Source organism: Emys orbicularis, chromosome 13, assembly GCF_028017835.1.
Source record: "Emys orbicularis isolate rEmyOrb1 chromosome 13, rEmyOrb1.hap1, whole genome shotgun sequence".
NCBI lineage: Eukaryota > Metazoa > Chordata > Testudines > Emydidae > Emys > Emys orbicularis.
The window spans coordinates 17,140,182-17,211,261 of NC_088695.1; the positions used below are offsets into that span (position 1 = coordinate 17,140,182).

The 71,080-nt window shown below is 46.2% G+C and overlaps 2 protein-coding genes and 6 non-coding genes across 8 annotated transcripts; 6 read left to right on the plus strand and 2 right to left on the minus strand.

Moving 5' to 3' along the window:
- The first annotated feature begins 7,766 nt into the window (after positions 1-7,766).
- On the plus strand, positions 7,767-28,152 carry LOC135888179 (E3 ubiquitin-protein ligase TRIM7-like). Its single transcript, XM_065415995.1, has 7 exons — positions 7,767-8,183; positions 9,618-9,713; positions 14,670-14,900; positions 16,833-16,855; positions 20,378-20,493; positions 22,494-22,529; positions 27,638-28,152. The coding sequence occupies exons 1-7, from the start codon at positions 7,767-7,769 to the stop codon at positions 28,150-28,152; spliced, it is 1,434 nt and encodes a 477-aa protein (XP_065272067.1).
- A 4,263-nt stretch (positions 28,153-32,415) lies between these two features.
- Positions 32,416-32,488, plus strand: TRNAT-UGU (transfer RNA threonine (anticodon UGU)). The gene has a single exon. It is a non-coding gene; the product is annotated as a tRNA-Thr (tRNA).
- Positions 32,489-33,311: 823 nt separating this feature from the next.
- TRNAP-UGG (transfer RNA proline (anticodon UGG)) lies at positions 33,312-33,383 on the plus strand. Its single transcript has one exon. It is a non-coding gene; the product is annotated as a tRNA-Pro (tRNA).
- A 1,858-nt stretch (positions 33,384-35,241) lies between these two features.
- TRNAV-AAC (transfer RNA valine (anticodon AAC)) lies at positions 35,242-35,314 on the plus strand. The gene has a single exon. It is a non-coding gene; the product is annotated as a tRNA-Val (tRNA).
- Positions 35,315-35,979: 665 nt separating this feature from the next.
- On the minus strand, positions 35,980-36,061 carry TRNAL-AAG (transfer RNA leucine (anticodon AAG)). The gene has a single exon. It is a non-coding gene; the product is annotated as a tRNA-Leu (tRNA).
- Positions 36,062-39,462: 3,401 nt separating this feature from the next.
- TRNAP-UGG (transfer RNA proline (anticodon UGG)) lies at positions 39,463-39,534 on the plus strand. The gene has a single exon. It is a non-coding gene; the product is annotated as a tRNA-Pro (tRNA).
- Positions 39,535-42,592: 3,058 nt separating this feature from the next.
- TRNAV-AAC (transfer RNA valine (anticodon AAC)) lies at positions 42,593-42,665 on the plus strand. Its single transcript has one exon. It is a non-coding gene; the product is annotated as a tRNA-Val (tRNA).
- A 19,895-nt stretch (positions 42,666-62,560) lies between these two features.
- LOC135888190 (olfactory receptor 2T1-like) lies at positions 62,561-63,505 on the minus strand. The gene has a single exon (XM_065416004.1). The coding sequence runs from the start codon at positions 63,503-63,505 to the stop codon at positions 62,561-62,563; it is 945 nt and encodes a 314-aa protein (XP_065272076.1).
- Positions 63,506-71,080: the final 7,575 nt, after the last annotated feature.

A 71,080-nucleotide genomic window follows, 5' to 3' on the forward strand; every position in this document is an offset into this window, starting at 1 on the left:
AGGGGGTTGCCTGGCCTGCAGCCAGGCTAGGGAGCTCTGAAGGAAACGTGATCTGGGTTGTCTGAGTCAGTTAACAGACAACCAGGTGGGGTGAGTTGCGCCTTTCTGGTTGTAGGGAGCAGCCTGCTTTGTCTCTCTCTGTTTCAGAGTTCTTGTGTGTCTTATCGTTCAGAATTTTAAGAAATCAAGTTGTGTTACGTTGCAACCTTCCAGCAAGAGTATTTATGTTCTGATCTAACTTCTCCATGTGTATGCCATGAATATAGCACCTAAGTCCCACTAACTTTCCATTTTACTCATAATAAATTTTCTTCGTTCCAAAGTCATAGGGTCTTTAGGAATCCATGATCCACTAAAGTCAATGGGACTGTACTCATGTAACTAACAGTAGAACCTAGCCATGTGTCTATATTTTCTTCTCCAGCTGGTCTTATTTATCGAGGTCTAAACTTGGCAGGTCTGATGCTGTAATGGCTGCTTAGCACACTGATCGGAGTCACCTCGCTTTTGCCTTGTACTCCCCCCATCTATTGGTTGTATCCACTTGTGGTGTCTCCTTCCTAAACTTAGATGGTAAGTGCTTCAGGGCAGGGACTATCTTTTTGTTATGTGCGTGTACAGTGTCTAGCACAATGGGACCTGGGCCCCTGTCTGGGGCCTCTGGGCACTACCACAATAAAAATAAATAATAATAATAATAATAACATGATCTCTGTGTTATGGCAGGGAGCAAACAGATTTTTGGTGCTGAGGATCTTAAATCAACAAGAATATTCCGCTCAATTTACTGTCTATTTAGATTGTGTGCTCATGATTTAGGACTATCTGTTGCTTTGCTTCTGTGTAGTATGCTGCAAAATAAGGTCCTGGTCTCAGATGCTACTGCAATATACATAATAATAATGATAATCTTTCAAGGAAGAAATACACACACCAGCCATGCGTATTTAAATTGCTAAATAAATCATTCAAATGTGAAGCCACTTCAGTTTTCTGTGATTCATTTTCACCCTCTGTAAAACAGGGATAACATACTCACGTACCATGCCAGGGGTTTGGAGGCTAAATCCATTAATGTTTGTAGACCACGTCAGGATTCCCCACTGGAGAAGTGCCAAACATGACAGGTATTATTCTATGAAACTGGAAGGCAAAACAGTTTAAAAATGGAAAGTCAATAGGAAGATATTTTAAACATAATCCATAACTCGCCTGTGGAACTCAGTACCACAAGGTGTCACTGAGGTCAAGAGCGTGTAAAAAGGATTAGACGTTTATATAGATAATGAGACCATCCACAGTTACATCAGACAAGAAAAAAATTGATGGATATAAATTCTGATTCTTTGGGGCATAAGCCATACAACTGGGAGAGCTCAGGGAGAAACTTCTGTGGGCATAGTTGCCCTTTAGGGCGTTACTTTTACCTTATTCTGGTTGGGAGCAAAGACATATTCAGGCTTAACTGCCATGGTCTAACGGTCTGACACTCTAGCACAAGTAAAATTGTGTACGTGCAAGAAAATGCAAGTAAGCCTGTCTGTGAGCAAATAAAAGATACAAGGAGGCACAAAGCTGGAAGAGAACAGTTTGAACTAGCACAAAACAAATCGGGGAAGAGAGCTAATGCAAAAATTAGAGGCTAATCCATATGTATAAGGAAAGGTAGTAGAAAGTTATATATAGTTGGCATAACAAAGGATCAAGGAAGCCGTGAATTGACTCGTCCTGGAGGTGACTGTGGTGGTACCATCCCATTTCCCAATCTGCTTCCCACTTGTAAGTAACCAATCACTGCTTATGGATACTTTTCTTTAATAATAAAGATTTGTTTGTTCCATCTACTGGGCAGTCCTAAAGCAACTGGTCATTGTTGGAAGCAGGAGAATAACTGACGAGATGGATCATGGGTCTAACCTGGTCTGTCAAGTCCTGCGCTCCTATGAAAGGCGATATCATTTGAGGTCTTGGGCACTAGGTGAGGTGCAATGTACTCCCTCAGTGGGACAATGTTTGGGCTCCCCTGCTTTGCATCCATGCCGTTATAGCACTTTCAGCTCCCACCAGGCCTTAAATTCAGATGGAGCTGTCCAGAGCAGAGCTCTGGTAAACGTTTTCAACCCCCAAGAATTTCGATAGCATGCTGGGGGTGGCATGGGCAGCTCTAGGAAATACTTTAGAGAATTTAAGCCATTGCTCCCACATAAGTGAAACATCCCCTAAGGGAGGACTGATTCACTGGGGGGGAGGGGCTTTCACAACAGGCTGCAGAAAGGGGCACTCTACCCTGTACCAGGTGACTGACAAGGGTGCCTCTTTTTAGAAAGATAAATCTTTAATCAGACTGGGACTTTTCAGCTTGGAACTCTTTGCCAGAGGATGTTGTGAAGGCCAAGACTATAACAGGGTTCAAAAAAGAACTAGATAAGTTCATGAAGGATAGGTCCCATCAATGGCTATTAGTCAGGATGGGCAGAGATGGTGCTAGCCTCTGTTTGCCAGAAGCTGAGAATGAGTGACACAGGATGGATCACTTGATGGTTCTTTTCATTCCCTCTGGGGCACCTGGCATCAGCCACTGTCAGAAGACAGGATACTGGGCTAGATGGACCTTTTGTCTGAGCCAGTGTGAACATTCTTATGTATGTTAGAGTTGAAATGAGCAACAAGGGGAGGGGTAATTTAATTAATAGAAATATCCTATTTCCTAGAACTGGAAGGGACCTTGGAGAAGTCCTCGAGTCTAGCCCGCTGCCTTCACTAGCAGGACCAAGTACTGATTTTGCCCCAGATCCCTAAGTGGCCCCCTCAAGGATTGAACTCACAACCCTGGGTTTAGCAGGCCAATGCTCAAACCACTGAGCTATCCCTCCCCCTGGGGTTAAACTCATCAGCACCCCCTCTGGATGGGGATGGAGCTGGGAGACAGATGGGGGAAGGGAGAAAGGGTGCTGGATCTCTCTGCCCCAGAGGGTCCCTCTCTGTCCTTCCAGCTGAGAATCTCTGCCAAGGGACAGTCCAGACAAGGGGGAAGGAGGGAAGTGGAGAGAGGAGCGGGAGTGGAGAGAAAAATGCTGGGGGGAGAGGAAAACAGCATGGGGGGTGGGGGAGAACAAGCGAAGGAGTGGGAGGCTGGGATGGTGGGGGAGTGTGAAGAAGTGGGAAGGAAAACAGAGGAGAGGGCAGTGTGTGGGGAAACAGGGTCTCAGTGTCACTGAGGGGTGCTCTGATGCCAGACAGCTGTTCTGAGACTTTTGTAGATGCCATAATGTCTCCTCTCTGTGATGCATCTGGACAGTTGAATTATCTGTCAGCCTGTCTGTTTTTCTATCTGTCTTTGCATGGCACATATGGGATGAGGCGATTATCTATCCATCCATCCATCCAGAGTAAAGATAACTAGCAAGGTGAAGTTTCTTGCCTTTGTTCTTGGAGAGTATGTTAATGACAAACTATTTCAACACCGGTCCGCAGTCCTTCACACACAGATAGATTCAAATCCTCTGCAGATATTGGTACATGGATTTCATCACAGACCAAGCGGAAAGATGTTTATCAGAACCCCATGGGAAGTAAATCACTGACATTAATTTGTAAAAAGCAACAGAGAGTCCTGTGGCACCTTTAAGACTAACAGATGTATTGGAGCATAAGCTTTCATGGGTGAATGCCCACTTCGTCGGATGCATGCATGCATCCGACGAAGTGGGCATTCACCCACGAAAGCTTATGCTCCAATACATCTGTTAGTCTTAAAGGTGCCACAGGACTCTCTGTTGCTTTTTACAGATCCAGACTAACACGACTACCCCTCTGATACTTGACATTAATTTGATCATTCCAGACTAAAATCCATTGCAATTTTTGCAAGTGAATATTTTCCTCCCCAGGAAAACTGGCCTTTTCCCTCCCCCCTAAAATGCTTTTCAGTGAATATATTTTTTTTTTCAAAAAAGTGTCTGATAAATAAAAGAGTTACAAAAACGTTCAAAAACATTACAAATGGATCCAGTTTTGAACACTATGAAATATAAACAACCAACATTTTGATTTTTTCATGAAAAACAATGTTTATTGGAGCCTCATGGCATCTGTGCCAAAATAAAACACATTCTAGAGGCTCTTCTGAAGTTGGTCAGTGGGAATAGTATTATTTGTGGGGTTTTGTATTTTTGCCACCAAACACTGTACTTTTTTCCCCCCCAAAATACTATTTTTAATCATTAATTATCCCAAGCAATTCTTGCAAAACTAAGGAAAGATTGGCACCTTGTGGACACACTGAAAATAGCCAGCTATAAACCATAGACTCATCAGCACAGACATATCCTCATCTTCTCTGAGGATCCAAGAGGAGAATTTAGCTCTGAGTCCATGCTGGTGCAGTTATGACAAAAGTTATACACAAGTCTGGACAGAACATACAACCTAAATATCAGATAAGAACCTTGGGTCTGGATCTGGCTTTGTGTCCAACCTCCAATCTGAATCTCTCTCCCATTTGTCTTCAAACTTTCAAAAAGTTTGGAATCAGATCTGGATTTCATATCCCAATGTACAGGTGTGTCCTGATCTGATGTTTTGTTTCTATCCACAGTAGATCTAAGCTTTCTGAATTCATAACCAGAGATTTGTTTCTGCCCATTATAAAGCTGTGAAGTTCAGATCAAATCTTTGTTCCATAACTCAGAGCCAGAATTGTTTACCACTTATGGAGTTCACATCCAACCCTGGATGCAGAATTTGCCTCTGAAGTTTTGGGTTGTGTCCACTATGGCGCAATAAAAGTCAGGTCTAGAGCTGGGTATGGAATTCAGATCTGGGTTTTTTTCTTTCCCCACTGCTTGTGTGACCCTTCTGCCAGTTGGAGTCGGCAGCAACAAGGGCTGGGTTCAATATCAAGGGTTCCTTGCCAACAATACAAGATACAACACAAAACCGGCTTGAGCCCATACCCAGTAACCTGGGACAATTACACAGCACTCCTGAGTGCCTCTAAGAGGCAATACTTCCCACTCGCAAGCACACAGTCCAAGTGTAGAAAAGGAACTTTTAATAAAAAGGAGGGCCACAAGCAGGATTCATAAACATAAACCCATGAACAGGACACCCACCCCAGAGTACATTGGGCAGGGTCTTTTTGCCTTAGGTTCTTAAATCCGGCAACTAAAAGTTCGTTTAATGTGCCCCTCCCTTCACCGCACCTTACTCACAGTTGCTGTCCTTGGTCAATGCAGACCCAGAATTCAGAGGTGCATCTGCAGAGCTCACCCCCGACCCCAGCTTGGGGGAAGGGAAAGAAGGCACCTTGCACTCTCCACCAGCTGCTCAGCACTCTGGGACGCCTTGTGATCCAGCGGTGGCGGAGCCTTCTCAAAAGTGTGGGGGGGAGGGGGCAGGGACCCTGCTCCCTTCGTGACCCCGCCCTACCCCTGTCCCAAGCTGGAAGCTGGAGCAGGCTGGGAGCTGCAGACCCTCCACCTGCCCAAGGTGGGGGGGGGGCCGAGAGCAGCCCCTGGCCTGTGTCCCTACTCTGTGGGCCCCCCATGGGGGATGGGGCCTCAGAGCTGCAGCCCAGCCAGGGTAAGAGCCGTGTGACCCGGCAGCTGTGGGGAACCGCAGTAGACCCTCCACCTGCCCTGGGTGGGGGGGCCAGGATATGGGCCAGGGGCTGCTCTTGGCACCTCCACCCCAGGCAGGTGGAGGGTCTGCAGCACGGTGCCCCATGCTGCCCAGCCAGGCTCCAGCTGTCAGCCTGGCTGTGGGGGACTTAGCGGGAGGCAGGCCCATGGCAAAAAGTGGGAGGGCCAAGACCCCCTTTCAGTGATCCCACCACTTAACACAGCTCATAGTGACTTCAGTTAGTGGGGGAAGATGCTATGGCAATGCACACTGTCCCACAGCAGTGATTTTAGCTCTGTTGGTGTGTTATAGGACTCTCAGTTGAGCCTCAAGCAGCTCTGTTACTACACAGAGAAAAGAGGAAGGATAAAATGATGCCTAAGACCCTTGGTCAGCACCAACACCACCCAGTACAAGTACCTACGCCAACCGTCTTGCAATTGCACTGGGCTTCAGCACCTATGTCCCCTGTCTAGCGCATTCAGTTTAGTTGAGGATGAGTCCCTCAGTCAGGGTATACCAAGCACAGTTCTACTGCCCTTGATTCACACAACAAAGATAACCACCCTTTAGTGCCCCTGCCTCCAATAACAAAGTGACTTGTGATCCAACACCAGCCAAAAGTGATCATTTCATAGAATCATAGAAGACCTCAGGAGGTCATCTAGTCCAACCCCCTGTTCAAAGTAGGACCAACACCAACTAAATCATCCCAGTCAGGGCTTTGTCAAGCCGGGCCTTAAAAACCTCTAAGGATAGAGATTCCACCACTTCCCTAGGTAACCCATTCCAGTGCTTCACCACCTTCCAGGTGAAATAAAGTTTCCTAATATCCAACCTAGACCTCCCCCACTGCAACTTGAGACCATTGCTCCTTGTTCTGTCATCTGCCACCACTGAGAACAGCCAAGCTCCATCCCCTTTGGAACCCCGCTTCAGGTACTTGAAGGCTGCTTTCAAATCCCCCTTCACTCTTCTCTTCTGCAGACTAAACAAGCCCAGTTCCCTCAGCCTCTCCTCGTAAGTCATGTGTCCCAACCCCCTGATCATTTTCATTGCCCTCCGCTGGACTCTCTCTAATTTGTCCACATCCTTTCTGAATAATCACTTCCCTCGATCTGCTGGCAATGCTCCTACTAATGCAGCCAATATGCCATTAGCCTTCTTGGCAACAAGGGCACACTGCTGATTCATATCCAGCTTCTCATCCACTGTAATCCCCAGGTCCTTTTTTGCAGAACTGCTGCTTAGCCAGTCAGTCCCCAGCCTGTAGCGATGCATGGGATTCTTCCATCCTAAGTGCAGGACTCTGCACTTGTCCTTGTTGATTTCTTTTGGCCCAATCCTCCAATTTGTCTAGGTCACTCTGGACCCTATCGCTACCATCCAGTGTATCTACCTCTCCCCGCAGCCTAGTGTCATCCACTAATTTGCTGAGGGTGAAATTCATCCCATTGTCCATAACATTAATAAAGATGTTGAACAAAACCGGCCCAGGACCGACCCCTCAGGCACTCTGCTTGGGCAAAGCAATCCCATCATGCTGAGCACCGAGGCAGAGTGGGTGAGACAGTGCAAAGGAGAGCAGCTCCTGAAGTCCTCTTCCACAGCTCATCACAAGATGTCAGGGGAGAGCTCATTCAGACCCTGCTTACATTTGTCATAGCTGCAGTTCAAGAAAGCATCCTTAATCAACAAAGCACTTAAGCACTGAAGTCAATGGGTCTTAAGCAGGCACTCAAGTGATATCCTGAATGGAGGCCTGTAAGAGCTATGAAGTACAGATCCAGAATTCAGCTCCAGAGTTCTGAGTTGGGCCCACTAGGGAGCGATGACATTCAGGTCTAGATCTAGCTCTGGAATTCAGATCTGGAGTGGCATCCCATCCTCTTCCAACCTCCTATTGCTAAGAATGATCAAGCCCAGATCGGGGGGGGTCGGGCATCTCTCTGCCTATGTTTTCCATCCGAGTCTCCTCCGCTGGCTGAAGCCCTGATGAATGACTCATTACCAGTTTAAGAAATTTGACACTGCAGATATGACCCTGTGACACCAGCTGGTCTCAGAATGGGAACACCCACATCCCATTCAGTGCCAAGCATTCATTAAAGTGAAATCAGTTCCTGCTCTCAGGGAAAAGAGCCATGGCTGCTGTCTTCCTCCCCGGGAACCTCCAAGACGAGGCGACTTGTTCGGTCTGCCTGGAGTTCTTCAAAGACCCCGTGTCCATAGAGTGCGGCCACAACTTTTGCCGAGCCTGCATCACCAAGAGCTGGAGAGGCCTGGAGATGGATTTCCCCTGCCCTCAGTGCCGGGAGATCTTCCAGCAGAAGAACTTCAGGCCCAACAGGCAGCTGGCCAACATGTGCGAGATCATCAGCCAGTTTGCAGTACCTGGAGCGAAAGAGGCTCCGGAGGAGGGGCTCTGTGAGAAACACAGGGAAGCATTCAAACTCTTCTGCAGGGATGATCAGAGGTCAATCTGCGTGGTGTGTGACAGATCCCGGGAGCACCGGCCTCACACTGTGGTGCCCATAGAGGAGGCTGCCCAGGAGTACAAGGTATCTGTCTGTCTGTCTGTCTATCATCAGATCTGTATGTCTATCTATATTTGTATTTATCAAGTCTCCCTCTCCCCCTCTATCATCTACATCCCCCACTGTGTCTCTAGCTACACCAGTGGTTCTCAACCAGGAGTATACAAACCCCTGTGGGTATGCAGAGGTCTTCCAGGGGGTACATCAACTCGTCTAGCTATTTGTCTAGTTTTACAACAGGCTACATAAAAAGCACTAGCGAAGTCAGTGCAAACTAAAATTTCCTACAGACAGTGACCTGTTTATACTGCTGTATATACTGTACACTGAAATGTCAGTACAATATTTATATTCCAGTCGATTCATTTTATAATTATATGATAAAAATGAGAAGGTCAGTAATTGTTCAGTAATAGTGAGGCTGTGACACTTTTGTATTTTTGGGTCTGATTTTGTAAGCAAGTCGTTTTTAAGTGAGGTGAAACTTGGGGGCAATGCAAGACAAATCAGCCTCCTGAAAGGGGTACAGTGGTCTGGAAAGGTTGAGAGTCACTGATCTACGCCATGAAAGCACATTGCAATCACCTAGTTCAGAGGTTTTCCACAGAGCACTCTTCTGAGGGGAGCTGGCACATCATAAACTACTGGTCTCTCCATTTTCTCCAGCTGCACTAAAAGACATCTAAAAACACACAAAATACTTTCCTACCATTACCTTTCTGTGTAAGCAATTGCTGTGGCCGCTACCAAGATGTTATGTGATTGCAAATGGGGAGGGAGGGTGTAGGATCATAAGTCTAGAAGACAATCTCTCTGTCAAGATATGGTGCATACTATGGGAAAGCTGGAGAATGCTGGCTCCAGTTAGTCTTCCATAAGTATATTGAATTTAAGCCATGTGACTGAAGGAGCCTGACGCTGCAAACGCTTACTTACTCAGTTGCCTTGTTAGAAAACGAAGGGTTAAATGAGTGAGAGTCTCCCGATCTATTTTTGGCAAGGGAGAATTCCCAAGAATGAATAAGGTCTTTTGCAGACACTGGTTCTCCTGAGCCGGGGCTAAGTTTAATTAAAATGGAATTTACAGCTGATAAATGCAGCAGTATTGTGTGTGTGAGAATGTCCTCTCATGTATATATGAATATGTATGTGAGTTTCTTCTGTGTGTGTGTGTGTGTGTGTGTATGTGTGTGTGTGTGTGTGTGTGCGCATGCACATATATGACTGCTTTCCTTCTCTGTGTATGTCTGTCTGTCTGTCTGTTTGTATGTATGCATAGGTCTGCCTCTTTTTGTGTGCGAACACGATCGTTTCATTTGTATGAGTGTTTGTGTGAGTAACCCTGAGTTTTTTCTCTTGTGTTGTCTCTGTGCACGGAGAACAAAATACACCAACACAATAAGACCCCAACAAAAACAAATAATAATAATCAAATAGAATGTTTCCCCTTGTTCCTAGGAACAAATTAAGAGCCGTTTGGATTTCCTGAAGAAAGAGAGACAAGAATTGCTGGAATTTAAATCAAAGGATGATAAGAAAAGCCAAGAGCTACTGGTGGGTGCCTGCTATTAATGACAAGATAGCAATGAGTTAGGAGCCTAACTCTTGTTGACATTTATGTCTGCACGGTGGTAAACTTGATTCTTTTTAGTATGTAACACTGTATTCCCATCAGGGGTGCCGGAACAGGTGGGACCAGGGGGCCATAGCCCCACACTTTTTACCGGCTGTAAGGGTGAGCGACAGTGGGAGGGGGCAGAGAGGAGCGAGCGGGGGGCAGGATCTTGGGGGAAGGGCAGTGCAAGGGCTGGGCCTTGGGGGAACTGGTGGCATGAAGGAGGGGGCTCAGGGAGAAGGGGCAGTGCAGGGGTGGTGCCTCAGGGGGTGGCGTGCAGCAGGGGGCAGAGCCATGATCCAGGCACCTGTAGCCCCCCACCACTTTTAGGGCGCTTCCGCTGCTCCTGATTCCCATTGGGTTATTACGAAGATAGGTGTCATAGAAATACTAAAACTGACCTAAAATCTGAAAAGGGACTTGTGATTTTTGATGCTCCTCCCCCGCCCCCACTTTTTTGGTGCCCTTGCCCTATTTAAGACACCTTAGAGTCATGGAACCCTAGATTTTAGAGGCCAGTCTGACCTCCTGCAAAACAGACCCAGAGCCCCCCACCCAGTAATTTCTGCAACAAGCCCATCTTCCCAGTTTGAGCCATAGCGTGGCTTTTAGAAAGGCATCCGATCTTTATTTACAGACTTCAGGGATGGAGAATCCACCACATCTGGTGCTTAATTTGTACCAGTGCTGAGCCCTGGCACCTCTAGCCTTGGCAGTTCGTAACCCCAGCACTTCTGGGCTTGCTGCTTTGGTTAGGAATGTAAGAAAATTGCTTGAGCCCTGGCACCTCTTTCATTACAAAATTCAGCACTGACCACATGCCTGCGGGAGTTGTTCCGAAGGTTAATTACCCGGTCAAAAATGGGCCCCTCATTTCTAGTGTGAGTTAAAGGGGCTTAGTTTTCAGGGGATGTGAGCTCAGCACTTGCTGAAATCCTGGACTCTTTGTGGTGTCTCAAACTGGACCCTTCAAAATGGAACCCCCCCAAAATCATTGATCGCATTTGAGAATATAGGTCAGCAGCAACAACAGAGAGATTTTCCAGTGCAAAAGTACGGTAGTTCTTGTCTAGTCAAAGTGCAACACAACTACATAGCAAGCAGTGCAAAATGCTATTTAAGTCAACATTTATTGACTGCTGGCTCTGGACTCCCGCTGGATCACCAGCTGTTGTCTCGGTAGAAGGAAAGGGGAGCTGTTGATAACTTGAGACGTTCCTCTGGTGCTGAGCAAATACAGAGGCGTTGAACCTGTGTAACTTTGGTGGGAGCTGTGCAAATCGCCACAGGGCTGGATCAAGCCCCATGTTCCCATTCCTCTGTCACTGGTCATGCCCCGCCGAGCCTCATGTATTCTGATCATCCTCAGAGACCTCGAGTACCATGCAAACTTCTACACAGATTTACACAGTTTCCCCTGTTTAGTATTATATCAGCCTGCTCGATTCAAGATTGAGGGGAGATGGGGTGTGAGAGGAGGATGTCACAAGGGAGTGGAACATAAATGCTTGATTTAGAGAAAATAAACAATGGAGAGGGGAGGGGAATCCAGATTTAACTCGGAAAATTCATGCAACCCAAATCTAGGTGAAAGGAGAAAAAGAACCTAGGGGAAGTTTTTGACCATACATTGCATTAGAGCAATACATTTCATTCCTTATCCTCTGCTGCTATCTAGTGCCCATTTCATGTCATTCCTTCAAAGCTAAAATTTGTTGCCCTTCCCCCTTCTGTTTATTATCTTGCTATTATTAATTATTGATTATTATTATTATTATTACAGTTCCTAGGAGCCCCTGTCATGGACCAAGACTCCATTGTGCTAGGCACTGTACTAACACACAACTAAAAGTCCCTGCCCCGGGAGTACTTTCTCCCTGCCAATCAAACAGTATTGTAGTGGCTTAAGTGTAGACATACCCTTAGCCTGCAGAGTAGAAGTAATCTGGGACAGCCACAGGGCTGGCAGGGGAGAGGCTGACAGGCAGAATTCTGCCATTCATTGGTTGATAGCCTGGAAAATGGCAATGACAGCAGCCAGTCAGGTAAAGTTATTCCCAGCTGAACCTGGACCATGACTGCCTGCCAGTTTGCAGCTAGAACACAGCTCAAAAATAGCACTTCCAAGTTGTTCGAAAGTTTTGGATGTCCCCCCAGGCCATTCAGATAAAAGGGAGAGTATTGCACACTAAACGCGGTGAGACTCATGATAGAATCATGAGAGCTGGCAACACTTGTTAATAATTCTGATGACATTTCACCCCTAGCCAAAAGCCAGGCTGGCAGATGGTTAGATAACTGTCCCAGCAATTATTTTTGTGACCTGTGGCCGGGGTCACCTAACCACGCTTGTCTAACCAGTTTGCCTGGTCTTTCTCCTGGCTTTCTGTGTGACTGGATATCCCAGAGTGCATTGTTCCACACTGTGTTAGCATCTGAGCACTTTATTCAGAGGTGAAAGTAGGCTGGTACGGTCCGGTACGGCGTACCGGCAAGAGCCAGTACGCCGTGCCGGACCGCACTGGCTCCCGCAGCGGGGATTTAAAGGGATCTGGGCTCCCCGCCGCGGTGGGGAGCCCAGAGCCCTTTAAATCCCGCCCGCAGCTCCTGTGGCCGGGCAGGGGCTGGGATTTAAAGGGCTCAGAGCTCCCTGCCGCGGCGGGAGCTCCGGGCCCTTTAAATCCCGGTCCCAGCCCGGCAAGGCTCGGGGCTCCCCGCAGCCGCGGGAGCTCTGGGCCCTTTAATTTGCCCCTGAGCCCCAGGGGCTCCCAGCCACCTCTGCAGCTGGGAGCCCCGGGTTGATTTAAAGGCCCTGGGGCTCCCAGCCACAGCCAGTGCCCCAGGGCCTTTAAATCTTGAGAGGCCCCGCCTCTTCTGGTTGAGGCCACGCCTCTTCCGGATGAGGCCACGCCCCCCTCAGGACTCCAGCAGTACTGGTAAATCCTGTAAATTACTTTCACCTTGCTGAGTCACATACATATTTGTCCAGAATACACCGATACAAGCACAGCCATGCTGTGTGATGGCTGTGCGTGCACAAATGCACTTCAGCCCCAGCGGTGTGGTGATAAAACTACCATGTGCACACAACCAGCAGCCACAGGCATAGGCACCAACTCCAGGGGTGCTCCAGGGGGAGGAGTGGCGATGGGGTCCACTCAGGGGAGGGGGTGGAACTGGGCAGGAAGAGGCGAGGTGGGGGTAGGGCTTGGGGAAGGGGTGGAGTGGGGGCAGGGCCTGGGGCTGAGCGGGGGTTCAGCACCCCCGGGGACAGGAGGAAGGTGGCACCCATGGCCACAGGCCCTAGTCTTTGCACTGTCTCCCAGTCTGCCCCTTAAAGTAGCAGAAGGGCCCCATCAACATCTGTAGAGCCATCATCGCACGTCCCTTCTCAAAACTCCCCTCTTCTGGGCGCGTACAGAAAGGCACACCCACATTTGTCACCCTGTCGCTCCCTCCCCATTTGCTGGTCTCATCCATCCGCCTCTCCCATTTTGCCTTTTAGGGCACGTCTACACTACAAAATGAAGTTGGCCTAACTTACGTCAGAGTACAGTCGCTGCAGTAATTACATCACTTGGGTGTGTTTACACTCTGCAGCTTGTCTCGGTGGTGCATGTCCTCACTGGGAGCGCTTCCACCGATTGTATTGTCACTGTGGGGCAGCTTCTGAAGGTCGGTAACAGTTAATGTAAGCAACGCAGCGTCTACACTGACACTGCGTCGACCTAACTACATCCACATTGACTCTACGCCTCTTGTGGAGGTGGAGTTATTAAGTCGGTGTAGTGGGTGAGTTACGTCAGTGGGAGCGAAATTTTAGTGTGGACGCTGACAGAGCTGGGTCGATGTAAGCTGCCTTGCGTTGACCTAACTCTGTAGTGTAGACCAGGGCTTAGTTTTTAAGCTCTTTGGGCCTTGAAGTCCCCCTTCAATATATAAATGATGTAGTCAATATGTAGTTAGTTGGTTGGAACTGGGTTAAATGAGAGCGTAACTAACTGGTTGTGTGAATTTACTTATAGTTCAGAGATCACATAAGGCGGAAATTCACTCATGTTCTTCACAAGTTTATAGGCAATCTAAGGTTCTTATCAGCCCACCATTACCATAATATCTAAGCACCTCACAGTCTTTAATGTTTTCATCCTCACGGCACTCCTGTGAGGCAGGGCTGTGCTACTACCCCCATTTTACAGATGGAGAACAGAGGCCCAGAAAGACAAAAGCCTGAGCCAAAGCCCACTGAAGTGTGTGGAAAGACTCCCATTGACTTTAATGGGTTTAGGGTCAGACCCTGAGGCAGGAGCGTTGGAAGCTTCCTAGAAGTGTGGAGGGGGGCACCAGCGCCTGAACCATAGCCCGGCCCCTCACTCTGCCTCTTCCCCAAGGCCCCGCCTCTGTGCTGCCTCTTCCCCCAGAGGCCCCACCCCCACACCACCTCTTCTCCCTGAGACCCTGCCCTGCGATGTCTCTACCCCCCGAGACCCCTCCCTTGCACCACCTCATCCTCTTGAGATCCCGGCCCCTGCTCGCTCCTCTCTGCCCCCTCCCCCCATCTCTTGCCCTTAAGGCAGGTAAAAAGTGGGAGGGCTAGCTTATTTATTTTAGATATGCTCTAGTAACAAAAGGAATTCTTTTTGTGGGGTGAGTTCTAAGTCCTGTGTTATTCAGGAGGTCACATTAGATGATCTCAACAGTCCCTTCTGGCACCGGAATCTATGGAAATTTGGGGGGGTTGGTTGAATTGGTATTCGTCAGTGGGAACCTGTTTCAGCAAAAATTTCTGGCTAGCTCTATTCACTACCTTATGCTGCCATTGCATTCAGCGATGTACAATCCATCAAATGAGTTTACTGACCTGCCCTCTACCTGGTCATTTATTTTTGTTGAAGAAAACTATAGAGTTGGAGCGGCAGATGCTCATCTCTGAATTCGAGGGTCTGCGCCAGTTTCTGCATGACCAGGAGCATCTCCTCCTGAGCCAGCTGGAGAAGATGGAGAAGGGCATCGCCAAGAAGCAGAATGAGAACCTCACCGAGCTCTCCAAGGAGATTTCACTCCTCAACCAACTGATAACAGACTTGAAAGAGAAAATCCAACAGCCGGTGCTTGAGTTGCTCAAGGTAAGGCTGGAGCCATGAGCTCTTGGGCATGGAAGGAGAAGGCCTGTACCCATCAGCATCACAAAAATAAGACGCCTCAATAATGGCAGCCATTTCCCCCAACAGAATACATACATAAATAAAAATGAATGGCCGAGTGTGGGGCGTGGATGGGAATTTTGATTTGAAAAATGTCCAACCAGCTCTACTTCTGAATGATGGCTGCATTCAAAGCTATTGGGATTGGTACACAAAAGAGAGTGTGTCATGGGGGAATTCATCCCCGCTGCTCCATGTTATTCCTTTTAGCCCAAGCAGCTAGCTAAAACATTTGTGGCAGGGATGGTGCCCCTAGCCTCTGCTTGCCAGAAGCTGGGAATGAGCGACAGGGGATGGATCACTTGATGATTACCTGTTCTGTTCATTCCCTCTGGGGCACTGGCCACTGTCAGAAGGCAGGATACTGGGCTAGATGGACCCTTGGTCTGACCCAACAGGGCCATTCTTATGTTCTTATGCCTTGCGGGTCGTTCCAGCTGGGAGGAGAAATTGGTGGTGGAGTCAGAGACCTTTCATGCAATCTAATTCATTTACAAGTCCTGTTTCCCAGAACACAGAAGGACCCAAACAACAGGAGATCATATCTTTGCTCACAGCTCCAAGCCTCCTTTCACTAGCAGTACATCGTGATTGTCCAGGGTGTATCTGTAGTGTCTCTTCCAGCCTGTTCCTGTGTGGTTCACCCACACACCCTCACCCAGTAACCAGCCCATATAGTTCTAATTCCTGGGCAAACTTGCATATCCCTATGTTTTAGGTGGGGGCTGCAATAAACGAGCTTAAGTGTTTTTTGCAGGTATCTGACATTCTCCTCTAGCTTCAATGACATTTTGTCCAAACCACAACCCTCCACTGAAGCGCTGGTTGGAGGATTTCAGTGGTATCTTGTGTTGGGCTCTCTGCACAAGGGTCCATTTCATCCATAGAGCCAAATCCTCAGCTGTTTGAAAATTGGTACAGATCCATTGAAGTCACCTGTGCTGATATACACACAGGATGGGTATCTGGCCCTCAGCTCTTATAAAATGTAAGGAACGAGGGGAATGTCTTATCCGGAATTATCAATGTGGGGAATGTCAGTGTAGGCATAGGCACTGACTCCGTGAGTGCTCCGGGGCTCAAGCACCCACGGAAAAAATATAGGGCGTGCTCAGAACCCATGGACCATGGCCACACCAGCACTTGGCCTCTTTTCGGGTGGCCCTGCCTTTGCTGCACCTCTTCCCCTGAGGGCCCCTCTCCACTCCCTCCCTCCATCACTCACCCTTAATGGAGGAGGGGGCAGAAAGGAGCAAGCAGCACAGTGGGCAGGAGGCACTTGGCTGAGGGGTGGAGAGGAGCAAGTGGTGAGTGGGTGGGGGGGGCGTCGGGGGGAGGAGGTGAAGAGGAGCAGGTGGGAGGTGCTCAGGGGAGGGAGCAGAGAAGAGCGAGGGAGCCGCCGGCGGGCGGGGGCAGCCTTTGGGGAGGGGGAAGTGCGAGGGTGGGAAGAGATGGAGTGGGGGTGTGGCTTTGGGGGAAGAGGCCAAGCGGGAGTGGAGACTCGGGGCAGAGCAAGGGTGGAGCACCCACCAGCAAAAAAGGAAGTCAGTGCCAGAGGAACTTAATTTTGGCCATGACTGGGGATTGAAAAGAGAAAAGAGTAACGAGGAGTCCGGTGGCACCTTAAAGACTAACAGATTTATTTAGGCATAAGATTTTGTGGGTACTTAGAGCTAATACTGATACTTAGAGCTAAAGTATGAGTTTGAAGTCAAGGATAAGGACTAATGCATAGGAGCACTTATAGACTTGCGTTTGGTGGGTAGTCCACAGAGCGGGTGGGAATGAAGAACACACCCTGTCCAGTGAGTGACATGAATGCAAGGGAGTATCTCTTTCTTTCCCCCCTTCTAGGATGTGACGAGCATCTTGAACAGGTACGGAGCCGCATTCTTTTTACACTCCCTCATGCTTTTCTCACGAGTGCTGCTGAACGGTCAGTGTTAGCCCTTCAGAGATAATCAGGGACACGTGGGCACACTGGGACAGAAAGGGTGCCTGCCACTCCACACAAACCCTGGGCTCCTTCTAGCGTCTTCTGTGGAAATTTAGAAACCCTCAGAAACTCTCAGATTTCCTTTTCCTACCAGGGAGCTCAATCAAGCACCAGATTGAAAACTATGGAGACTGGAGTCCTCCTTTTATTTATCTGTGTAACATACAATTCACCCTTTACATATCCCATGAGCACCATTTATGTCAGTGATTCCCAACCTGTGGGGCGTGGAGGAACCTTTGGGGGGGAGCAGCGGGGAGGAAACACCACCCAGCTCTGTTCTGCCCCCAGCTCTGCTCAGGCCCCGCTCCCAGCCCCGGCCCTGCCCCCCAGCCATTCCCGGCTTCAGACCTGCCCCCAGTTGTGGCCCAGCCTTGGCCCCCTTACCCCTGTCCACACACACCCCCTCCACTGGAAGCTGTGGCCCTGCTCCCAGCCCTGAAAAGTTTGAGGACCACTGATTTAAACCCTTAGGATAAAATTCAGCTTGGCACGGTGGCTCAGACATGGCGTGGCGCACCACTACTTAAGCCTCACCTATAGCCTGATCCAAGGCCCTTTGAGGTCACTGGGCATCTTTACAGTGACTTCGATGGCCTTTCTCTTAAGACCTTGATGTGGGACTCCAGTGTTGCATAGTTCCGTCGGCAGGCCCTAGTTGCGTCACATAATTCCATTGGCAGACCCGAGATCCATTACATAGTTCCATCAGCAGGCCCTCGGCACTGAGACAGATTTTACCCAGAGTCAGTGACAGCCTTCCCCACCAAGGTAACATAATCCTGCCCTGAAGTATGGCACAATAACCAGGATGCTAGTGGAGGACTTTCAAATTCTGGGGTTAAGTCCTTGCTCTGCCAGGGACTTCTTGGGGGATATTGGACAAGTCTCTTAGGGTATGTCCACATGGCAAAGAAAAACCTAAGGCTGGCCGGTGCCCAGGGCCGGCTCTAGGCACCAGCAAACCAAGCACATGCTTGGGGCAGCACATTTTCAAGGGCGGCATTCTGGCCATCTTTTATGTATTTACTGATTGATTTGTTTTTTCTTTTTTTGCTTCGGGCGGCAAAAGCCTAGAGCCGGCCCTGGCAGCAGCAGCACATCACCCTGGGGCCGCTGCGGTTCGCACCACGGGGGAGCAGCACCCGCACCTTGTGGGTGGGCTGGGCAGGCTTCTAGCGGGGGACACTCGGGCTGGGGGCCGCCCCTCAGGGCACACGGAGCTGCCTGCAGATGCCGCAGGACGACCGCCCCCCCAGGCGGCAGCCGGGGCTGGGCGAAGCGGCCCGAGCCGCCCAGGGACTGCAGCAGGGCAGCCAGAAGCAGCAGCGGGGCCATAGAGGGCGGGGCGCTGCCGTGCAGGGCCCACATCCCGTTCTCCGGGGCTCCGCTCCCTCTGGGGCTACCCTGCCCCGGCTCCTCAGTCCCCTGCCAGGGAGGTCCCCTGGCTCTGCCCTCCCGGGTCCCGGCCGGTCCTGGAGGTGGGAGCCCTGGCTGGAGGGACCCTGGGCTGAGGCGCGGCCCAGGAGCCCTGCTGCTTACCCCGACCCTGCCAGCGCCAGACCGGCAGGAGGCGAGGGGGGAGCAGGTGGAGTCAGCACTGGTGGGGGGAGCCCAGGGCTGGGGCGGCAGGGGGTGGAGGGTAGAGCCCAGGGCTGGGGCGGCAGGGGGTGCGGGTGGGGTGGGGGTGAGAGCCCGGGAGGGAGCGGAATTTTTTTTGCTTGGGGCGGCAAAAAACCTAGAGCCGGCCCTGCCTGTGCCAGCTGACTCGGGCTCAAAGAAGTTGGGCTGCTGCTTGTTGTTTAAAGGAGGCAGTTTGGCCTAGTGATCCGAGCATTAGATGTGGCTTCAGCAGACATGCCAAACCCACAAAAAATATGCAGAAATTGGGCTTGTTTTTGGCTTAATTGGCTTGTGAGTTGCTTGTTGGCTAGTTTTTGTTGCTTGTTTGGCTTGTAGCTTTTTGCTTGTTGTAGCTTATTGCTTCTTTCTTTTGATCGGCTCCAGGCAAGCAGGGGCAAGGGGCAAGCAGGGGCAAGCAGGGGCAAGGGTGGGGGGAGAGTCAGGGGTGCACAGTGGGCCCACCACAGGCCCAGACTGCACTCCGGGGGGATCTAGTCACATAGAGAGTTGGGGTTCTTAGGGATTGGCTTGTTTTGGCCTTGTTTTGAAGTGGGAATAGCTTGAGGTTTGGTTTATTTATAAGGTGACCAGAAAGCAAGTGTGAAAAATCAGGACAGGGGGTGGGGGGTAATAGGACCTTATATAAGAAAAAGACCCAAATATCAGGACTGTCCCTATAAAATTGGGACATCTGGTCACCCTACTTATTTACCACATGAAAATTGGCAACTGTGGGCTTCAGGAGGTGTGGATTCTATTCCTGGCTGTGCCAGTAACTGCAGGGGGGATGATGGGCAAGTCGCTTCCCTGATCTGAGCCGCAGTTTCCCCCTCTGTGAATGGGGATCATGATACTGACCTCCTTTGAAGTCTGCTGATGAGAAGAGCTATATATAATTAAAAGTAGGGGATAGCTCCCCCTCCTTTCTCTGGCTTGGGTCAGCAGTCCACTCCTTTCCACTTTGTCTGGCATGGGGAAATCTCCCTCTCCTGTTTCAATCTATTTTATACAGTGCCTGAGAAGGTCCCACTCAAAGGGTGAGAAGAAGGGTTGGTCTCCTTGGGCTGTTCGGTCCTTTATCTCTGGGCTGAGTCCTCCAGTTGGGGTGTTAAATAATTAAAAACAAACCATGACATTAACAGAAAGGGCTTGAGCGTCTTCTCCCCGCAGGCATATCCCCACATCCACCCGGAGGAGCAGGGAGTCACCTATCTCTGCAGCATTGTACATGCTTCTCCTGGTCCCCTGAGTGGTTGGGGATCTGTCTATGACGAGCTGATGGGATGAGGATAGGGTAGGGCACTGATTCAATGCCCAGTTAAGTTAATTGGATTCTTTCCATTGACATCAATGGATCACATCCAAGCAGCAGAGAAGATGTGAGGACAGGTGTGCTAAGTCCATGGTTTACTACACATGCTCCCCTGAGAAATAAGTGAGATAGATAGAGCGTGTGGGTATAGATAGATCTTGATGAATACTATACATTGAATTCATTATTTGCAGAATATTGTCATTTTTTTTCAGTGAACATATTCAGCTAGCACTATAGCTGGAGAAATACTATTAATCAACACCACTTCAGTCTGACTAGCCCAGTTTTGTGGTGGAAGACATAAGTGGGGCTTAAAATTTGTGCTGGCCCTTCTGCCCAAGAGGTGAATTTCACTCTCAAGCGCTAACACAAAATGAATTGGATACTTTGGTGAATATTTGTGAGCATTGGAGCAGCTCTATAGATCATCATCATAATATAGAACAATTTCCATTTTTTCTTCAGAAGCAATGGTCTGAAGTTTCAGAAGCCGGTTCCTGTCTCTTCTGATATGAAAAGCTCTATCAGCAATTTCTCTCTCAAGACTGTTGTCCTCAAGGGAGTGTTAAAGAAATTCAAAGGTGAGTGGAAGGAAAACCTCTATTTTAAAATATACTTGGCCTTTGGTAATGTTTTCTATGGATTTTAGTGCTAAAGAGGTCCTTGATATGTTCAGTGCCCAAGGGAAAAGATAATGATTCTTTGTGCGTGTCTTTTTTAGCCTTTTTGTTAACAGATCATTGCACCAACCAAGAACAGCCAGTAGATGGTGCTAAGAGATTTCAAAAGCATGAGAAATTAGTGAAACTAAAAATAACAGGGCCTTTCTTAGATGAAAATCCCATGAGATGAAATTCACTCCTGAACCAAGGGTCTTTGCCACTGAAGCCCGGTTTTGAGGTTTTAAGTGGTGCCTAGACCTCTGCAGAAGGGGGAATTTCACCTACTGACTTCAGTGGACAATTTGCTTGACTAAGAACCAAAAATAAGAACAAGGCCCAACAACATTAGAGAAGCTCTGTAGAGCTCTGTGACTACTAGGGTTACCATACGTCCGGTTTTTCCGGGACATGTCCGGCTTTTTGGTAATCAAACCCCCGTCCGGGGGGAATTGCCAAAAAGCCGAACATGTCCGGGAAAAATACCGCCGGCTGGGCACTTCCCCTCCCGCGGCTGCTGTGCTCCTCCCCTGACTCTTCGGCTCTGTTTAAGAGCCGAGCTGCCCGAGTGCTACCGGCTTCAGGCAGCCCCCATGCCTCCGGACCCTGAGCCGCCGGCCAGGCACTTCCCCTCCCGGGCTCCGGGGGCGCAGGGTCCAGAGGCATGGGGGCTGCCCGAAGCCGGTAGCGCTCGGGCAGCTCGGCTCTTAAACAGGGCCGAAGAGTCAGGGGAGGAGCACAGCAGCCGAAGCCCGGGAGGGGAAGTGCCCGGCCGGGGGCGCAGGGTCCGGAGGCATGGGGGCTGCCCGAAGCCCGAGCGCTACCGGCTTCACGGTTTGCTGGGCAGCCTCCAGACCCTGCGCCCCCAGCTGGGCGCTTCCCCTCCCGGACTCCAGCTGCGCTGGGGAAGCGCCAGCTGGGGGCACAGGGTCTGGAGGCTGCCCGGCAAACTGTGAAGCCGGTAGCGCTAGGGCAGCCCTTTTCGCGTGGCTGGGAGGGAGGAGGGGGAGTTAGGGCGGGGACTTTGGGGAAGGGGTGGGGAATGGGCGGAGTTGGGTTGGGGAAGGGGCGGAGTTGGGGCGGGGGTGGGAAAGCGGCGGGGCCAGGGCCCGTGGAGTGTCCTCTTTTTTTATTTTTTAAATATGATAACCCTAGTGACTACAGACAGACCCATGGGACAGAATTTGAGAGAGACATTAAACATTAAGGCCAGTCAAGAAGCGACTGGCAATGATAATGTTTACAATGATTTTTCACTCATTATTGACACCCCAAAACAGTCTGTTAGCTAAGGGTGACTCCGCTGAGTATTCAGGCTCTTCTCAAGTCGAAAGCAATGAGGTAGATTTCCCAAGGTTGCCAACGCTTCTCATTTTTATCACCAGTCTGCTGACACTGGGCATTGTGCTCAAAGCCCCCGCTTCCCAGAGTCAGGCTATTTCACGAGAATCTCCGCTGTCATGTTTTTAAAAAGGAAGTTTCTAGACCATGTGGTTGCACAGAAAAGCTTGAGAACATGGCCCGAGAGTGTAGCCTAAAGTCTCAGAAACCAGACAGCACAGAAAAATAATAAGAAAAGTATTAATATTTTAAGCCAATCTCATGATTGTTTTTTGGGGGGGGGAGGGTGACTCATGATTTTTGAGAGCTAGGGATTGGCCATCCTGGGCGGTGTGTATAAGAGGCCAGGGGAATCTAAGCCTCCCCAAAAAAGGCCAGCCATGCAGGGTGGAAATGCCGTGGATGTGGTGCAGGTCACCCCTCCGGAGGCACGCCAGCCAGACACCACCTTTGAAGCACCGGAAGTGAAGCTCCATAGAAGTGGGGGGTGGGGCCTGGGCTCCACTCTGCCCCCACTCCGCCTCTTCCCCTGAGGTTCTGCCCCTCGGCATCGGCACTAACTGACTTTCTTCTTCTTTCAGAGACTCTGCAGGATGAACTGGGAAAAGGTGAAAAAGGTAAAAGGAACGTAGTCTTTACATTGTGGTTGTAAGTTACATGGGGTTTTGGCACAGGTGCCAACTTTCTTCTTTCCGGGTGGGTGCTCCAACCCCCTCTGCCCTGAGGCCCCGCCCCCACTCCGCCCCTTCTCTCAAGGCCCCACCCTTGCTCTGTCTCTTCCTGCCCCCACTCCGCTCCCTCTCCCCAGCGCCCCCTGCCCACTGCTGAAGAGCTGATCGGCAGAGTCCACTAAACAGCTGATTGGTGGGTGCTGAACCCACTATTTTTTTTTCCACACTGGAGCACCCATGGAGTCGGCACTTACGGGTTTTGGTGGAGGAAAAATGACAATTTTAATTTTCTTCTCTCTCAATGGTTTCCAGATGCAGTTGGCTTAGGCCTGGTCTACACTAAAAAGTGAATTTGACCCAGCTGTGTCGCTCAGGAGTGTAAAAAATCCACACCCCATAGCGACAAAGCTAAGCCAACCTAATTCTCCAGGTAGACTGCACTAGGTCAACAGAAGAATTCTTTTGTTGACCTAGCTGCCTCTTGTGGTGGTGGATTACCCACATTGACGGGAACTCCTCTTGTTAGCATAGGTAGTGTCTACACTGAAGCACTACAGTGGCCCAGCTGCAGCTGTAGCATTTCAAATGTAGACAAGCCCTCAGTTCAAGAGTCAAAAGATGGGTTTTCTCACTGAGGGTCTGCAAGTCAAGCTGGATCCTTTCTGCCTGTTACACACACCAGCCTGCAGCTTGCAATGGAAAGCACAGCGATTTTAACTTACTCTGGTTTCATCCAATTCCCTCTGGTTCCTCAGGCATTTCAAACAGCAAATTAAGGTCCCGATTTTGCCAAACTTACACTGAGGTCTGGTCTAGAAAGTTTGACTGGCATAGCTATGTCAGAAATGTGAAAAAAAATCATACTTCTATGGATATCCAGTAGAACCTCAGAGTTACGAACACCAGAGTTATGAACTGACCAGTCAACTACACACCTCATTTGGAACCAGAAGTATGCCATCAGGCAGTAGCAGAGACCAAAGAAAAGCAAATACAGGACAGTACTGTGTTAAACGTAAACTACTACCAAAACTTCATTGCACCGCAACCCCCTTCTGACAACAAAAATCACTACACAACCCCAGGAGCAGGGACTGAACCCTGAACCTGCCCAAGTCCCACCACCCTGGGCGTGGAGGTATGGGGCTGGCAAAGCCAAAGCTCAAGGGCTTCAGCCCCAGGTGGGGGGGCTGTAACCAGAGGCTGAAGCCCTGGGGCTTTGGCTTTGGCCCCAGGTGGTGGGGCTCAGGCTTTGGCTTGGGCCCCAGGCCCCAGCAAGTCTAACGACAGCCCTAGCAACCCCATTAAAACAGGGTTGCAACCCACTTTGGGGTCCCAACCCACAGTTTGAGAATCGTCAGTTTAGAGGTACGAACCTTTCAGAGTTACTAACAAACTCCATTCCTGAGGTGTTCGTAACTCTGAGGTTCTACTGTATCTGTGCTGGTAACAGCCCTTGTGTAGATGTAATTATGCCAGCAAAAATACCTTGCTGGTACAGCTTATTCCGTTCAGGGAAATGGTTTAAGCTATACCAGCAAAAGAACTCAGCTGCATCTCCACTATGATTAGCTATGCTGCTATACCTTACTGATAGCAAACCCTTTTAAGTGTAAACAAGACCAAATTGGGCCTTTACTCCATGAGAAATCAAGAGAGCACACTGTGAAGAAGGGACTGATCCAAAGCAAATTGCTGTCCAATTTTCTTTTCAACAGGATTTAGATCAGACCCTAAGTTATAATTCACAGCAATGTTGTCAACTCTCAAAATCTTATCACATGTCTCACGATAGCTGATGTTTTATTTAAAGCCCCAGTACCAGGAATCATGTGATTCGAGAGAATCTCAGCTTTCATTTTTTTAAAAAAAGAATAAGTTCCCAGCCCTGTTGTCTGTGGAAAGACTGGAAAAATGTGACCTGAGGGCATCCCAAAGGCTCAGAAACCAGCTAACAAATAACCCCTCATTTCTCATTGGTTTTTTAAAACCTTGGGATGTTTAAGCCAATCTCAAGATTTCTGTAGGGATGGGGGTCAGACTTGTGATTTTCGAACATTTGGGGTTCACAAACTTGCCAGGGGTAAAATCCACGCAGGTGCAGAGAACATACGAATGGCCACACTGGGTCAGACCAAAGGTCCGTTTAGCCCAGTATCCTGTCTTCTGACAATGGTCAATGCCTGGTGCTTTGGAGGGAATGAAAAGAATGGGTAATCATCAAGTGATCCATCCTCTGTGGCCCATTCCCAGCTTCTGGCAAACAGAGGCTAGGGACACCATCCCTGCCCATCCTGGCTAAGAGCCATTGATGGACTTATCCTCCATGAACTTATATAGTTCTTTTTTTAACCCTGTTATAGTCTTGGCCTTCACAACATCCTCTGGCAAAGAGTTCCACAGGTTGACTGTGCATTGTGTGACAAAATACTTCCTTTTGTTTGTTTTAAACCTGCTGCCTATTAATTTCATTTGGTGACTCCTAGTTCCTGTGTTATGAGAAGGAGTAAATAACAGCACATGGCCCACCCACCACCTTAGTCCTACTCAAGGCCTATTTTGGAGGCCGAAGCTTGAGATAAATGATCCCTAAGCCTTGTAGTGATCTCTGCAAAGGTGTGAATTTCATCCAGTGACAATAGGAGAGGCAGAATCAAGACTGCAATCATTTTTTAAAAGTGCATAAAATCAATATTGCCCTTTAAATGAATCCAGGTGATTTCATGGCTCAGATATTTTGGGGCTACACCCTCTGCCTAATACAGACCCCCTCTGTTAACAAACAGGCCTTTCACCCTCATTCTGTTCTAGTCCACATCACTTTCACGGCTGCCACGCCACCAGCTTTCACACCCATCTCTGTGGTGCTGCCACAAAGTCTTGACCTTTTGCAGGCGCAGCTGAGGGCCTGAGCAAAGCCCCAGAGGTCCTAGGCTGAGGTTTTCAAGCCTGGGTTCCTAAAGTGGGGCTCCTCAACTCATAACTGGGCAGCTAGATCTCTAAGGGCCTTGCTTTCAGAAGCGCTGAGCAGCCACAAATCCAACTGAAGCCAATGGGAGCGGCCGGATCTGGGAAGCCAGAGCTGAACGCTCTTAAATTTGAGGCAGTTTGGGGGAGGCAAAACAGAAGCCACATTGGCTGGGCCAATGGGCATAAAACCATGAGGCAAAATCCAGCCTCTGTTTAAGTCAATGGCAGTTTTGTAACTGACTTCAGTGGGGCCAAGGTTTCATTCATGAGGACAAAGATGAAGCCTATTTAAATTCATTGGGAAATTTCAGGCCCTTTTTTGTGGTACTGAAAAGCTGGGATTTTCAGTGAAGCGTGAGGGAATTTAGGCCTTGGAAGCCAAATCCCTAATGCTCCTAAAACCCCAGATTCTGTTTGCCAAAAACTGGGAATGGGTGATAGGGGATGGATCATTTGATGATTGCCTGTTCTGTTCATTCCCTCTGGGGCACCTGGCATTAGCCACTGTCGGAAGACAGGATACTGGGCTAGATGGACCTTTGGTCTGACTCAGTACGGCCGTTCTTATGTTCTTATGCTAACACAACTTGACAGTTCATGAGAGGAAGCTGTATTGCTTGAGAACATGCCATTTTCACCTCACAACTTTGCTGGCTATAGTCACAATTTCAGGTGACAGGGTGCGTCTGCACAGCAACTAGACACTCACGGCTGGCCCATGCCAGACGACTCAGGCTCGCAGGGCTCAGGCTGCGGGGATGTTTCACTGCTGTGTAGACATCTGTGCTTGGGCTGGAGCCAGGGGTCTAGAACCCTGTGAAGTGGGAGGATTCCAGAATTCGTGCTCCAGCCCAAGGCCAGAAATCTACTCAGCAATGAAACAGCCCAAGCCCCACGAGGCCAAGTCAGTTGGCATGGGCCAGCCACAGGTTTTGTGCTGTGTGGACATACCCTTAATCTATCTGATTGTTTTAAGCCTGACTTTGTGAATAAAGCATCATTTTATCTACCCTCTTCCTTAAGACCCATCTGAATCCAATCTGAGGTTGAGATATGTTTAGGCCAAGATTTTCAACACCAACTGGTAGGTATTCTAAGGATACTCAGTTTTTAAGAGGTTCTGGTTTTTAGAAGATGGGGTGTCAAGCACCTTAGGCGTCTCATGTTGAGCACCTAAATATGTAAGTGGCCTCATTTTTAGAAGTGCGGAGCCACCACAAATCCAGCTGAAGCCAGTGGGAGCTGCAAATTCAGATCTGAATCGTCTCAACTAGGAACCGGTTTGGACTGGAGGCTCCAGGAACTGGAGGCACCCCAAATTTGAAAAACTTGACCTAAGTATCAGTTGCTTTTTATTACAGCAGAACCCTTGTTTTACAAACTAATTAGGGAGTGAGGCATTCATAACATCGAAAAGTTCATAAAAATGCACCTCTCAAAAGATGGAACAGGGGGCACTTCATTGCTTTCTTCTAGTCCTTCAAACCACAGCAGAGTGATTTCCAGAGCACTGAAGGCATCAGAACATACAAGGACAAGCTCTTCATTGACATCACCATCATAATGGGATTTCCCGCTTCTACCCTCATTGGGAAAAATGGTCATTCATAAAATCAAGTGTAGTTGCCGAGTTGCTGGGGTGTGCTTGACCCCCGTTCTGCCCCAGGCCCTGCCCCACTCCACCCCTTCCTCCAAGCCTTTCCCCCTCCTCTTTCCACCCCTGCCCCACCTCTTTCTGCCCCCAGTCCTCCCCCTCTCTCCCAGCGCTTCCTGCATGCCACAGAACAGCTGATCCATGGCAGGCGGGAGGCACTGGGAGGACAGGAGAGGAGCTGATGGGAGGGGCTGCCGGCAGGCAGGAGGTGCTGGGGAGAGCGGGAGGCACTGACCCATGGGACTGCCAGTGGGTGCAGAGCACCCACTGTTTTTTTTCTGTGGGTGCTCCAGGGCTGGAGCACCCATGGAGTCGGCACCTATGAAATCAAGCTTCCAGTGCAGATATAAAATTGCTAATCATTTGCATGGGGTTTGCATCATTTCTCCTTCTGCTAGTAATTCTACATTGTTGTTATTATTATCCACAGAGGACCTGACTCTGGATCCGGATACAGCCAACCAGCTGCTCATCCTATCCACAGATCTCAAGAGTGTGAGGATGGGATGCCGAAAACAGGAGCTGCCTGACAACCCCAAGCGATTCGACACTAACTCCCGGGTGCTGGCTTTGGAAGGATTCAAGTCGGGAAGGCATTACTGGGAGGTGGAAGTGGGGGCCTCAGACGGCTGGGCTTTTGGGGTGGCCAGGGAGTCGGTGAGGAGGAAAGGTCTGACTCAGTTTTCCCCCGAGGAGGGGATCTGGGCAGTGCAGCAAAACGGAGGGCGCTACTGGGCTGTCACCTCCCCTCAACGCACCCCGCTTTGCACTGGTGAGAGGCTCAGTAAGGTCCGAGTTTACCTAGACTATGAAGGGGAAGAAGTGTCATTCTACAACGCTGAGAACATGCAGCACATGTTTACCTTTAATGTTGCCTTCAATGAGAGGGTGTTCCCCCTCTTTTCCGTCTGCTCCACAATCACCTACATTAAACTGTGTCCCTGAAACTTGCAAAACAATTCACTGAAGACTTACCCAGGTGCCCCTCACAGAAAAAGCAGCCAGAAACCATGAAGATGAGCATGGCATTAATGCAATAGCTAGGTAGTTAGCTAGCTAGCCTAGGCAGTTGCTTGTGTTTTCACGATCAGGTGATCTAGCCCTGACCAGAACAGGTCCAGACAACATGGCAGTTGATGTACATTTGCAATCCGTGAGGTTGGGCCGAAAGCTCCTTAAAATCAATAAACAGACTCCAGTTGATTTAAGTGGGCTTTGTATCAGGCCCCAGGGCGGGTGCAATGAGGGGAGATTTTCAGAAAACTGCCAGTGTAGACAAAGATTAGCAGGGCAAAAGCAATATGACCCGGTCTAAGGACTTGTAAATTACCACATTTAAGCCAAACCAATTTAAATAAGGACTGCTCTGGTTTATATGCATCAATACTGGGGGTTTTGCTCTGGTCTAACAAGATCAATCGTAAATCCATATAGTTAAGCTGTTGCAACTTTTCTAATACAAGCCAGGTCTAACACTGCTGGAAACAGCTGAGCCTTGTCTAAACTGGTGCTTCCATCACTGGAGCTGCACCAGTCCAGCAATTGCTTAACAGTTTCCCTATAGTAGCGGAGGCCTTAGTGAGAGCCTCTGATTGTTGTCTTTATTTGAAGGCTAGATGCTAGTCCTATTTGTGTGACCCATGCACCTCTTCTGTATCTCTTGATGTGTAAGTTGTTTGAAAGTCAATGGCAAATAATTCTTTGCATGATGGGGTTTGGAAGCTCACTGATTATCAAAAGGCCTTGTAGTAGAAATAAAATCTGAAGGCGCTCTATGAACGTTTATTTTGCTTTCATTTGATATTATTCAGAATTGGCCTCATATATTTTCCATACGATCAAGTCAAGCCCAGACCCAAGGATTATACACCATTTAAAACTGGGCTTAAATGGGATGAAAGTGATATTTCGGTCTTGTGCTGGCTTTCTTCCGTGGGGGGAATATCTCTCATAATTTATTTTTATTAGAAGCCCCCAGACTTATGTATTTATACAGGAAAACTTCAGCACGGTGAGAAGTTCTGTCTGGAAAACACCTTGTTATGTTGTAACTTTATAGAGACTAACAACCTGAATCTGAAAACCTGGGTAATGAGTTTCATGCAAATAGACTTTCCTCAGTATTTCAGGCTCCAAGACAGGTTGAAAATAGCCCTAGGAGCATAAGGGAGGATGGTGCAGTTATAAGAACACTAGCATGAAATGAAAGAGACATGGCAGCCCTTATCTGCTCTGCTACAAACTCCTCTTGTGAACTTGGACCACTCAATCTCTCTGTGTTACTGTTCTCAATCTGTAAAGAGGCAATAATACTGAACTCACAGTAGTGCTCTGAGGATAAATACATTGACGATTGAGAGGTATTTGGATACTATGTTAATGGGGACCATATATGACAGATAGGGGAATATTATCTTTCATAGTATTTCTGTGGTTGTCACACTGGTGCTAGCTAGAGCCAAGGAGAGAAGAGATGAATGAAAATTAGGGATGTGGGGAATGGTATTAATTTCAATTTTTGGTCCCTCAGAAAAGTGTTATTCAGATTTATCTTGAGTGATCAGCATGCTATAAAATCCTAAATGAATCTGACAGAGTATATTGCTTCTCATTATTGCACAATGTAGAAATGTGAGTGCATGCCATGAAGGATGCCACTGAGTAAACCATGCGTATGCAGCAAACATCTAGGTGGAGGCAGTATTGTGTATGGGTTAGAAAAGGGGATTTGGAAACAGGATCCTGGATTCCATTCATGGCTATCACAATGACATAATCTCTCACCAATTAATGCATCTAATGCATTTAATACATTCCTTAATAAAAGTTTGCTTAGTGCTTTGGAAAAAAAAGTAAAGTGCCAAGCAATGAATATGATGACATATGATCTGCTGTAGTTGATGTATGCAAATAAAGTCCAGCAAACACACAACACTGCAAACTTAATTTCCACTTCTGGGGAGATATATTTAACTTAACCAACCTCCAGGGTGCAAAACACACTCAGTGCAGCAGCTTGTAGCATTTCCACTTATTTTTTCCAAGGAAAGACCCAGCTGGTGGGCCGACTGCAGCTGGCGTAAGTCCCTTTTCTTGTTTCTTTTTTAAAGCTGGCTGAAGAGCGTGGAGGAAGATCCAACAAATGCTTTTTATGTGTATTTAGGTGCAAAGATCACTCTCCGTATATTTCCATCAACTCCTGGTGAATAAGGATATGTTTCGTTGGGTTCGGAACATTGATCGCAATCTGAGCAAAGCACAGGTCAAAAGATCATCATCATTCTGTACTAGAGAGATGAAGAACTTGACTAAAAACCAAAATAAGAACAAGGCCCAATAACCTTAGACAAGCTCTATGACTACAGAGAGACGTATGGGACAGAATTGGACAAAGTCATTCAAAACAAAGGCCAATTGAGAAGAGACTGGCAATGATAATGTTTACAATGATTTTTCACTCATTACTGACATCCAGAAAGTCTATTAGCGAAGCATGAATCCAATGAGCATTCAAGCTCTTCTCAAGTGGAAAGCAATGAGTTGGAGTTCCCAAGGTTGCCAATGCTTGTGATCTTATCACCAGTCTGCTGATACTGGCATAGGCGCCGACTCTGTGGGTGCTCCAGCCCCGGAGCAACCATGGGGAAAAATTAGTGGGTGCTCTGCACCCACCGGCAGCCAAGCTCCCCTCCCCTCCCCCCCCACCGCCACCGCCGCCTCCTCCGCCTACCTCCCAGCGCTTCCCGCCCTGCTGCTGCCAAACAGCTGTTTGGCTGCTCCAGGAGAGGAGAGGAGGAGCGGGAACGTGGTGCGCTCAGGGGAGGAGGCAGGGAAGAGGCGGGGCCGGGCCGGGGATTTGGGAAAGTAGTCGGAATAGGGGCAGGGAGGGGACGGAGTTGGGGCGGGGACATTGGGGAAGGGGTTGGAATGGGGGTGGGGCAGAGGTGGGAGGGGGTGGGGCAGGGGCCAGGCCTCATGGAAGGGGTAGAGTCTGGGCAGGGCTGGGGGCAGAGGCAGGTTGAGCACCCACGGCGGGAGCAGAAGTCGGCGCCTATGGATACTGGATGTTGTGCCAAAGCCCCATCTACCTGCCCAGAGTCACGCTATTTCAGGAGAAAGATGGCATTCGCTACAACTTCCTGAAAAAATGAGACCCTGGCTGCCTGGTACTAACTGCCATTTTCAACAAATGCAAACAGTTCCTCTGTACTCCCAGCTCCTGGAAGAAGTCTATGATGGTGCTCGTCTACAAGAAAGGGGAGCGAGACGAAATAACTGCATGGATTTTGTGGACTTGATTCTTCTTCTTTGCATCAAGTAAAGGCTCTCAGTGAGGTACAGTGCACCCAGCACACATGGGTCCTGATCCTGGGTTTTTTTAAACCTACTGTAATGTAAATTCTATATAATAATACTCAACTTCTGGTTCTTCTGATGTGGTAGAACTCAGACAGAGTTCTTAGAGTATATTACAGTACTCAGAGTATATTGCTTCTCATTATTGCACAATGTAGAAATGTAAGTGCATTCCATGTTGGAGGCCATTGATTACACCATGCATATGCAGCAAACATCTAGGCAAAGGCAGTATTGTATGTGGGTTAGAAAAGGGGAGTGGGAAACAGGATCCTGGATTTTATTCCTGGCTATCACAATGACATTATCCATCACCAATTTAATACATCTAATCCATTTAATACATTCTTTAATCAAAGTTTGGTTAGTGCTATGGGGAAAAAAAGAAAAGTGCCAAGCAATTAATGGGATGGCATATGATCTGCTGCATTTGTTGTATGCAAATAAAGTGCAGTGAACACACAGCAACACTGCAAACTATTGATTTCCACTTCTGGCAAACTGTATTTAACTTAGACAACCTTCAGGGTGCAATACATATTCAGTACAGCAGGTGGTAGCGTTACCACACATGTTTTCCAGGGATAGGACCAGCTGGCCAGCAGTGTGCATGTGGCGAGTCCCTTTTCCTGTTTGTTTCTTAAAGCTGGCTGCAGCGCTTGGAGGACGATCCAAAGGAGACTTTTTATGCAAATCTAGGTGCAGTGATCACACTCTTTACATTGCTATCGACTCCTGGTGAATCAAGATACTTTTAATTGGGGTCAGAACGTTGATCCAGATCCTGAACAAAGCACAGGTCAAAAGATCTTTACCATTCTGGGCAATCCAGAAGAAGGTTTTTCAGCTACAGGCTCCATAGCTCAGGGGTTAGAGCACTGGTCTTGTAAACCAGGGGTCGCGAGTTCAAATCTCGCTGGGGCCTGGTGTTGTCTTTTTTTTCTCCCTTCATTTCTTTTTTAAAAATTATTTATTTATTTCAACAAAAGCTTTTACCTCGCTTTCCAGGAGATCAGTCACATTCCTTGACTTTTTTCAAATGTCAACCGGTGTCTTGATGAACCACCAGTTAACAAGCAAAGTGACTAGATAAACTTTGAAGCAATGCTATTCTTCATGTCACTTTCACCAACAGAAGTTGGTCCAACAAGAGATGTTACCTCACCCATGTTGTCACTCTAATATCCTTGGGGCAACACTGCAAATGGTAAATTCTTAGAAAGGCTAGAGAGATATAATGTTGGATCATCTAAGCACCTGCAATCATGGATTTTAAAAAGTAGTACCTTATAATCCCTTTTCCTTTGGAAGAAGGTTTTTAACTGGAAGCAGTTGCTGCCTCAGTTTACATTACCAAAAAAAAAAAAAAAAAAAAAATGGGAGGGGGGGAGGGAAATCAGTAGGATACAAATCTGCTGCTCTCTACAGCTGTTACCAGAAATTTAGGAACCACTGGCAGATCAGATGGGTGATAAGTTTTTTCACTTATGTTGTTGGAAAGAAAGAATGAATGACTGGAGCGGGGAAGGGATTAAAGGGAAAAAATGAATTAAAGTCAATTCTCTCTCGTTGAAAGCTGAATCCCTGAGCAGGACTGGGCGCTGAAGTGTTGGCAGAGGGAGACGAAAGTGAGTTGGAGCAAGAGAATGGAAGAAAGGTGTGAATGATTCTGAAAAAGCAAAACCCTCATGCAGTACGTTATCTAAGCACAGCTCTCAAGTACTTATTCAGCTGTAGTTTTTCTATGTGGCTCGTTGGTCTAGGGGTATGATTCTCGCTTTGGGTGCGAGAGGTCCCGGGTTCAAATCCCGGACGAGCCCTTGGTTTTATTTTTTTTAAATAATTATTGGCACTCTAAAAAACATTCAACAGTTTGCCTCTGGACAGTACAAAATATGCCCTGACTTAATTCTACCGTGTAGGAGATCTTTTCTCGAGGTGAGCTGTACAAATGCACAGGGACAGGGCAGTGACGTCCTTAGCTTGTACTGTTGCAGTGGCTGCTTCACATTGGAAACTTGCCACATGGTCTGATGAGTTTTTGCTGAGCCAGGCAGCACAAGGAGGGATTAAACGGAATAGCAGGAAGAAAAATAAAACAAACAGGGGAGGAGTTAACCTGGGAGAACCAAGCTGATGGGGAAGTGGGGAAGAAGAGATCAAGGGGGGGGGGGGTAAAGAAGCGATGTCAGGAGGCTGTAAATAAAACATTCCCTATAGGGTAACCCAGGGTGACATGTACGCCGCAGTGCAGGGCTCCCTGCAAGTCACCCAAGGGACTGATAGCTCCCCAAAGGGGGGGGTTGAAAAGCTAGAAGTGGCATAACAGCAGGGCATAGTATCAGGGGACTGAGGGGATGGGATGGGATGGGAAACATCCCTTCCAGGATGGGAAACAACTGGGGTTTCCTGGGGGGAGCTCTGTAAGAAGGGAATTCGCGGGCGGTGGGAATTGTTTTCAGGGCTCCTAGCAAAGAGTGCGGCGGCGGCGGCCGGGGGGGTTAAAGAGGAGCACAGTCAATAGCAGGGTTATTTTTGGGAAAGGGATGCGGGGGTGCCTTAACGGGCTGCTTGGTACGGGAAGGAGGGAGGAATTTGGGTTGCTTGAATGGAGACCTGCAGAGCCTAATTAAGCTCATAGAAGTGCAGGCACACAGATCACACAACTGGCAGAGCGCAGCAAGTCCCCGGTCCCGCTCCCCCGGACGGAGCGCGGCAAGTCTCCGGTCCCGTTTCCCCGGCCGGAGCGCCGGGCACAGCGCGGGAAGCCCCCGGTCCCATTCCCGCGGCCGGAGCGCGGCTAATCCCCGGTCCCGCTCCCCCGTCCGGAGCGTTACACCTGTGGGAGCGCGGCAATCCCGCGGTCCCGCTCCCCCGGCCGGAGCTCGACGGCTAATTAAAAACGTCCCACGGCCGGTGTAACGACACGAAACGCGAGCAGGAGCTGTTTGTGCCGCTACACCTGAAGCGTCCCGCGGGCCGTAGTTTGCCCACCCCTGTAGTAGAGGATAACAGTAATCCTAAAACTGTCATATTCATCAACACACATGAAAATACAAAAATCACACAAGCATGCCTACACAAAAATCGCACGTGGAGGTGTGCACACAGCTATCGGAGACATAGACATCACAGTCATACATAAACACACAGGAAGGTATAAGCCACAGATTAAGAAACACAAACGAGCCCAGAGACATTTTTCAAAAAGCTAAATCATAAATAGGCACATAAATCACATGAACTTACACATGTATGCACACGTTTAAAATGAACACACGTTTAAAATGAACACACATACACAAACAGAAGCATTGTCATACATAAGTATTCACAAAGCTTCATGTATGTATGTACACATTCACAAACAAACCACACAATCTTGCGCTCACACAAACATTTACAAATATCACAAAAAGAACAGGAGTACTTGTGGCACCTTAGAGACTAACAAATTTATTAGAACATAAGCTGACAAATATCACAGCAGTTAGTTAGGGGGGATTTGTGGACACACAGTTTCACCATACACAAACACACATACAGTCACAACCATCTGCAAACACAAAACCACTGATTAAGAAAAACCAGTACACTTGCATGAAAATATCAGCAAAGTAGCACTGCTGATTGATTAGAAATATCTAGACAATCCGAGAGCACACAAGTTTTATATATGTTTCTGTAGTGTAGTGGTTATCACGTTCGCCTAACACGCGAAAGGTCCCCGGTTCGAAACCGGGCAGAAACAAGTGTAATGATTTTGATGTGGTGAATATTGTGTCATAGGGTAGTGTTTCCAAAGTAGGTTAAATAGAAACCCGTTTTGGAGAAGAGTAAGGCTAAACGCTTGTCGCACATCCGCTGATTCTCGTCTCTCTAATATCCTGTGACTAACACACCAACTACATAAATCCTGGCAATTTGTATTTAGATATTTTGGGGGGTGGACAAGTAAAACTCAGTCATCCCTGGTGCATTTATCTTGCAGTGAATTGCTTTGCCTATAATGCCAAAGGGAGGGAGTATTTGCTGGTTTGAGATCCACATTCTCCTAATTTGCAAGCCCCTTTTGTCATGAAGAAGTGACAGACAGAGCAGCTTTGCAAGGATACCTACAGGTTCCCCCTGCTAATGTCCTGAATAGTTGCTGGCTTTGCTCTCTGGGCTGGAGACTAAATCCACAGCTGTCATGCAGAGGGATATTCCACTTCGGTTATTTTTAGAGCTGTGAAAACCGTCTACAAACAGGACCTTCCTGAAAATTGACCCTCTCTTCAGTTAAGGTCAGTGTTCTATGGGAGGGGGCTATCAGGCAAGTGCAAAAGCATAGCTGCTAATTAGCACCGCGAAATTAAAAGTCTCCGCTTAGCTATTTAAAAAATTGGATCCTGAGGGAAAGGTATAAAAGGTTTCTGGCAGCGGTGGGATTCGAACCCACGCCCCCGAAGAGACTGGAGCCTTAATCCAGCGCCTTAGACCGCTCGGCCACGCTACCTCACTGAAAACTTGCTCGTGTGTATACCTCTTTCCTTGCCAGTGAGTATACGCACTGCTGGAAAAGTGTACATTATGTGTAATGTAAGTGTTAAAAGCAATCTGACAGCGCGCTGCATGCTTCTCATTTTTCATGCACAATTAAAAAAAGTATAGTTCTAATTACAACATCCATTTATTACTCTTCTTTTAATGTCAAACCTCTGCTGCCTATACCCCTGCTCGTGTGTAAGGTAGATTGGCACAAAAATTGGCACACAAAGAAAACCAAACTGAAGCAAATAAAAGATTTCCTTGCTAACCCATAGTTACATTCCTTCAGATGTGAGAGCTTACTATTGAACTAGAAGGGCAGTGATCTGTCTTTTGACATAATTATTACCTGACTGTATTTAAAAGAAGAAGAAGAGAGAGCAGATAAATAAAATAATAGTAATGTATTAGTATTATTATTACTACTACTACTACTATTACTACAGATTTTCCTCCAGAACTGAGTGATATCCACTCTCATCCTGGGTCTCTCTCTTTCTCCCCTCCAGTAGAAATTATCTAAAATATCAATGGCAAACTAGTTTAATACCTGAATGATTTTGCTAAATGGTAACTACACGAAAAATTGGGAGAAATTCCTCTCCTTTTCACCATTATCTGCAGCCAATCCATTCACACTCTGAATGGATTCACATGCCCCCTACGCTATCCGCTATCCTCCACTCACCCACATTCTAAATAGCCTTTCCCCTCCCTACACACACTTTCTTCTCTACCCCCTCCACGTCTTCTATTATTGTTGTTATTACTTAGATCCCTCTTCTTATGCTACCCTCCATTCCTGGCCTTACAGCTAGGCATAGATGTAAGCACATGGGCTCAAGTAACTGTCTGTTGGCAAGTTGCGCTGATAGTTATCATGTTATACTATCTTTAGCTGAGAGATTCTTTCTACCCTTCACTTTATTGGACTAGAGCCAGCTCCTTAGTGTGACTGACAGGTTTAATTTGACTTTTTTTTTTTTTTTTAAGTGTCAGGCATCCTAGTGTATTTTATTCTGTTGGAAATCCTCTGATTGTTGATGTGATGGGGACACCAATGGCCAAGAGTTTGAGTAATGTCTGCTTAAGGCATGAATTGGGTCCCAGGTGCCCTGAAAGTTCCCAGCAGGGTGACTTAGGCCCCAGGTTCTAGGGGGCAGCCTCAGGGAACAAGAAGACCTCTTGGTTATTGAGTGTCCAAGTGGCATTTTGCTGGCTTCGCTCTGTGGAATCTGGAAGACTGAGACTTCTGTGTTTGTAACCCTTTAAATCCCCAAATCAATCAGAGGAAAAACTCTAAGGACAATTGAGGAGGTGATACATTCTGGGGAGCTTATGCCCTGAAGACTAAGAAATGAAGGTCTTGTAGTTTATCTATATGTATACTGCAAGTTTATCTATCTATCTATCTATCTATCTATCTATCTATCTATCTATCTATCTATCTATCTATCAGTAAAAAGAGAATGATGTCCTTGCAATTGCAAATTTAACTCCACATAATGAATTTTCTTTTTGTTTGTTTTGTTTTGTTTTGTTGGGGTGAAGGAGGAGTGGATTAGATAGATAGGTAGCTAGCTAGCTAGCTAGCTAGATAGATAGAGTGAACAAATTTGTAGCTATAGTAGGGCATTATATACATACAAAGACTATGAAACTGGTGCATTTTTCTTCAACATAAAGCACAGCAACTCCAAGAACATAGTTTATTCCTGTCCAAAAGAAAAAATAGTTGTGATGTTTTTGAGTGGATTTATGTTGTAAACTACAGTTAGCACCAGCTGTGATAAAATGGGATAATGTACTCTAGGCAGACAATATTGTAACTAGTAGGCTCGTGGAAGATGCAAATTTACAGTAATTTGACTTCAAAAAATGACAGGCTACAATACAGTACTAGTAGCTCTTGTCCACTTTCGTAAGAAAACTGACAAGCCATTGTGACAATAACAGCTCAACAAAAGTTCGTTTCAAAGCTTCTACTATGTTATGCAAAAACAAATTGCTCTTATAAGTGTGACAGTGACTGACTTTGCACTGAATCCTTATAATCCATATAAATAAAAATCCATATAAAGAAAACCCAACCCTCTCTTACCCCAACAAAACAAACAAACAAACAAAAACAGAAAGTTAATTCAAACAAACAAAATGAAATAAAATAATTAAATCGAAGCTAAATTTGAAAATGCCTGGACATCATTCTCCTTTTGCTGGTTCCAATTTTATACTGTTGTAACATCACTGCTTTATTCTAATGTGGTCCCATAATGTATTAAAGGCCCTGTAAGAACAATGGAGGGAGAAAGAAAGAAAGAAAGAAAGAAAGAAAGAAAGAAAGAAAGAAAGAAAGAAAGAAAGAAAGAAAGAAAGAAAGAAAGAAAGAAAGAATTAGGAATTGCAGATATAAGATTATAAGATTCTTTCATGACTATTGGACTTTTAAAGCACTAAAAAGACAGGGAAATTGTGCATTAAAATTAAAAGTACAAAAAAGTCTGTAAATTTTAAGGTACTCAAGGTAGCTTAGTTCTTCAGTGAAACAAATCTCCTATTTTCCTTTGTTTCCTCAGTTCCTGCCAGTTTAAAAAAATATGATTCCAGGAACCCATCTCTATCTTTGGTAGATTTTAATTAGAGAGACAAATATGGACTTGTATTGAAAACTGATTTGCCATTCTACACTGTCTATCACTTTACCCATCTATCGATGGATAGATTTTATATGAGGATGAACCCGTTGGGAGGTGGTGTGTTGGAAGCGAAAGGGATCCCATGAAAGTGTCTTATTTACTAATCCACAGAATGCAAATTCTGGAGCACCACTTAGGCTTCTTCACAGACCCTGTGTGTGCTTTTGGGCTGTGGGGGTAAAGCTGAAATTGAAAAGACACGTCTAAACGAAGAACTATAGAAGAGGTTCAGAAAGTGAAGATACTTTCTAGTCCTGAAGGACTTGGGCATTTTTGAATGATGGAGGAGAAGCTAGAGAAGAGAAGGCAGGTTCTAGGAAAAGCAAATCTCACCAGAGAATGGTGCCAATTAGGCAAAAAGAAATAAACGGCAGTAGAAAGTTGAGCTTTCTCTTACCCTTAACATGGAAAAGAGACAACTGAAGTCACAGAAAGGCATAAGTAAGAGGGAGACAAGGTGGGTAAGGTAATTCCTTTTATTGGACCAACTTCTGTTGGTAAAGAGACAAGCTCTTGAGCTCCACAGAGCTCTTCTTCAAGTCCTTTACCAACAGAAGTTGGTCCAATAAAAGAGACTACTTCAACCAAATTATCACTCTTACAAGTTAAGATCAACAAAAACTACAATAGTCCTAAGAGACAAGAGCCGTTCAGCTAGACTCGTTAAACAGCTGGCTCGTTGGTCTAGGGGTATGATTCTCGCTTTGGGTGCGAGAGGTCCCGGGTTCAAATCCCGGACGAGCCCTCTTTTCCTTAAAATAAAAAAAAATCCCGTTCTTTCAAACATTTTCTCTTTTGCTATTTTCTAACTGATCAGCTCAGCTTTCGACAATCCCTATTACCATAAAACCTAGTGGGCTGATAGTGACAATACAGGAGCAGTGTGTCTGTTCAGTGCAAGTTACATGAGCCGTGATTTGGGGCTTTAAAAAAGTGAAATGTTCCCAGCCTGCACACAGCTAAAAGTGACTGGGGTTTCAAGCCCTGTCCGAGAAAGGAGCAGCTGTTTGTTCTCCTGGTTGAGTTTCCTGGTGCCTTGCAAGATCCTGTTTCGCTCAGTTGCTGGCCCTTTGCCACGGCTTGCTAGTCATCTGCTACTCCCACTGCCGAACAGGGGATTGTAAAATAGACAGAGGCGACATGATTGTCTGTTCTGTTCATTCCCTCTGAAGCACCTGGCGTTGGCCACTGTCAGAGGACAGGATACTGGGCTAGATGGGCCTTTGGTCTTACCCAGTGTGGCTCTTCTTATAGAAGCCAGCTGCCTGCTGGTGTGACCTGGCCATTCCTTTTTGTTTCAGAACCTGTGGGATTGGGGCAGGGGGAGGGGGGTGTCTCCCCCACCATAAAATGCACAGATGGGGGAGAGAGGGTTAGAACAGGGAAAGAGCAGCTGCGAGAGAGGTACCTCAGCCACAACCCATTGCAGTGGATGGGGATGCTTTAGAACAGCACCTTACAAAACTTAAGATGAAGCACACTGGATGATTACCTGCTCTGTTCATTCCCTATGGAGCACCTGCCATTGGCCATATATCTCCTCACTATATGTTCCATTCTATGCAGCCGATGAAGTGGGCTGTAGCTCATGAAAGCTTATGCTCAAATAAATTTGTTTGACTCTAAGGTGCCACAAGTACTCCTCGTTCTTTTTGTCAGGAGACAGGATACTGGACTAGATGGGCCATTGATCTGACCCAGTATGGCAGTTCTTCTGTTTTTATGTTGAATACTATGGAGGAATTATGCAAGCAGGCTGTAGAAAAAGGCCAGGGGGGGGAGATGAAGCGGAGAGTTCTGGGGTTCTGGAGGAAGTGGGTGGACACAGGGATGCTGCATCATCGGTAGGGCCCTACCAAATTCATGGCCATGAAAAATGTGTCATGGACCATGAAATCTGGTTTTGTGTGCTTTTACCCTATACTATACAGATTCCATGGGTGAGACCAATGTTTCTCAAGTTGTGGGACCTGACCCAAAAGGGTGTTGTAGGGCGGGTTGCAAGGTCATTGTAGGGGTGTCGCGGTATTGCTACCCTTACCTCTGCACTGCTTTCAGAACTGGGTGGCCAGAGAGCAGCAGCTGTTGGCTGTGCACCCAGCTCTGGAGGCAGCAACCCCCCAGCAGCAGTGTAGAGTGCTGCCTTTACTTCTGCGTTGCTGCCTTCAGAGCTGGGCAGTCAGAGAGTGTTGGCTTCTGACCAAAGGCCCAGCTCTGAAGACAGCAGCACAGAAGTAAGGGTGGCAATCCCATACCATGCTATTCTTACTTCTGCACTGCTGCTGGCGGCGGCTCTGCCTTCAGAGCTGGGCTCTTGGCCAGCAGCTGCCACTCTCCAGCCACCCAGCTTTGACGGCAGCATCACCACCACCAGCAGCGTAGAAGTAAGGGTAGTAGCACTGCAACCCCCCCCCCCCCCACAATAATCTTGTGACCCCCCCAACTCCTTTTTGAGTCAGGACCCCTACAATTACAACACTGTGAAATTTCAGATTTAAAAAGCTGAAATAATGAAACTTACAATTTTAAAAATTCCATGACCATGAGATTGACCGAAATGGGCCGTGAATTTGGTAGGGCCCTAATCATCACAGTATAGCAGATGGGGCCTATGCAAGGTGAATAGAACTGGGGGCTGGATCACATCAGGGAGAAGAGGCCATGAGGTGTCAGGGGGTTTCCCAGGGTGCAGAGGATTAGGGGGTCTAGGTAGGGTATAGGAGTGGGGATGCTGGAAGGGGAGAGCAGAGGATTGGAGAGGATGGGGTTTTGTGGCACAACAGCAGGATTGAGGGGGTTCTGTGGGCTCTGGTGGACAAGGGGGGTGTATCAAGGCAGAAGACACTAAGTTCTGAAGGCAGATTTGTGAGTCATTCATCGGTGCTGCAGACATAAGGGAGCAGTTTGGGTGGACACACGATTTAAGGAGAAGCATTGTACAGAAGGTGCAGGCCGTTAAGAAGCTCGTAGCAAGTTGTTGTGCTCCTGGGAGCCTACAGGGGGGCACTAGAGCTGGGCCTAGATTTTGAGGTGCAGAGATCACAGGGAAGGAGGGTGAGGGGGTGCTGCATGGAACACCAGGGGAGGTGCTGAGGGAACACATCAATGAGTTTAGTGAAGTGCCCTTTAGGGGTGAGAGGTTATGGTGCTCCAAGGAGCACAGGGATAGGGTGGGGTGAGGTGGGGGGTATGCAAAGAGAGTTCAGGGACATAAACTCCCTGTGGCAGAAAAAACTAGTGTAAGAAATGCTGGAATTAAATATGATACCATGGGCATGAGGAGATCCCAAACCTATTCCTATTATGAGGCAATCACTGATCAGGGAATTAATCAAAGAAACCTCAATGTCACAGTGGGAGCAAAATATAATATCCCAGTCATCTGTGAGTGTTCAGAAAACACCCCAAAATACAAAACACACACCCAAAGAGTCCTAAATATGCAAAATACCCTACCCACACAAACACACCCACTCCAGCACAGATACTCAGGAAAATACAGAAGCAAAGAGCAGGCAGCTAAATCTCCAGAGTGTCAACACCTCATCTCACATAGTCTCATCTGTCTCCCTGGAAATGCACCTGAAGTCATGCACTCTCAGAATCATGCTCACACAAACTACACCTGGAGAAAGAATACAATCAAAACTCAAAAAAAGAGAGGGCCACAGGATTTCACATGCTAACAGATGCAAGGTCTAACTTCATCCAGAAGGAGGCAATACACACACAAATGTTAAGCTTAACCTATTCCATTAACAAAAGGTTAGACGACAGAGGGGGTGCAAACAAAAAACAGGTGGGTTTCTGTAGTGTAGTGGTTATCACATTTGCCTAACACGCAAAAGGTCCCTGGTTCAAAACCAGGCAGAAACACACACATCACTTCCTTTTTGCAGAAGTAATTTTACTTGTGTCTTAAAGTAATAACATTTATTTTTTAAGAGCCTACAAAATATTCTTTTTTATGCAATCTCAAGAGTTGTTTGAACTTATAAAATGGGCTCAATCAAGTTACAACAGATAAGCCAAAGTTATCTTGCCACAGTGATATCCTGGAAAATTGTTTACATATATATTTAGATTACAATGTTGCAAAAGAAAAGGTGGCTAAGAAATACATTGTAAAAAAAAGGGCCTTTGGGACAGATTACGATCTCATTTACACTGGGCTAAATTATTAGGCTTTCCATTTAGTATTTGTAGTAGTAGTAATAGTACTAGTCATCATCATAGGTCTAGTAGCCCAACTCACGACCAGTGCTAGGTATGGTAAACACAGAACAAATAGTGTTGCTGTGGCCGTGTTGGTCCCAGAATATTAGAGAACAAGGTGGGTGAAGTAATATCTTTTATTGGACCAACTTGTAGTAGTGAGAGAGACAAGCTTTGGAGTTTATACAGAGCTCTTCGTCAGATTGTGTAAGCGCAAAAGCATGGCTTTCTCACCTACAGAGGTTGGTCCAATGAAAGAGATCACCTCCCCCACCTTGTCTCCCACAAAACAAATAGTTCTTGCCCCCAAAGAACTTACCATCTAGAAGTCAGTGTGAGAGGAAAATCATCCTCAATGATTAGGGCTGGGGAAGGGGACTAAATGACCTGTTTCAGAGTGGTAGCCGTGTTAGTCTGTATCAGCAAAAAGAACGAGGAGTACTTGTGGCACCTGAGAGACTAACAAATTTATTTGAGCATAAGCTTTCGTGGGCTAAAGCCCACTTCATCGGATGCATAGAGTTGAAAATACAGTAGGAGGATATATATATATACAGAGAACATGAAAAAACGTCTGATTTTATCTATTCAGGGGACACCATCATAGGACCTAATCACATCAGCCACACTATCAGAGGCTCATTCACCTCCACATCTACCAATGTGATATATGCCATCATGTGCCAGCAATGCCCCTCTGGCCAAACCGGACAGTCTCTACGTAAAAGAATAAATGGACCCAAATCAGACGTCAAGAATTATAACATTCAAAAACCAGTCGGAGAACACTTCAACCTCCCTGGACACTCAATTACAGACCTCAAAGTCGCAATACTCCAACAAAAAAACTTCAAAAACAGACTCCAACGAGAAACTGCAGAACTGGAATTAATTTGCAAACTGGACACCATTAAACTAGGCTTGAATAAAGACTGGGAGTTGATGAGTCATTACACAAACTAATAACTATTTCCTCATGCTAATTTCCCTCCCTACTGTTACTCACACCTTCTTGTCAACTGTTTGAAATGGGCCATCCTGATTATCACTACAAAAGTTTTTTTTTCTCCTGCTGATAATAGCCCACCTTAATCGATTAGTCTCATTAGAGTTGGTATGGCAACACCCATTCATGTTCTCTGTGTATATATATCTTCCTACTGTATTTTCCACTGCATGCATCTGATGAAGTGGGCTTTATCCCACGAAAGCTTATGCTCAAATAAATTTGTTAGTCTCTCAGGTGCCACAAGTACTCCTCGTTCTTTTTTTTAAAAATCACCTGTATTTCCCTTCTTAAATAAGGATGATTAAGTCTTTTGGGGATGGGGAAATACAGGAATGAAACCAATAGATTTTTTTTGTTTGAAACTAGATATCAAATAAGATTCTAGAGAAATTAAACTAAAACCCTAGAGAGGTTAACAGAGAATGAGTCTGTGATGTGTTCGGAGCATGGACTGGCTCTTTCTATGTTCTTGTAAAGTGCCTAGCATAAGGGGGTCCTGATCTGGACTGGGGCCTTTGTCATCTTTCTTAACTCTGGAATCACTACAGGCATGTTCATTTGATAGACAGATACAGATATTGTCTCCTGTCTATTATCACTCTAATTTTGGTGGGAAAGCTTTGTTCTGAGGGCCTTACCCAAAGTCCCAATTGTCACAGAGTGTGGGAGAATCAGGGCCCTGCAACCCCCACTTCCTGCGATTCACTGTGACTCTCAGCCAGTCAGTAAAACAGAAGGTTTATTAGACAACAGGAACACAGTCTAAAACAGAGCTTGTAGGTACAGAAAACAGGATTCCTCAGTCAGGTCCATCTTGGGGGGGAAGCCCAGACCCAGGTTCTGGGCCTCCTCCCGTCTCTCCAGCCAGCTCCAAACTGAAACCCCCTCCAGCCCCTCCTCTGGTCTTTGTCTCTTTCCCTGGCCAGGAGGCCACTTGATCTCTTTGTTCTCTAACACCTCCAGTTGGCACCTTGCAGGGGAGGGGTCCAGACCATCAGTTGCCAGGAGACAGGGTGTTGGCCATTCTCTGTGCAGACAGCATCACACCTGCCTAGGGCTCTGCAACAATCAGACACCCTTATCCCACCACCTAGATACTTAAGAAACTCCACCAGAGAGGTCCTTTGGGGCCATCTGCCTGTCCCAAGTCAGGATAAAGGAGGAGGGTTGGGCGTCGGGCTAGCAACTCCACTCCGTAAAAAATCAACTTGCTACAGAAACGCCAACAATAGAGATAACAGAGACTTTTAGCCTGGAAAAAGAAGGGTCTTCAACTCGAAGACGCATGACGCTGGGTGGTGAAAGTCGTGAAAAGGAAGCCACTAAGCCGATTACCCTTCTTGCAACCAGGAGGATTACCATCGGTACATGGAACGTGAGGACCATGTACGAGTCAAGAAAGACGGCGCAGGTCGCAGCAGAGATGAGGAGCAACAACCTGACCCTACTAGGCATTAGCGAGACAAGATGGACGCAAGCTGGACAGAGACGACTGTTGACAGGAGAGCTGTTGCTGTATTCTGGACATGAAGAGAGCGACGCACCCCACACACAGGGAGTAGGCTTCATGTTGTCCAAGCAGGCACAGAGAGCACTGATTGGTTGGGAGGCACATGGTTCCAGGATCATCACAGCATCCTTCAGAACTAAAATGAAGAGGATTAAGATGAATGTTGTACAGTGCTATGCTCCAACCAATGACAGTGAAGAGGGGGACAAAGACTATTTTTATAATAGACTTCAGAAAATATTAGAGATTCTCTCAGACAAAGACATCACCATCCTTATGGGAGACTTTAATGCCAAAATTGGACCTGACAACACAGGATATGAACAAGTCATGGGGACCCACGCTCTGGGAGAGATGAGTGAGAATGGAGAGAGATTTGTGGATCTGTGTGCACTTAACAACTTGGTCATAGGAGGTAGCATCTTTCCTCACAAGCGGATCCACAAGAGTACCTGGGTATCGCCAGCGGGCATGATAGAAAACCAGATCGATCATGTCTGTATTAGCAAGAAGTTCAGAAGATCTTTGCAGGACGTTAGAGTTAGAAGAGGAGCAGACGTAGCGTCCGACCATCACTTGGTGGTGGCCAGATTGAAGCTGAAGCTGAAGAAGAACTGGATAGACGCGTCAGATAGAAGAGCGAAGTACAACGTCAGCCTTTTGAAGGATCATAAGATCAAGGAAGATTTTGGACTGATGCTGAAGAATAAGTTTTCAGTACTACAGGATCGGTCTGAGGAAGAGGAAGACAGTGTACCCAACAGATGGCAGAAAGTGAGAGAGACACTTAGGTCAGCATGCCAGGAAGTGCTTGGAATCAAGAAATACCAGCAGAAAGAGTGGATCACAGCAAAGACCTTGACTAAGATAGAAGATAGAAAGAAGAAGAAGGCAGTAGTTAATAACAGCAGGACTAGAGCAGCAAAGGCTAAAGCGCAAAAAGAGTATGCTGAAGCCCATAGAGTAGTGAAGAGGAATATTAGGAAGGATAAGAGAGATTATGTGGATGGACTGGCAGCAGAAGGCAGCATACAACGGTAATATGAAACAGCTGTATGACATCACCAAGCGACTGTCTGGAAAGTTCAGCAAGCCAGAGCCTCCCGTCAAAGACAAGCAGGGAAAGTCTATAACAGAAATAGAACAACAGATGAATAGATGGGTGGAGCACTTTGAGGAACTCCTGAATAGACCAGCACCACTAAATCCACCAGACATTGACCCAGCCAACGAAGAGCTTCCAATCAATTGTGACAGACCAACCAGAGATGAGCTCAGAAAAGCCATCACTAGGATGAAGAACAGGAAGGCGGCTGGACCTGACGATATTCCAGCAGAGGCCCTGAAAGTAGATCTGGATGCTTCAGTGGAAATGCTGTACCCCCTCTTTGAGAAGATATGGGAAGAAGAAGTGATTCCGGCAGACTGGAAAGAGGGATATCTTATTAAAATCCCCAAGAAAGGAGACCTCAGCAATTGTGCCAACTACAGAGGAATCACACTTCTGTCGGTGCCAGGGAAGGTCTTCAACTGAGTCCTCTTAGAGAGAATGAAGGATGCCGTCGATCTACAGCTACGAGATGAGCAGGCAGGTTTCCGGCAAAATAGATCATGCACGGACCAGATAGCAACGCTCCGCATCATAGTCGAGCAGTCTATGGAGTGGAACTCCTCGTTGTACATCAACTTTGTTGACTATGAGAAAGCATTCGATAGCGTGGATCGAGAGACTCTCTGGAAGCTCCTTCGGCACTATGGCATCCCAGTAAAGGTGGTCAACCTGATTAAGAACCTATATGACAGCATACACTGTAGAGTGATCCATGGAGGGCAGCTTACAAATAGCTTCCAGGTGCGAACCATAGTCAGACAAGGATGCTTGTTGTCACCATTTCTCTTTCTCCTTGTCATTGATTGGATTATGAAGACATCCACTTATGAGCATAAGAACGGAATCCAGTGGACGTTGTGGACCCAGCTTGATGACCTGGATTTTGCCGATGACCTTGCACTCCTTTCGCATAGCAAACAGCAAATGCAAGAGAAGACCAACGTAGTGGCAGCCACGTCATCACAGGTTGGCCTCAACATCCACAAGGACAAGACCAAGATCCTCAAGATTAACTCCATCAGTAATGACCCAGTCACACTGAATGGAAGCCCTCTGGAAGAAGTGCAGTCCTTCACCTACCTAGGCAGCATCATCGACCAACAGGGTGGCACGGACGCAGACATCAAAGCAAGGATCGGTAAGGCAAGAGCAGCTTTCTTACAGCCCAAGAACATCTGGAGCTTCAGAGAGCTGTCTTTGGCAACAAAGATTAGACTGTTCAACTCCAACGTGAAATCAGTCTTATTGTATGGAGCTGAAACCTGGAGGATAACTAAAACAACCATCAGGAAGATCCAGACCTTCATAAATAGTTGCCTTAGAAGGATTCTCCGGATCCGCTGGCCAGACACCATCAGCAACATCTACCTCTTGGAGAGGACCCGTCAACTTCCAGCAAAGGAAGAAATTAGAAGGAGAAGGTGGGGCTGGATAGGACACACACTACGCAAGCAGCCAACCAACATCACTAGACAGGCATTGCAGTGGAACCCCCAAGGCAAGCGGAAAAGAGGCCGTCCAAAAAACACCTGGCGACGTGACCTTCAGGCTGATAGCATAAAAATGGGCTATACCTGGAACGAGCTAGAGCAAATGGCCCAGGATAAAGGACTCTGGAGATCTGTGGTTGGCGGCCCATACCCCGATTGGGGTGACGGGCATGAGTGAGAGAGTGAGATACTTAAGAAATGAATAGTGGAAACTGAGGCACCCACACAGTATTCAGAGAAAACATTAAGAACATTCCCACTTTGTCAAATCTCTCCCCCCTTTGAGACCGAACTGAGTAGGGTCACTTTAGCTGGTGACCTAGGGAAGTTTGAACCCACCAACATTCCCATGGATGCTCAAGCATCGCTCCCATTCCTTGGTGGGAGTTACACCAGGCCCTTCCAGTTTCATGCTGTCTCTTAGGTCTGGTGTGCTTGATGGCACGCACAGGCTGCGTGTGGGAAGGTTTATGTGGACCATGCCCTTTTGCCACCTCAAAACCTCTGGGGTTCAAACTGAGATTGGGTCTTCTCCCAGCACTCCAGTCTGGAGGGCTGTGATTCGGGCTCTCTTGATTAAGAGCCGCCTTCTTGACCTTGGCCACCCTCTGACCAGGTGTCTCTGTCACCAGCAGCTTGGCATTAGCCCCTTTCATTTGATGCAGCCATGTCGGGGGAGAGTGGTCAGTATACACAGTAAAGTGCCACCCAAATGGATACGGCTGCAGCTTTGTAAGGGCCTTCACCATGGCCAGGCATTTCTTCTCTATGGCCACATAGTTCTGCTCCCGGGGCAACAGCTTCTTGCTCAGGTACCCGATGGGGTGTTTCTCCCCTTTAGCATTGGCTTGCATCAGCACCGCGCCCAGCCCTGCGTCTGAGGCGTCCGTGAACACTGTAAAGGGCTTGGCAAAGTTTGTGTTTACCAGATTTACCGGGCCCTGGATTAGAGCCTCCTTCAGCGCACAGAGAGCCTTCTGGCACTGCTCGGTCCAGACCACCTCATCTGGCTTACCCTTCTTACATAGCTCAGTGAGCTAAAGTGGGGTACAAACCTCCGGTAGTACCCTGCCATCCCAATAAAGGCCCGGACCTGTTTCTTGGTCTGGGGAACGGGCAAATTTCTGATCGTCTCCACCTTGGCCGGCTCTGGGCTTCGGCAGCCGCTCCCCCACCTTGTGGCCCAGGTACGACACCTCTGCCATCCCCACCTTACACTTTCCAGCTTTTACCGTCAGTCCTGCCTCCTTGAGGCAGACCAGCACCCTCTTCTCCTGGGACACGTGTTCCTCCCAGGTCTGGCTAAAGACACAGATATCATCAATGTATGCCAGGGCCAAGTTCTGCATCCCCCTCAGTAAATGATCTACCCAGCACTGGGAGGTGGCCAACACCCCCTTGAGGTCGAAAAACAGGACCAGGAACTCAAAGAGCCCCAAAGGAGTGGTAAAGGCAGATTTCAACCTGGCATCTGGGTCCAAAGGCACCTGCCAGTTGCCCTTGGTGAGATCCATAGTAGAGAGGTAATGAGTGCCCCGAACTTGTCTAGAATCTCATCAGGCCTAGGCATGGGGTAGGCATCGGACACGGTGATGGCATTAAGCTTCCAATAGTCCACACAGAATCGGATCGACCCATCTTGACCTCTCTCTCCAGGTTCTGCACTGTTTTCCCAGTGACTCTGAACGGGGGACACCTGATGGGAGGATTGGCTCCCATCTCAGGGAAGAGATCCAGCAGAGGGTCTTCCCCCTTCTCCTCCCAATCGTCCCTTACCAGGTCCAGGGGTCCCCTCACTCTCCTCCCATACAGCAGCTTAAAAGGGAAGAACACTGTGGATTCCTGGGCCACTTCCCTGTACCGCAGGTTTGGCAGGTACTTGTCCCAGTCCTGCAGATGCTGATTCATGAAAGTCCTCAGCATCATCCTCAGGGTCCCAAAAAATCTCTCCACCAGCCTGTTGTACTGAGGGTCATATGCAGAGGCCCAGGTGGGCCAGACCCCACATTTCTCCCACAAGCCTGGAGCAGGGCTGACATGAAATTGGACCCCTTGTCTGTAAGGACCTCACTGGGGAACCCCACTCTCCTGAAGATGGTCAGCAGTGCATCTGCCATGGTGTCTACCTCGGTGGAGGATGAAGCCACCGTCTCTGGGTTGCAGGTGGCAAAATCCATCACCACCAGGATGTATTTCTTCCCTGACCAGGCTGCCTTGCTGAGGGGCCCCACTATGTCCATAGTCACCTTCTGGAAAGGTTTATCTATGATGGGCAGGGGTCTCAAGGGAGCTTCACCCTTATCCCAGACCTTCCCCACCCTCTGGCAGGGGTCGCAGGACCTGCAGTACTGTTGGACTTTGTCACAGACTCCAGGCCAGTAAAAGTTCTGCAGCAGCCACTGCCTGGGGCGCTGGATTCCCTGGTATCCTGAGAGAGGGACATTGTGGGCCAGGTACAGTAGCCTGCGGTGGTACTTCTGGGGCGCCACCAGCTGCCTCCTGATTCCCCACAGTTCTACTTCCCCTGGGGGAGCCCCCCGGTACATGAATCCCTTCTCCCACAGGAATCTTTCCCTGCAACCTTCCCCAAGGGGGTTTGCAGCACTGTGGCCAGCAAGTTCCCTCAGCTTCTCCAAGGAGGGATCCTTCTGCAGATTGGTCTGGAATTCAGCTGCTGGGGAAGGAAGTGGAACCTGTTCCCTCTTGCTGCCTGGGCCTGGGGTCACAACCTGAGCCTTGTCCCTGGTAGCTCTCTCCCTGCCATGGAATCACTTCCCAGAAGCAGGTCTGGGCAAGGCAAACCTGGTTGGCAGCCATCCTGCCCTGCCTGTGTCGTCCCCCCGCACTCAGCTCGGGTCTCGGCTCCCACCATGCTCAGCGCTGCCCTTGCTGTCCCAGGTAAGCTCGCTGCTTTGGTCACAGCATCAGAGCCAGTGTGTGAGCCCCCTCTCTGGTGTGCAGGGGGTGGGGAGCATCTCTCTGTCCCACTCAGTCCCAGGGGTCTGGTTACAGGCTGGCAGGTATCCGGAACTTAGCAGCTCCTCCCCCGTGCCAGACAGGTCATTTGCATTTTCACTGACAATTTCAGTCTCAGCCAATTGGTTCCCTGGATTCAAATTCAAATCCTTGGCTGTTACAGGAGCAGGGCCTGGATCCTGTCCCAAAGAGACACAGTCATCCCCTAACAGGACATCACAACTGATTGTGACGGTACCTCCCCTAAGGCTTTATGGAAATATGCTTAGAATGTGTTTTATGCTACATATGCCATGTAACATATCTCAAAGGTTATGATCTACTGAATGTATTAATCCTATTTGTATGCATGTATCATTATTCGAAGGTATGAATGTTATGAATGTTGGCTGTGTACTGGCTTGGTTTCTAAATAACCTTAGTAGAGCATTTGGTCAGTTCCTGGAGAAAGGAATGTTGAAATTAAGTACCTAATCAAGAAACACTTAAAAGACAATGGATCTTGGAATGCTCCAATCCACATAAGAAGTCTACTTGAAGACGTTCAAGGTAGCATGTAAACAATGGATGCTACCTGTAAAAACTGTGAGTTGTGCATGGACATGTGACTTGCCCAGGTGACTCCTAAACTCCATCTTGGAGCTGGATTTTGCATAGGAAGTAGGAGGGGGTCTCCACCCACAAGAGAAAGTCTATTTAAACCCGTGGAAGACCCCTCCATTTTGTCTTCAGCTGGCTAAAGAGGGAGCCTCTCCACCCCCCAGGATACTTGAAAGCAATTGGAACAAAGGACAGTAACTACAGGGGGTGTGAGTGATTGCTGGACCCAGGCTAAAAGGAGATTAGTTTGTAAAAGGGAGCATTCAGGAACTGGTGAGGATCTCATCTGTATTCAGTTTGATTAGACATAGATTTGCGCATTTTATTGTATTTTGCTTGGTGACTTACTTTGGTCTGTCTGTTACTACTTGGAACCACTTAAATCCTACTTTCTGTATTTAATAAAATCACTTTTTACTTATTAATTAACTCAGAGTATGTATTAATACCTGGGGGAGCAAACAACTATGCATATCTCTCTATCAGTGTTATAGAGGGTGAACAACTTATGAGTTTACCCTGCATAAGTTTTATACAGGGTAAAACAGATTTATTTGGGTTTCAACCCCATTGGGAGTTGGGCATCTGAGTGTTAAAGACAAGCACACTTCTGTTAGCTGCTTTCAGGTAAACCTGCAGCTTTGGGGCAAGTAATTCAGACCCTGGGTCTGTGTTGGAGCAGACGGGAGTGTCTGGCTCAGCAAGACAGGGTGCTGGAGTCCTGAGCTGTCAGGCAAAGCAGGGATAGAAGTAGTCTTGGCACATCAGGTGGCAGCTTCCAAGGGGGTTTCTGTGATCCAACCTGTCACACTGATATCTTGGAGAACCCCAACTACCAGACAGCCCAACCCCGCATGTGTCTGTACAGGGATCTGAGCCATAGGCAGGATGAGGGGCTTCATTCCTGGGACCTTCACCCAGGTCACACAGCCCTGCAGCATCTGGTGAAGCGTCACCACCCGGGGCCTGACAACAGTTCTCTCTGTCCCAGGATCTCACCACCCCAGGAATGTCTCCCCATTGACCATCACCTTCTGCTCCCACTGGAGGTCCCAGGGGTGTGAGCCCAGGAGAGTCCACTCAGACATATAGGCTGGGGCCAGGAGTGGAAGACTCTCCACCATCCCACCCATCTGGCTGACGGCGTCTATGGCCTTTGGATCCAGCATGGGAGCTAGATACCGGGGCTTTTCCACAGGGTCCCCCTGGTTCAAATCACCAGCCTGCTCAAAGGCAGTGAGGTGGACATCCACATCCCCTACCTCCTTAACCAGGGGCAGCCATTTAGTATCGAGGTTCCCTGCGGAACTGGCACCACGGGGTCTATCTCCACTCACCCCTGGGAAGTCCCCTATGGCTCTCCGCTCCACCATCGCCAGTTCATGCTGCTGCTGCTTCTCCTGCAGCTCTTTCTCGTGCTCTCGCTGTCTCTCACAGTCCTCTCACTCCTTCTCACTGTCATCCAGCTATCTCAAACTCAGCTCCAGTCCCATCTGTCTCTGATCCCTTGATGGGAAACGGGATTGTGAAGACCCCCTTCTGGTTGGGGAGAGGAGTCTTGGGGATGTCTGGCTACTGCTCCAGCTGCACGATTAACTGTGCTTTCCTGAACTTTCCAATGTGTAACCCTCTCTTTTTGTACAGGTTTACAATGTCCTTCTTAAGGAGATGGTGATAGGCCATCACTTCTCTGTTCCCAAGTTGTTGTGGACTCGCAGGCCTGTGTGCTCTCAGCTCCCCACGATCCAATGATGATGATGATGATGTGTGTGAATGCGCCAACCACTCATTCCTCTCAGTGTTCTCCGCTGTGGTCTGCAACATTACCTACCATCCCCTTCCCACTGCTGATTGCATTTCAAAACATATGCATAGCATGGGAACAGCTAACAGTAAGTCATAACACAGCCTACCCTTGCTTGTTCATGACCCTCGAGTGCCATCTTGTGGCCTTTTTGTGTCACTGTTTTGTAAGTGCTGAAATCCCTGGAGACTATTGCATCAGTTGGGATTTATTTATTTATTTATTTATTTAATCTACAGCCATTTGCACACTGAAATCTGCTTGCAGAGAATCTCTCTCTCTCTCGTGTTCTAACTATCTGTAGCTATCGGTATTTTAACAGGGATATTAGTTGTGATGCAAACTAGCTTCATTAACTGTTACTACGTTTAAGGTTAGGTCAGGGTTTTTTTGTTTTAATGATAAGTTTATGGTTGCTCATAACTTTTCTGAAAATTATTCTGTTTAATTATAATGGGAGATTATATTACATTTGTCTAATCATTCACTGAGTCATTCATTTCCTCTCTCTCTCTCTCTCTCTCTCTCTCTCTCTCATTTCTTCCTTTCTTTCTTTTTCTTATTCCCTTCTCTTTCCCTCCTTCTTCCCTCCTACATTCTACCACTTTGCATTGTTGATAACTGGGTAAACATTCCTGGATTTCTTCTCCATTTTATTCCGTACAAGATGTACCAGGAGGGAGCCGGTGTGACGATGCGGTTCTGGCGGGACCCAACTGAGAGTGCCAATTCAGGACAAATCGCTTAAAACAGGGCAGTTACAGCCCTAGGCTGGAGTTTTTCCACCTCTAAGGCAAACCAAACCAGCCAGACTAAGAGGACTTTGGTCTCACTGGCTAACCACAAGTCACACAAGCAATTCCCTTAGACTCTCCAGTTTCCCAGTATCACCACCAGTGCCTCTCGTTATGGGGACAAATGGTTATGAAAACCAATACTCCAGTAAAAGAAAAAAGGTTCTCTCAATCCCAAAAGACCAAGCCCCAGACCCAGGTCTATACACAAATCAGATCTTACCCACAAATCACGCTGTTGCCAATCCTTTAGAATCTAAAATCTAAAGGTTTATTCATAAAAGGAAAAAATATATAGATGAGAGTTAGAATCGGTTAAATGGAATTAATTACATACAGTAATGGCAAAGTTATTGGTTCAAGCTTGTAGCAGTGATAGAATAAACTGCAGGTTCAAATCAAGTCTCTGGAATACATCCCCAGCTGGGATGGGTCATTCAGTCCTTTGTTCAGAGCTTCAGTTTGTAGCAAAGTCCCTCCAGAGGTAAGAAGCAGGATTGAAGACAAGATGGAGATCAGGCATCAGCCTTTTATAGTCTTTTCCAGGTGTAAGAACACCTCTTTGTTCTTACTGTGGAAAATTACAGCAAAATGGAGTCTGGAGTCACATGGGCCAGTCCCTGCATACTTTGCTGAGTTGCAAGGCGTATTTGCCTTCTCTCCATGGGTCAATTATATAGCTGATGGTCCTTAATGGGCCATCAAGCAGGCTAGGCAAAGCTAACACCAACTTGTCTGGGATGTCACCCAGAAGCATAGCATAAGTTTGAAATACAGACAGTATAGAGCCAATATTCATAACTTCAACTACAAAATTGATACACACATATAGACAGCATAATTATAACCAGCAAACGATAACCTTGTCTTAGACACCTCATTTGACCCCCTTGATACAAGATTTGGTGCCACTACAGGACTTTGGTTGCAACCATGTTCTATATGGTCCCAGACTATGTCAATAACGTCACAGCCGGACAGGGTATTTTCATCCTTAACAGCAAAGACGTCTCCTTCTTTCCCTGTCACCTTGTCTGACCTAAGCATATGAGTCCATTAGACAAATTAAAAGCAGTGCAACATGCAAATGCATTACCAATATTTGTTTCAAAGCACCAATAAAACAGGGTGAAAGTATAGACTGATCTGCACAGAGTGGGGCTTAATGGCCTAAAAACCTAATAATAAATACAAATCAAATTAATAACAACATTAATTTGTTAATTTTGCACCACTCAAGATCTCAAACTAGAGTTTATGTGGGACTTAAGTGGTTGCCTAGGCAGTGTATTGGCCCTCTGCACTGGGGGCCCATCTCATCCAAACTCAGCATCACGTAGTATTTTCAATATCATCTCTGTTCAGGAAAGCTCTAAAACAAGTGCTTGAGAGGCAATAAGAACATAACATAAGAACGGCCACACTGGGTCAGAACAAAGGTCCATCTAGCCCAGTATCCTGTCTTCCGACAGTGGCCAATGCCAGGTGCTCCAGAGGGAATGAACAGAACAGGTAATCATTGAGTGATCCATCCCCTGCCGCCCATTCCCAGCTTCTGGCAATGTGATCTAGTGGGCCAAGCACAGGAGTGGGAGTCAGGAATTCTGGATTCTATTCCCAGCTCTGCAACTGAGCTACATGATGACTTTGGGCAAGCCACTTCCCCTTTCCGTGCCTCAGTTTCCCCACCTATAAAATGGGGGTGATGATAGTGTTCCATCTTTGTGAAGTGCTTTGAGATCTACGGTTGTTAAGGGCTCTAAAAGAGTTGGGTATTTTTAAGTCCCACTGACTCCAATGATTAGTTGAGCATGTGCTTACATGCTTTCCTCAGTATTGTTGCTTGCCTTAATCAGCTTTGGAAATTTCAGCCTGTGATTTCTATACATTTGTAGCCAAAAATTCACCTGAGTTAGAACATTCTTCAAAGCGTCTTTGAAAGCAAAGGGAAAAAATCTTGTGCCATTTTTATTTGTATTTTTGGTGCTTCTTTACGATGGAAACTTTTGCCTTTCCCCCAAAAAGTCTGGTTTTAAAAAACAAACAAAAATTAGGACGATCAAAGTGAGAAATTTTTGCTGGCTCCAAGGTGTGAATGGGGAACATTAATTAAAGAAGCAGGGGTGACAAATATTCAACAGTGAAAGCTTTTCTCTCAACTGCTCATCAGGTGTTTGAGTTGAACGGGGTTGCAAAGCAATAAAACAAGGTTAAAAAAAGCACAAATAATTTTAAATGATGTGAGGAGAAATAGCCTCCCCATATGTCACTTGCACAATATTTCTGTTAGCAGTTCTTCAGTCACCTATAGGAAAAACAGAGTGGACAAGCCTGAATATTTAAATGTAAAAGACCCTTTCAAACCTTCTTTTCTACTATTACTACTAAATAGAGGAACAATAGAACAGTAGGGCCCACTATGTGGAAAGCACCATCCACACACACGCTCAAACACCCACTTTCCCCCTCTCTTTGAAGGTTGCCCTTAAAACAATGACACCCAGTAACCACAGTAGGCCATTCCTTACCTGTAATGAACTTTTGATCCCTGGATTTACTGGGCTCAGTTTCCATTTGAAAGTGGATCCTCGTGCTTCCTTCTCTGGTGGCCTGTACGTTCCCCTCTCTTTAGAATTTTGATTGATTGCTTCTGGTAGGGAGCATCCGGGAGCAGAGATATAAATAACCCAGGATGTAACGAAAATTAACTTTATTTAAAATGACTTCTCTCAGGCCTGTTTTCACCACCATAAAGAAGAAAAACAAATGGGCACAACTACACTCTGCCTCTCCTCCACTGTCTCCTTGGCAGCTCACCTTTAACATAGGAGGGTCTCCTAGTTACCTAGGTTTTCATATCCATATCACCCTACTGGTGTCTAGTGAGGCACTATATGGCTAAAGAGGGATCACCCAGTGACACTCCAAACCTAGCATGGAGCCTTAGATCCAACCACACAGAACTCTATGCGTTGAGCTGAAGGAGTAACTCCATTCGCCTGAAGCAGCTGTAGGCTGTTATCCTCTTTTGGGACCATCCATTAGATGGTGGATGGTCAGGATGGTCTAGATAATACTTAGTCCTGCCATGAGTGCAGGGGACTGGGCTAGATGTCCTCTCGAGGTCCTTTCCAGTCCTATGATTCTATGCGCTAGATCAGTGGGTTAGATAAAGACATAGAGACAGCAACTTTTTCTTTCCTCACCGATTCTTCATAGATTATAAGGCCAGAAGAGACCATTTTAATCATCTTGTCTGACCTCCTGCATAGCCCAGGCTAGACAATTTCAGGCAGTTATACCCAGTCTCTAGCCCATAACTTATGGCCGAGTTAAAGAAGATCTTTTAGGAAGAGCTATCCAGTCTTGATTGAAAGACTCTCAGTGATGTACAATCTACCACATCCTCGGGTGAGTTATTCCAGTGGTTAATTCTCTCACTGTTAAAATATTGTGCCTTATAAAAAGCCTAAATGTGTCTTGCTTCAGCTGCCAGCCTTGAATGTCTCCCTCCCATCCCCTCAGCAATTATGGTTCCTGCTGCTTGTACTTCTTCACCAACTCTATTATCATTTTGGTCAGGGTAGCCTCTTGGTGGCAAAGCTGGGTCAAGTTCTCCTTCTCTCTCTCCAGTGTTTCTCTCTCCTCTTTCTCCAGCCAGATGAGGAGGAGCACATTTTGGGCCAGGAACACACAGCACACACACACAGGTAGGGCCTTGCAGCACACACACACAGGTAGGGCCACACCCCACTGCAGACACAGACTGAAGTCAGCTCTGTGTGAAAGGACTCCCCCAGCACTCACCTGCACACCCCTTTTCTGGAAATAAACCCAAAATAATACTGTCTTGCGCTGTATAGAAAAATCTGCACAGTGCAAGCTCATAAAAATCTGCCCTCTTCCTCAATGTGAAGAGAGATGTGCACACTTCTTGCCCCCCCCCCCCCTCAGTTAGAAATTGCATAAACTGGGTTTTATTATAAATAAGAAATAAGTTTATTAACTACCAAAGATGGATTTTAAGTTAATATAAGAGAGAACAGACAGAACAAAGTAGATTACTAAGCAAATGAAATCAAACACGCAAACTAAGCTAACGAGGAGTCTTCACTAAAGAGATTGGTTACAAATAGTATTTCCCACCCTAGATATTGTTACAGGCAGATTGCAGAAAGTCTTGAAAGGCAGCTGCACTGGTCTCCCTCTTGAGACCTCAGGTATTATTACTCACAATCTAGGCACCCTTCCAGCTTGGGTTCAACCCTTCTCCCCTGAGTTCAGTTTTTGCTTCCAGGTGTTTTTTCAGTGTCTCTTTGGGTGGGGAAGCAGAGGAGAACCATGATGAAGTCACTCCCCTGTCTTATATAGCTCTTGTGTAAGGCAGGAAGCCTTTGTCTTCTAGTGGAAAACCACTGGCATTCCAAAACAGGAGGAGGGGTATCCAGTACCAGGTGACTCAGGCCCACATGTCTACATGGCCGTGGCAGCCATTGCTCCTAGGTTGCCTCCAACATCCAGGAAGACTAAGCTCTTTCACAGTCCATTGTCTCTGCTAATAGCCCATCAGCCCCGTCTGGCTTTTTCATTGTTGTACCTGAAGGGCTGGTTGGGAGTGACACCCAAAGTAACACATTTGAAATACAGATACATAGTTAATATTCCTAACTTCAGATATAGAAATAATACTGGCATACAAATTGGACAATCACATTCAGTAAATCATAACGTTTCCAATGATATCTCACATGAGCCATCTTGCATAAAGTATATCTCAGTTATGTCATATTCATATCATAAGCATATTTTCATAAAGAATATGGAGTGTAACGTCACAACTTGTACTCGCTTAAAATCTCTCTCTTTGTACTTAAATAAACTTATTTTATTCTTTAATCAAAACTAATCCTGTGCTGTGAATTGTTTGGGTAACTCCATTTCAGGTAGCAAACTGCTGTATGTTGATCCCCTTAGAGAGGCAACGGACCTAATATACCTAAACTGTCCAGGAGAGGGCTGGACAGTGCAGAATACACTTCTTTGGGGAAAATCTGGGATGGGGAGTGTGTTGGGGTCACTCTGCAAGTGGTAACAAAGGCTGCTGGAAGCAAGAATGTGTCTGGTATGTTGCGGACAGGCTGCTGGGATCAGAGTTGCTGGACCAGGGCTGTGGCTATACACAGACACCCAGGATGTGACCGGCATGCTGGCAGGCTGACTGTGAGTGACCCAAGTTTGCATCTACAACAGCAAAACATTGTGAGGCATGTAAGGATTGAGGGCAGGGTGACACAGCCCCTCCTAATGGGCTTTGTGTGAAGCTATAAACTAAGGTTGGAACCCAAGCAGTTATAACCTGTCTTCCAGTAGTTCCTAACCAGGATTTTAATACAAATGGCAATCATTCCAGGAAACTTTAGCTTTGAAGTAATAAACACAACCCCCAACCACAAGGGTAACTGGGTGGAACTTCATGTCCTGTGATATACCGGGGGTTAGACTAGATCAGTGGTTCTCAACCTATTTACCATTGTGGGCCGCATACGCAGATCTCTATGTGTTATGTGGGATGCATCCACACACTATATATACTACTTGTATCATGGGCAGTGCATGAACCTCCTCCCTTAGGGGAGGCTAGCCCCCTGGCCCTGCCCCTTCCACCCGATGCCCCTCCCCTACCCCACCCCTTTTGCCCGCCAGAGCCCTGAGCCCTCTCCACCCCCCATTGGCTGGAGGAGCCCCGGCCAAACCGACCTGAGCACTGGCCCGCCCACCACAGACGCCCTGAGCCCCGGACCACCAGCTGGCCAGCCCCAGCCGTGCTGACCACACTGAGTCCTGGGACACTGGCCTCACCTGACCCCTGGGACGCTGCCCAACCTGACCCCCAGGATGCCAGATGGCCCGAGCACTGGCCCAACCCCCAGGATGGCCCAAGCCCCCCTTGGATGCTGGCCAGCCCAAGCTGAGACCCCATTGGCTTTGGGGCACGGGGGAGCGAGGGTGGGACCTCAGGGTGGAGCGTGGGTGGGGCCATGGCCTGGGTTAGGGGAGGCTTAGCCTCCCCAGGCCTATTATACCCCCCATAATAACTTGAATAACCTTGAGAGCAAAAAGCCAGAAGGACAGGGCAAGGAACAACTGAAGTTTGCCTGTTTTTATTTATTATTATTATTATTTATTATTTATTATAATTTTTGAACTGCAGACAGAAATCAGGTAAAATATGCAGATGTTTTGTTTCTTTTTAAACCAAGATTTCATTTTTTTTTAAACCCAATCAATTGTAGAACTGGTTGATTCCTTCATGCATGCATCCCTTTCTCCCCCCTCTACCTGTCGCCCTCCCCTCCCACCACCACCAAAAAAGAAACCTCCAGAATCTCAATTTTGGAGAACATTAAAAAAAAAATATTGTAAATCTCATCCACCCAAACCAGTTCTAGGTGTAACCCACTCCTGTATGAAAGAGAGGGTAAAACGGACTGCCTTAGGGACTGTTCCCAATGGCAATGTACAGAACCTAGATATTAGGGCAAAAGGTGCTTTAGAGACACTAATAGATGGTGGCTAGCACTTCCTCTCTTTTAATCTGACTTACTCACGTGTGCTGCCACAATGAAAGTCAATAAAATTAATTTATTGTATAGAGATGCTGCCTTAATAATGTTTGATACTCTATGATGTAATAACAGCGATTATGGGTGTAACACGACAGGTATCAATGGGATTATATAAACAGGTCCAGGGGAAAACAAACTAGCTGCTACAGGTAGATGTAAGGTGTGGCATGTTTATGTTCATAGATCTTGGCAGAAGGTATTGGCACCTGTTTGCTGAAAGTGAGCCATACACGCCTATGGATAAACTGAAATCTGGCATAAGAAGGCACAACCCCAGTGATAACAGTGTAGTTTTCTTCCCAGCACCAGCAAGGACTATGGCCTTTGTTAATGTCACTGAAAAATAAATGATCTAAAAAATGAAGGAAAATATGAGCATTAGTGACACAAGACACGATATAATCTATGATTGTAAATCCCTTAGGGCAGGGACCAACTTTTTGTTCTGTCTTTGTACAGTGCCTAGCACAATAGGGTCCTGGTTTTCCCTAGGAAAGGAGGTCCTGGCGTGGGATGACAACATGGGTTTGGGGCTATAGGGTCACCATGAAGAATATGCCTAGGACACCGTACTGCTTCAACATGGCCCTTCTGCTGGCCTTCTACACAGGGTTGAATTTCACTCTATGCATAGAATATATATAAACTATATAAAACTTTGGGTTTAATCTACTATGATAGTATAGAAGGCTCAGTCTAAATATTCTGTGAAACCAGGTTATGATCCATCTCACTGTAATGAAAATCAGGGCAATGTAACACTAAGAAGTTCATATCAACATTTTACGAAAAATGATGAATTTCCCAAACAATTTTCTTACAGCCCCTAAGACATCCCTGTTTTTCAGGCTGTACATAAGTAAATTCAACATTGGGGTGACGATAGTATAAAACACAGATACCATCCTGTCCTGCTCCAGTGAGTAGTAGGAATTGGGTCTCATGTATGGGAAGATGGCTGCTCCATAGAATAGACCCACTACAGTCAGATGTGAGGAGCAAATGGCCAGTGCCTTTTCCTTTCCTTTGACTGAGCTCATCCTTAGGACTGAAGAGAGGAAGTGACCACAAGAGGCCACTATGATGGAGGAAGGGACAAGGAGCAATACAATGACACTCACAAACAGCACAGACTCATTCACAGTCGATAGAATTTAGGCTCCTAAATCAATTTGGCCCAGATTTAAAAAGGCATTCAAGATTTGCAGTCTCAATCTCATTTTCAAAGAACTCTCCCTTTTTAAAATGGAATTTCAGCTCCTCCATCAGGTAAGGGTTGCAATGCTGAGTGCAGCAATGCCCAAACACCTTTAAAAATCTGGGGCTTAGGGAATTCAGGTGCCTCCAGGATTAGGCAGCAGCTGAGAGGTGGTTTTGTGAATTCAATTGTGCTTAAATGTCGGACTCAGGCAGCTAACGGCCAATTAGGTGCCCCTTGTGATTCTAGCCACATGTGCAAAAATGTCAAAAGTTCCTAAGAAACTTAAAAGCCTAAGACACGTTGATTTTCAGTGGAACTTGGGCGCTTAAGGAATTTTGAAAAATTTACCCTACAACTAAACCTTTTAGGAAACCCAGTCTGTGGCCAAGTAGGAAGTGATCAAACCTAGGACACAACAGTCATTGACATTTCATATCAAAGTTTCTGACAGACTCTGCATTTCCCAACCAATTTTCTTAGGGATCCTAAAACGTCCCTGTTTCTTAGGCTGTAGATGAGGGGATTCAGCACTGGGGTGACAATGGTGTAAAACATAGACACCATCTTGTCTTGCTGCAATGAGTGGTAGGAAGTGGGTCTCATGTACATGAAGATGGCTGCTCCATAGAATAACCCCACCACTGTCAAATGTGAGGAACAAGTGGCTAGTGCCTTCTGCTTTCCTTTGACTGAGCTCATCCTCAGGACCGAAGAGAGGATGCACGTATAAGAAGACAGTATGATCGAGGAAGGGATGAGGAGCAGTACAATGCCGGACACAAAGAGGACCGTCTCATAAGTGGAGGTGTCAGAGCAGGACAATTTCAGCAGGGCTGGGATCTCACAGAAGAAGTGGTTGATCTCTTTTGAGCTGCAGTAGGGCAGTTGCAGAATAAAAACTGTGTGAATCAAGGCATCTAAAGATGCTCCAAACCAGACGCCAGCTGCCATGCTTAAACAGTTTCTCTTCCTCATGCGGATATGGTATTGCAAGGGATTGCATATCGCCACATACCTGTCATAAGACATGACTGCCAGAAAGAGACACACCGCTTCTCCCATGGTCAGCGTGAGAAATATCTGGGTCCCACATCCAACTATCGAAATGGTGCTCCCTGGGATCAGGGAGTCCATTGCCATTTTGGGGACAACGATCAGGATCTGACAGATATCCATGAAGGCCAACTGACTGAGAAAAAAATACATGGGGCTGTGAAGGCTGGAATCCGTTTGGATTAGAAATATGAGGAGACCATTCCCTGACAAGGCAGTAATGAAGGCAAGTAAAATCATGGCCATGAGGAAGGTGTGTGTCTCCGTTTGGTTAAAGAGCCCCAGCAGGATAAATTCTGTTGGCAATGTTGTGTTATTCCTCTCCATTTCCCCTTCATTTGATTTGGCCTGAAGGCACAAGAAGAGAGATTAGAACAAAAAATGTGTGGAATATGCACATGTGTGTAGGGGTAACACTGACAGAGTCTGATACACTAGTCAGCTTCTCTCTTTGGTGGAAGAAATGCCAAATATCTTGGTTAACATGAAAATTCTCTCACTTCCCGGGAAGTTGCATTTTTTTAGGGTATGTCTACACTACAGGCAGACGTAGCTGTGCCGGCATTGTCTCGTAGTGTTGATGCAGTCTACACTTACAGAAGGAGTTTTTCCGATGGTGTAGGAAACCACCTCGCTGATCGATAGTAGCAGGGTGACAGAAGTATTCTTCCATCAGGCTAGCTGTGTCAGTGCTGTGGGTGAGGTTGGCATAGTTATATCGCTCAGGGTTGGGGACTTTTCACACCCCTGAGATCCATAGCCATGTCAACCTAACTTTTAAGTGTAGACCAGGCCTGAGGCTAAAGTTTCTTTGGTTTTTAAATAACATGTAATTTTGGAAATCTCAGCATTAGGGTATTTAGCTTCCGGTCTTTTCTATAGTTAAATGCCGTGGTTGAACTAAAAGTGTGATTTTACAATCATCTAGATAAAGTGATGTAAATCTCAGTGTGAACAATTTTAATCTGATTTAAAACAATTTTATGTCAATTTAACTTTAGTCCGCAAGGTATCAACTATAACTAAAGCAATATAAGCTTGGTTTAAATCGAACAAAGAGTCTCCAGACTGTAGGCTGTTGGGAATATATTTTTTTCTGCTATAAAAAATTGATGATAATGATTGTTTTCCCGCTTTTCTTGAAAAATTTCATTGAAATTTCTCTGGGTACAGCATACTTTAGATGAAAATGGGAATTTTCCTTCAGTCAAAAAGCCATCTTCCACTGGGGAAAAAAAAATGTTTCAACAGATCATTTCTGACCAGCTGTGGTACACATGGCATTTTGTCCCAGTTCAACCAAACCTGCTTTTAAATCAAGTTCAAGTTAAAACAGTGCAATTTATAAATAAGGCCAGAGGCACTTTTGAGCCTGACTTTCCCATGTTATAAGCATCTATACGTCCAACTGAAATCACTGGGGAATACCAGTGCTCAAAATCTCTGAGAACCAGCCCCAAAGGAAAGATTTTCTAAAGTGACCAATGACTGCAGCCCAACCTGAGTCACATTAGATAATAATGAGAATAATTACAAGTTATTTTTTTAGTTATTTATAATCGCACCTAGACAACCAACTAAAATCATGTTCCTTTTGTGCTAGGCAATGCACATACAGGATACGTCTACGCAGCCTGTGGCGGCGAGCCTCCTAGCCCAGGATGGCAGACTTAGGCCCGCGGGGCTCATGTTACCATGCTAAAAATATCTGTGAAGACATTGCAGCTGGGGCTGGGGCTGGCTTGAGGTCGGAAGCCTGGGTGGGGGGCTGGGCTTCCTTGTCTGAGTCCCAGCCTGAGCCGCAACTTCAAAGCACCATCTACACAGCGATTTTGAGAGCACAATCCCCAGCAGCCCGCGTCTGTTGATCCGGGCTGGGAGGCTTCCTGCCGCAGACTGTGTAGACATGCCCATTGATAAGAAACAGTCCTTGCCCCAAACATCTTACAATTCCTTTTATAAATCAATTCTAAAAATAGGAAATCTTGCTCCTGGATCATAGTCACTGCTGGGAATTTTCCTTGACAACATATATATTTAAGGTGCAAATACAGTGAAAATATTCTCACAATGAACATTTCCAGTTGATGAGCAAACTGCCAAGATTTTCAAAACTGACAGTGACATTAGTAGAATGGATTGAAAAATGTGGGTTTTTTTCTGCAGCAAATTTTGGCCAAAATGGAAAACAAGTCATCTAAATTTTCCACAAATAATTTAGATTTTTCTTTGAAAATATGAATACAGAAAATTTTCAGTGAAAAAGAGAAATATTTGACTTGAAAACGGATGTTATCTCAACTATTTTGCTTTCTGTTTGTAATATTTGGTTTTGAAGTATTTAGTTTTTTGACAACAAATCAAAACTTTTTTCACTAAAGATTTGTTTAGTCAAAAACCCAACTGTCCGTCAAAAACAGTTTTGACAGAATTTTTTCCACCAGCTCAAATTTTTAGTGTCTCAATTTAGAAGGGCTCAAATAGCGACACTTTAAAAGCACCTGAACTTTGGAGAGTTGGGTGCTCAGCAGATACAAAAGATCCAGGCTCATCACGGACACCCAAAAATTGATGCACTTATAATCAGAGGTAATATTTGCAAATGTGAGGCTTGGTCCATTAAATAAAGAAAACAAATAAATAAACAATAAAATATAAGGCTGGAGCAGGACAAAAACATGAAAATTTATGTGGAAATATTTTAATTTTACCATTTTTGCAAAAAAAATTTCACTACATATTGAAACATTATCAGATGTGTTGTTAAAACCCAGTATCATGTCAACAAAATGTTTTGATAAATAGTTGTACAATGTTTTTGATAAAGATGTCAATAAATATTTCAATTAAAATGCCACTGAATTTTTAGCGAAAAAGAAAAAAATATATTTTTATATGGTTATTTTAACCACCTCCTCTTACCTCAAAAATATTTCCACTCAGAATAATTCTACTAGCTGTATATAAAACAACAGGAGTACTTGTGGCACCTAGTGCCACAAGTACTCCTGTTATTTTTGTGGATACAGACTAACACGGCTGCTACTCTGAAACCTGTCAGTATATAAAACAGAAACTCCTCTTAGCACCCCAGGAAAAGTCCATTACAACAAGAAAAGAAAGTGCAGCCATAAAAATTAAAACATGAACTGCCTAAATCACAAAGAAATTTTCTCTTCCTACTGGAGAAATTATGGCAGGCTCACTGGCTTGTATCATGCTAGGAAATGTCCCTGCTGGGTTAACTGGCAGAGCAGCAAAAGCTTTCTGCCAAGCAAACCACTTATTTAACCCATGTCATGCCTGATAAAACCCTGCAGTAGAGAGAGCTGGGTGATTTTTTTATTAAATGTCTTCACTGATAAATGCATTTTGGAAGGTCTGAAATTTCAACTGGACAAAAATATGAAAGCATGAAAACATTTTGTTGTGACCATTTTGAAACATTTCATTCTGACTGGTTCATTTTGAAATCTCTCATTGAAAAAAATTTAAAACATTTTGTTTAGACTTTTTGATTCAAAATGGTGTTCTGATTGAAATTTGGAAGTTTAAAAAGAAATACCAAAAAGGTGTGAAAACACCCCAAATGCCTGAATGAAAATGAAAAATTTGGGCACAAAATTCTTTTCTCTTCAAGATCTGTGATTTGACCCCCCCCCCCCAAATTGAAAAACATATTTAGGTTTGCATTGAATTGGATTTTTTTAAAAATGTTTTGGTTAAGCCCCTGAGCTCAAACAGCCATTATTTACTTAGCACTAGCAGGAGTACAGAAAGAATGACATGGAAATGTTCTTCCCATCAATTCCACAGGCAACAGTGCCCACAGGCAACAGAGCATAAAACCACCCAAGACTATCTGAAGTTCAGCAACAAATACTTCCCAGGATTCAACCATACACAAACTGCCAGCACAGCAAATGGGGAAATTTTATTATTATTTATTATTGTAGCACCAAAAGGCCCCAATCAGGACTGGGGCCCCCTTGTAGAAACATGTAAGAAAATGTGATCCTTTGGCCTGAAGAGTTTGTGACTGGGGTATAGGTCAGAGTGGAGTTCGGCCCATAATATTTTGCAAATCTATAACACTTTCTATCCACAAAAGTCAAAGTCATTTAAAAACATGTTTTAATATACCCAACAGGCCCACTGTGAGGTAGTTAACTAAATGTAGTTTTCTGTATTGTGGCCTCAATCCTGAAAAGCCCCAGGCACATGAATAATTTTATGGATGAGAGTAGACTCGTTTAGTTCAATGGGACAACTCCCAGTGTGCAGAATTAAGGATAAATGTAAATCTTTGCAAGATCAGAGACTTGGCCAGTCCCTCCTTTGAAGAGCAGATATCCCAGACTGGGTGTTAGACACCATATTGTACAGTACATTAAAAAAACACCCAAAACAAAACAGTGTGATCCTTCAACTGCACAAGGTTTCAGAAGCACAGGAAATGAAAATGTATGATATGATATTATAAAAATTAATCTCTATGTATTTGGGATTTTTAATGGCACTAAAATTCCCTTGAATAAAATCCTGGTCCTGTTGATGTCAATTGGGGGATTTGTCAGTGACTTCAATAGACCAAGGTGTCACACTCACACCTTATATGTAAACATCATATACTATGACAATGACTACTTCCACCAATAGCAATAATTGTATTCATTAACTTTACTTAGAAGACAAGGCTGCTAGAATGAGGCACTCTGCTCCCTCCATGGTCAGCATGAGAAATATCTGGGTCCACATCTACATAGTGAAATAATGTTCCCCAGAGACTGGAAGCCTATTGCCATTTTAGGGACAATGACCAGGCTTTGACAGATACCCGTGAAGGGCAATTGACTGAGGAAAAAGTACATGGGGGTGTGAGGCCAGGAGTCCACTTGGATTAGAAACATGAGGAGAGAGTTTTTGGACAAGACAGTAATGAAGCAACGCTCAACTCATGTGGAATGCCATTCCGGCACTTTTTGGGAGCTGGAACGGCATACCATGTGCCCCTCCTTCAACACAGCCAGATACTAATAGCACAGACTGACTATAAGAAGCAGAATTGTAAGGCATATAAATTCCACTGTGTTCCCTTCATCAGGACCAGATTTAAAATGAATGAGAAATTAAAATGTATTATATGCTATCATAAAAAGTAGTATATATGTATTTAATATCTTTTAAGACCCTATATGTAATCAGTTGCTCCTACAATTAATGATAATTATAATGATTAATTTATTCTATGTAGCATTTCTAATTTTAGAACATAAGAACGGCCGTACTGGGTCAGTCCAAAGGTCCATCTAGTCCAGTATCCTGTCTACCGACAGTGGCCAATACCAGGTGCTCCAGAGGGAGTGAACCTAACAGGTAATCATCAAGTGATCTCTCTCCTGCCATCCATCTCCACCCTCTGACCAACAGAGGCTAGGGACACCATTCCTTACCCATCCTGGCTAATAGCCATTAACGGACTTAACCTCCATGAATTTATCCAGTTCTCTTTTTAATGATATAATTAAAAATATTGAATGTTCAAAAACATAACGGGTTTATCTCTGAGGTTATGTGTATGTTACATCATCATAATCATCATGAAAATAATAACTTGAAAATGTCTTTTGATTAAAAAAAATTGTATACTTGCGCCTCTGCTAGTTTGATGCGAGAAATTTTCTGTACAAGAATGGTGCTCTTCAAAAGAACAAAACAACTGCCAAAGCCTTGAAAATCTGAACACATATAGCCTAGAAACATAAGAAGACAGTGACTGCTTACCTCCATCTATCCCATCTTGTTGTGTAAGCAATCTAGAAAGGAGAGAATGTTCACCTCTTTTGGAAAAATGCTGCGATTTATTTTAAAGCAAACGGTTGTTGTATTGTCCTGCATTCTATTATATTTTTAGAATGTATTTGCCTCCCCATAATTCTGGCATATGGTCATTCATAACCAACACACATTTATGAACTGAAAATGGTTGCAACAAGTAAATAAATAAGCAATCCACATAAATCTCTTCTTTGTCACCTTTATATTTACTGTTGGAGAAATGTGAAAATACTGTCTTATAATAGGCACATGTAATGAGCGCTCCAATTAACATGGCATTCTTTTAGCATAGGGCAATAATATTATTCTAAGGGAGAAAATTAGTTAAAAATCTTTAAGACATGTATTCCATTTATACTGAAAAAATAAATAATACCATAAATATTCATGCCTGCTCTCACAAAAAAAAACTTAATGATTTTTTAAAAATAGGTTAGAAAATGTCAAATTGAAATCCCGTCTGTAAGAACTGCAGTCTGTAATTGGTAACCAAAAATATTGCATGACACACTTTAAATCTGACTCTCTAACCTTACTGAAGAAAAAGGAACAATAACTGGTGGAAGAAAATACAATATTTAAATAGTTTGAGTTAAGGTTGGGACCATTACATCACCCCAGTAGCTCAAAATTAACAATCTAAGGGGAAATATGTATCTAAACTTTACCAGGCTTTGGGGAATACTCTACCAAGTCTTTAATTAAGTTGCAGTTACAGCAGGAAATGTAGCCCTGAGCTGTCCCCCCTCCCCCAATGCACATGTTTTGAAACACGGCAAGTTTCTGCTTGTGATCCTTTGCATTTTTCTGCCATGAGATCAGACTGGGTTCAGAGAACCAAAAGAGGGGAGTGGTACTGGTCCTCCTTTTCAGAGTCAGTAGAGGGGTCTGCTCTCACCCAACCACACATAGACATGTCCAATTCACAGATCTCTGGAGATTCACACGGATCTTGGGAGATGGGTGGAATTCAGGAGCATCCATGCACAGTCCTGCAGCGAGGTGATGTTAATGCTTGTTTAACAATACTCACATGACTAGTCCCATTGAAGTAAATGTTACTTGGCATTTACTTCATAAATAGAGTAGTTGAAGAGTAAAAACCCCAGGAACTAAATTCAACTCTGATCAAAGCAGGCACAGTTCCACTGACTTCAGTTGGTTCCCTGTTCTATTGTCAGTTGTTGCTAACTGGAAGATCTCCAGGGAACTCTCCGGTCCCTCATCCCCTCCCTGCATTTCTGTCATGGAGCTGGATGTCTGGGCTTGATCTGGGTCTGTCTTCTCCATGGAGTGCTGCTTTGGGAAGACTGGTTGCTCTAGGGTTTCGGTGCCCAACCACAACCTCAGGCACAGGGTTGCCCTACTCTAGCCTAGCTATTTCATTGCCACCAAGTTAGAAAAAAAATAAAATAAACTGCTTGTTGGATTCCCTTGCTTTGCAGGCTGAACCCTTTGCATGCCTGTTGCCCCTCAGGCAGAAAAGAAAAGAAAAGAAAAGAAAAGAAAAAACCCTCCCTGACTTTGCAGTCTGCGAAAAGGAAAAATTTGTCCTTTTAAAATCCTGAGGTCTGTGCCTCTGGTTCAAAATGATTCCACTGCTCTGCCACCATGTTAAGGCTGATTCCCCACTCTGGCACTTCGAGTGCAGAAGGAGGAGGCCCGCAAGGATTCTAAAAATTAAGACTGGCCATTCCAGTATACATGTATGTATACGTGATGGCAACTTTAGGGAAAAACTTACTCAGGTGAGTAACTTTAGACATAAATTTGTCCCGCTGAATTTATACGCATGCTCAGAAATGTTAGGATCATTGGGGCCATAACTTCATCTTGATACTTCTTTTGTATTTGGGTTGCAATATGATCAGGGTTCCAGCACATGTTGTGTGTTTCCCTCACTCATCTAATCCAAGATGAAGCTGTGGCCGGGCTTAAGAAAAACCTCATTTTTCAATGGAAAAAAAGGTGAGTTGACAAACTCTAGTTATAATTTGATGCCCCAACTTTGCTTTATGCAAGGTGTCAATGAAAAGCTCTGTTGGAGTTCCAAGTTAATACTTA

Bases quoted from the DNA above. Each gene is read 5' to 3' on its own strand.
- LOC135888179 (XM_065415995.1), top strand. From the start codon at position 7,767: ATGGCTGCTGTCTTCCTCCCCGGGAACCTCCAAGACGAGGCGACTTGT. The intron at 8,184-9,617 runs GTATCTGTCTGT...CCTTGTTCCTAG, and splicing joins AGGCTGCCCAGGAGTACAAG to GAACAAATTAAGAGCCGTTT. The intron at 20,494-22,493 runs GTGAGTGGAAGG...TTCTTCTTTCAG, and splicing joins AGTGTTAAAGAAATTCAAAG to AGACTCTGCAGGATGAACTG.
- LOC135888190 (XM_065416004.1), bottom strand. From the start codon at position 63,505: ATGGAGAGGAATAACACAACATTGCCAACAGAATTTATCCTGCTGGGG.